The sequence below is a fragment of the Phyllobates terribilis genome, unplaced genomic scaffold (genome assembly GCF_046119375.1).
Source record: "Phyllobates terribilis strain yellow unplaced genomic scaffold, ASM4611937v1 Scaffold_11__3_contigs__length_659146591, whole genome shotgun sequence".
Taxonomy (NCBI): domain Eukaryota; kingdom Metazoa; phylum Chordata; class Amphibia; order Anura; family Dendrobatidae; genus Phyllobates; species Phyllobates terribilis.
The window spans coordinates 533,413,099-533,485,187 of NW_027362771.1; the positions used below are offsets into that span (position 1 = coordinate 533,413,099).

General features: G+C 46.9%; 1 protein-coding gene across 2 annotated transcripts; it reads left to right on the forward strand.

Annotated features, from left to right (window-relative positions):
- The first annotated feature begins 305 nt into the window (after positions 1–305).
- On the forward strand, positions 306–38,203 carry NUDCD3 (NudC domain containing 3). 2 transcript variants are annotated; one of them, XM_073653778.1, is made up of 8 exons: positions 306–432; positions 4,375–4,575; positions 4,657–4,898; positions 14,174–14,306; positions 26,990–27,133; positions 28,443–28,631; positions 32,390–32,692; positions 35,084–38,203. In XM_073653778.1, exons 2-8 carry the CDS (start codon positions 4,384–4,386, stop codon positions 35,192–35,194), a joined length of 1,314 nt encoding a protein of 437 aa, XP_073509879.1. In that variant the 5' UTR covers positions 306–432; positions 4,375–4,383; the 3' UTR covers positions 35,195–38,203. The 2 variants fall into 2 exon arrangements, with proteins under 2 accessions (XP_073509879.1, XP_073509880.1); XM_073653779.1 differs by lacking the exon at positions 32,390–32,692.
- Positions 38,204–72,089: the final 33,886 nt, after the last annotated feature.

Here is a 72,089-nt window from a genome sequence, read left to right on the forward strand (position 1 = left end):
GTGCAGGGCCAACCAGGACTGACCAAATCCTACAATATATCCCAAAAAGGGCCCATGCATTGTTCTTGCACAGGAGCCCTTTCTGTGTGTCTGCCAGTTTTATATATATATATATATATATATATATATATATATATGTGTGTGTGTGTGTATATCCATATATACATACAGTATACACATGTGTTTATAACTATACGTATATCTACTAAATACAGCTACACACCGAGCATATTCACCGCTCCAATAAAAAAATACATTTACTATGAGGCCATAACGTTACTTTCTGCCCCTGTTGCCATAGCAACAGGCGCCATTTTGGAACTGGGCAAATCGCATACCTGTGCTAATAACCGGAAGCGGAAGTGTGTAGCGGCCCGGAAGTTGTTTCTACGGACACCGGAGAGTGAAAACAGTGGGTGACACAAATCCCATGTGAGTTGCTTTGCTGTGTGGTGCCGGGCGCGGCTCCCGGTAGTGTCGGCATGAGGTGTCGTGTATTGTCAGTGACTTCTCTCTGGCGTAGATTGATGTTACATGATGGGAGCCGGCGGCAGAGAGGAATGTTGTCCCCGCTGGGAGGGAGAGTGGATTGGTGTCTCTAGCAGACAATCAGATTATAGTTTGTCTTCCCAGCCGACGATGTAAGCTGTCAGCTGATTGGCTGCTAACCACTACTGGTGTTTGTGTGTGCACATGTGCTGGGACTTTTAGTTCACCAGTATATTTAGAAGCTGATGTTCCTACTTATTCCCCTTTTGTAGCCACATGGACACCTCTGGATCTGTTAGAGGAGTTGACATTAGAGTATATATTATAATAAATAAATAAATAACCGGACCTTGTTACTCATCGTCACTGTCGCTCTTTGTTACGTTGTAATGTGCCAGTGCAGCGCTGCAACCAATGATTGGACTTATGCTGCACATAATCGCGTTATCACTGAGGCCAGTGATTGGCTGCAGCGGTTTTGTGGATCTTCGCTGCTGCAAAGTTGACAGACAGGGGGATATCACTATTTTTTATGTTTTTGGCTAAATTGATTTTTACTTTTTTTCAAAAACATACAGGTAGTAATAGAGAGAGGTCCGTCTGGCTGCCTGACAGCTGATTTCTGCTGCAGGCATCAGACCCCGACTCTGTTATCAGCCGGGTACACCAGACCCTGGGTCACACATGTAACAAGAGGCCAGTCCCTAGTGGCTTCTCTAAGCCCTGCTTCCCGGGACTATAAGCCTAGGGGAGTGGGGTGAGAACGAAGAAGCTTCTGGGGACCGGCCTCCTGGACTAGTCACCCGTGCGGCATGTTCCATGTATGATTTCTCTGAAACGCTGCTTCATTTGAAAGTAAGGCTAGGTTCACATTGTGCTTGTGCCCGCTTTCAAGTGCATACATTTATTTATGTGTCTGACAGTAGCCACAGCCAGGATGGATGCTGACTAGAGATGAGCGAACCTTAACTGTAAAGGAAAGAGATTTTCCAGCTCCAAAGTTTGGGTCACCATTGATTTCTATGGGGTTCAAGTTCGGGTGCTGTTCTGCTACCTTTGGACTTAAGTTTGGTCGAGCCCGAAGTTTCACAGCTCTGCTCATTTCTTATGCTGACATATCTGTCCACTTTAGGAACTCATTGCAAAGAAACATGTATGGCATGCTTTGTACACATTTATTTTGCAATGTTCTGCTGCACTTTCCAATACAGTCACACAAACAGTATGCAGGTGTTTTTTTTCACCACCCATTACTTCCAATGGGTGAAAATCGCTGTATTGACACGCTCTATTGTGCAAAAAAACCTGCAAAGCACAAAATACTGATTTCATAAAAACCAAGGTGTGTGCATGAGATTTCTGGATTCTCATAGACTTTGCTGGTATTGTAAAACGCAGCTGCAAATTTGCATAAAAAAAAACACTGAAAAAACACAAGATGTGTGAACATAGCCTAACGTTCTAGGATTCTATAAAATATTGATGCCTGAATGTCTATATAAAACAATGTATAAGGCAGGGGTGTGGAGTCGGAGTCGGTACTCATTTTGGTGGAGTCGGTATAAAATGGACCGACTCCGACTCCTAAAATATATAATAAATTGGGTACAGCAGTTTAATGCAGAATGTGCTGAATATTTTTTCATAGGAATTTGGGAAAGTTATGAAATGTCCTATAAATGACTGTTCTATTCCTGATCTAAGGCTACATTCACACACAGCGTTTTTTGAGGATACGTTTTTCAGCTGCAAAAGCAGATCAGCTTTTTAAAAAACCGCATCACCTGAAAGGTTTTTGAGCGCATAGATAATGTTTTCAATTGCAAAAGCAGATTAGAAAAACGCCGCACAAACTGACATGCTCATTCTTTGTGAGGATCCGTTTTTGGGCTCACAATTGTAACGGACAATGCTTCAAACATGATAAGTGCAATTAAACTGATGAATGAGAGTAATGAACAACAGCTAGAAGAAAATGTAGGATTCAGTATGTTTGAGATGGAAGGCCACAGTGCTGTTCATGTAACTGAGGAGCAAACAGATATTACAACAGAAGAACAGCAAAATTATACTTTAGGAATAGATGATCTTGTTGAAGCTGCTTCACACCTCTTTCCTATTCATCACATGCGCTGTGTTGTGCACAGGCTGCAGCTGGCAATAAGAGATAGTCTGTAAGAGGGACATGCTGGAAATCTGACTGGAAAAGTGAGAAATTGGTTATTGCCGCCAGAACCCCTAAAATTGATTCCATCTTGAGGAGACGTGCTGGGAAAGGGGCAATTGTCGATCAAGCCACTCGGTGGGGCAGCACTTATTTAATGATTGAGCGATTGCTTGAACTAAAACCGTTTCTTATAGATATGGCGAAACCTCAGGTAACCCTAAATGAAGGTCAATGGACACAGGTGGCTGAATTGAAGGAATTGCTTAATCACCCATTTACCGTGACTAAAAAATTACAAGCTGAGGATTTAACTCCTGCCATTTTCACAAGGGAGTGGAAGAACTTGCTATTTTGCCTGTCCCAAAGAGGAGGGTTAATCGCAGATGGCATTTCTGCTTCAATGAAACGGAGAGAGACAGCTATTGGAAAATAATTTTTTTCTGTCAGCTGTTTATGTGGACCCAAGTCATCGTATACTGCTTGATGATCAACAGCTTACTAAAGGAAAAGAAGCTCTGACTGAGGAAGCAGCAGGACGGCCAGGCGCAAGAGGACTTGGCTCCTGACAGTGCTACTGCTGCCATATCTTCATCCTCATCAGATGAGGAGTTTGACTTTGACAAGTATGTGGATGACATGGAGCAGGCAAAGCGTTGCCGCAAGGAAAAAGATTTCACTCCGTCTCCTATAGCAAGCAGATTGACCATATTTCAGCAAAATGTTTCACTTGCCCTCAAAGAAATAGAAAAATTCAACCGTTCATCAAAACTGACTGCATGAGGCAATTCCTTTATACCCGGAAATTGTTAGAGATGTCGCCCATGTGGTTACGGCTTTGCCTCCAACCCAAGTTAGTGTAGAGAGGTTGTTCTCTAATCTTAGAATTATTAGGTCAGATTTGAGGTCATCTATGAAGGAGGATCTGATGGAGGCGATACTATTTCTTAGAACAAATTCATAGACGGCACAAATGTTATTTAGTATGTTTTTGTTGAAAACTGTTTTTTGCCACTTACATAGTTTATATCTATCTATCTATCTATCTATAGATATATATATTTAGATATATAGATATATATAATCGATATTACATAGTGTATTACATATTTACAATTTATTACAGTTTTTTGTGTTCTAAAGTTGTATTCCAATAAATATATATTATGTTCTATCTAAATATCTTGATTATTGTATCATAAAAATGATTAAATGTCTGATGTTCACATTGTACTACAATAAATTTTTCACTGAAATATAAGCAATATATGTGGGAGTCGGAGTCGGTGTAAGGGAAATTGAGGAGTCGGAGTCGCTGGTTTGGCTTACCGACTCCACAGCTCTGGTATAAGGTATATGATAGTGCTTTACTCCATAGAACCAATCACATCAGTCCTTTCATTTTTCAAGCTGCTCTGGAGAAATGAAAGCTGTAATCTGACTGGTGGTTGTAGGTTAGGCCAACGTTCACGGTCCAAATACGGAGCCTGATGTCCGGGCTGGCTGCTAGTCTCTGGACCCCAACTCTGCCGCCTCATATGTGGCTATGAGGGAATCGGGGCCTGGCTGTCCTCTGCTTTCCTTGCTAATATCAGCAGTTTCCGGTGAGGATGAGAACCCCTTTAGCTTTTCTATGCCCAGAGAAGGACAGGTGACCATGTGTTAATTTCTCCATTTCCGTCTCTCTCCAGGCTGACCACCTGATTGTGTTTTCTTTGCAGGCTGCAGTGATGGAGCCGGACCTGTCAGACCGCTACGACCACGCGCTACTGGGGATCCTGCAGCACGTGGGAAACATCCAGGACTTTTTAAATGTTTACTTTGGATTTTTGTACCGGAAGACAGACTTTTACCGACTGCTTTTAAGCCCCCAGGACCGCATGGGATTCCCCCCAGGTACTGCACAAAGCATGGTGCTGCAGGTGAGTAGCTGGTCCTTACAGTGTGCGGTGCCCCATCCGTAATCCTGGCAGCGCGGGTAAATTACACTTATCCTCCATCAGGCATTTAAAACCTACGAGCGACTGGCCATGCAGGACCACGAGCAGAGGGTGCTAGAGAAGTTAAGAAAAACAGAGGAAAGCTTGTCGGAGAGCTGCGACGCCCCGGGAGCAGCGGAAGAAGTGGTCGTAGAAGCGCCAGCAGAAGCCATTCCGGTAAACCCAGAAGTGCCTATTCTTCCGGATCCACAAGAGATCTCCGAGGCCAGCGGAAATAACACGCAGGACTCCACTTCTGAACCCCAGTAAAGTACCACAATATATCATATTATGACATGTAGGATATATTCTTCTATCTGTATATAGTCACTGCTACCAATTCTTAAAGGAAGACTAAGAAAAGTGAACCCGAGATGCATTTGTTTCCACAGATTTAGTCTTCAGTACTTGCTGTATGGCCCTTAGAGGGATTATCCACCACCTCTCACTTCCAAATCAGGAGGTGAGAGGGCATGCTAACATGACGACTATGGCCCCTGCCAGGTCATCAGCGAGTACTGTGCACGCCTGGTGGGTATTGTGCCCCCATAATATTAATTAGAATAGGATGCATGCATGATACCTGCAGGCCGTGCGCTGCATCGTGTGAGTGTCGGCAACGCCTCTACCCTTCTGATAGGGAGGCGAGAGGCGCTGGGTAGTCCCTTGGGACAGGTAGGGTTAATCTCCTGCCCAGTTGTTTTGACTGATGATCAGCTAAATTTGAAGGACAGGGGAGAGGCTCCCGCTGCGGCCAGAGGGGAGAGGCTCCCGCTGCGGCCAGAGGGGAGAGGCTCCCGCTGCGGCCAGAGGGGAGAGGCTCCCGCTGCGGCCAGAGGGGAGAGGCTCCCGCTGCGGCCAGAGGGGAGAGGCTCCCGCTGCGGCCAGAGGGGAGAGGCTCCCGCTGCGGCCAGAGGGGAGAGGCTCCCGCTGCGGCCAGAGGGGAGAGGCTCCCGCTGCGGCCAGAGGGGAGAGGCTCCCGCTGCGGCCAGAGGGGAGAGGCTCCCGCTGCGGCCAGAGGGGAGAGGCTCCCGCTGCACGCAGTTGTTTTACAGCCTCACTCCAGACAGTGAGGAAGAGGGACATGGCTGAGCTCCTGAGATTCACAAGTAGAGGAACAGGTTAAAGGGAAGAAGAGCTGGCATTGCTTTTATGGTGTTTTAAGTGTGTAAAAATTACCCCTGGCAACATGATTCTCTAGGTCAGTATGTCTATGGCAATATCAAATTTGTATTTCTTTTTTTAATTTAATTATGAAACAGAAGTTTGTTAAAAAAAAATGTTTTGTGTTGTCATTTTCTGTTTTTTTTTTTTGTCAATGGACCTTTGTGAGGTCTTCTGATTTTGTGGGGAGCTGACATTTTTATTGATATTATTTTGACATAAATACAGTGTGTTTATTGCTTTTTATTGCATTTTTGGGGGATAGGTGCAACTGAAAAACGACAATTTTTATTTTTTGGTTGCTTTAAGTTGTTTACCTTTATGGGTTAAGTCTAGTGTTGAGTGAGTATGTTGTGTCCGAGTATGCTCGGGCCGAGCTCCGAGTATTTACAGCTGCTCGGTGATATGGTTGAATCGCTCCCGTGTGTATGATTTGCAACTGTTTGACAGCTTTATTACATGTGAGCAATGTGTAAAAAATAGACATTCCTCACATGTAATAAAGATGTCAAACAGTCGCAAATCATGCACAATGGAGCGATTTAACCATATCACCGAGCAGCTGTAAATACTCGGAGCTTGGCCTGAGCATACTCAGCGAAAGGGTTAACAGAACATACTCTCTCAACACTAGTTAAATCCTTTTTTTTTTTGTTTGAAACATAGGACTTTTACAGATGATACCAAACATACCGTATATACTCGAGTATAAGCCAACCCGAATATAAGCCGAGGCACCTAATTTTACCACAAAAAACTGGGAAAACGTATTGACTCGAGTATAAGCCTAGGAGTGGGAAATACATCAGTTACTTGTAAATTTCCTCATCCTGGTATGCATGGACCCCTGTCCTGCTATGCATGGACCCCCGTCCCCAATCCTGGTATGCGTGGACCCCCGTCGTGGTGTGCATGGCACCCCTCATCCCCAATCCTGGTATGCATGGCACCCCTCATCCCCAATCCTGGTATGCATGGCACCAGTCATCCCCAATCCTGGTATGCATGGCACCAGTCATCCCCAATCCTGGTATGCATGGCACCCCTCATCCCCAATCCTGGTATGCATGGCACCCCTCATCCCCAATCCTGGTATGCATGGCACCCCTCATCCCCAATCCTGGTATGCATGGCACCCCTCATCCCCAATCCTGGTATGCATGGCACCCCTCATCCCCAATCCTGGTATGCATGGCACCCCTCATTCCCAATCCTGGTATGCATGGCACCCCTCATCCCTATTCCTGGTATGCATGGCCCCCTCATTCCCAATCCTGGTATGCATGGCACCCCTCCTCTCCAATCCTAGTAGGTATGGCACCCCTCATCCCCAATCCTGGTATGCATGGCCCCCTCATCTCCAATCCTGGTATGCGTGGACCCCCGTCGTGGTATGCATGGCCCCCTCATCACCAATCCTGGTATGCATGGCCCCCTCATCCCCAATCCAGGTATGCATGGCCCCGTCATCCCCAATCCAGGTATGCATGGCCCCGTCATCCCCAATCCAGGTATGCATGGCCCCGTCATCCCCAATCCTGGTATGCATGGCCCCGTCATCCCCAATCCAGGTATGCATGGCCCCGTCATCCCCAATCCAGGTATGCATGGCCCCGTCATCCCCAATCCAGGTATGCATGGCCCCGTCATCCCCAATCCAGATATGCATGGGCCCGTCATCCCCAATCCTGGTAGGCATGGACCCCCGTCGTGGTATGCATGGGCCCCCGTCATGGTATGCATGGACCCCCGTCGTGGTATGCATGGCCCCCTCATCCCCAATCCTGGTATGCATGGCCCCGTCATCCCCAATCCAGGTATGCATGGCCCCATCATCCCCAATCCAGGTATGCATGGCCCCGTCATCCCTAATCCAGGTATGCATGGCCCCGTCATCCGCAATCCAGGTATGCATGGCCCCGTCATCCCCAATCCAGGTATGCATGGCCCCGTCATCCCCAATCCAGGTATGCATGGTCCCGTCATCCCCAATCCTGATAGGCATGGCCCCCTCATCCCCAATCCTGGTAGACATGGACCCTCGTCCTGGTAGGCATGGCCCCCCATCCCGGTAAGCATGGCTCTCCATCACTGCACACATGAAAAAAACAAATACTTCTACTCACCTTCCTTCCCTCTGCTCCAGCGCTGCGTCCTGTCTGCTACCAGCTGATCTCAGCATCTGTGCAGCACATGGCGTCACTACCATGCACCGTCAGACTCTGAGGTGAGCTGCTGGGATATTCACTCCTCTCCAAGCCGGGACTATGGGCATGGAAAGGAGTGAATAGTTATTTTCTTTAATAGTTCTCAGCATCAGCAGAGGCGCAGTGTCAGCAGCGGTGCAGCTCCTACAGCGGCTCAGCGATCCTCTGTGCCTGCTACTAAATAGAATGAATATTCACTGTTCTCCACGCCCATGGGAGAACTCGAGTATAAGCCGAGGGGGGGGGCTTTTTCAGCCTAAAAATGTGCTTAAAAAGTCGGCTTATACTCGAGTATACAGTACAGACCAAAAGTTTGGACACACCTTCTCATTTAAAGATTTTTCTGTATTTTCATGACTATGAAAATTGTACATTCTCACTGAAGGCATCAAAACTATGAATTAACACATGTGAAATTATACTTAACAAAAAAGTGTGAAACAACAGAAAATATGTCTTATATTCTAGGTTCTTCAAAGTAGCCACCTTTTGCTTTGATGACTGCTTTGCACACTCTTGATGAGCTTCAAGAGGTAGTCACTGGAAATGGTTTTCACTTCACAGGTATGCCCTGTCAGGTTTAATAAGTGGGATTTCTTGCCTTATAAATGGGGTTGGGACCATCAGTTGTGTTGTGCAGAAGTCTGGTGGATACACAGGTGATAGTCCTACTGAATAGACTGTTAGAATTTGTATTATGGCAAGAAAAAAGCAGCTAAGTAAAGAAAAACGAGTGGCCATCATTACTATAAGAAATGAAGGTCAGTCAGTCCAAAAAATTGGGCAAACTTTGAATGTGTCCCCAAGTGCAGTTGCAAAAACCATCAAGCACTACAAAGAAACTGGCTCACATGAGGACCGCCCCAGGAAAGGAAGACCAAGAGTCACCTCTGCTTCTGAGGATAAGTTTATCCGAGTCACCAGCCTCAGAAATCACAGGTTAACAGCAGCTCAGATTAGAGACCAGGTCAATGCCACACAGAGTTCTAGCAGCAGACACATCTCTACAACAACTGTTAAGAAGAGACTTTGTGCAGCAGGCCTTCATGGTAAAATAGCTGCTAGGAAACCACTGCTAAGGACAGGCAACAAGCAGAAGAGACTTGTTTGGGCTAAAGAACACAAGGAATGGACATTAGACCAGTGGAAATCTGTGCTTTAGTCTGATGAGTCCAAATTTGAGATCTTTGGTTCCAACCACCGTGTCTTTGTGCGACGCAGAAAAGGTGAACGGATGGACTCTACATGCCTGGTTCCCACCGTGAAGCATGGAGGAAGAGGTGTGATGGTGTGGGGGTGCTTTGCTGGTGACACTGTTGGGGATTTATTCAAAATTGAAGGCATACTGAACCAGCATGGCTACCACAGCATCTTGCAGCGGCATGCTATTCCATCCGGTTTGCGTTTAGTTGGACCATCATTTATTTTTCAACAGGACAATGACCCCAAACACACCTCCAGGCTGTGTAAGGGCTATTTGACCAAGAGGGAGAGTGATGGGGTGCTACGCCAGATGACCTGGCCTCCACAGTCACCAGACCTGAACCCAATCGAGATGGTTTGGGGTGAGCTGGACCGCAGAGTGAAGACAAAAGGGCCAACAAGTGCTAAGCATCTCTGGGAACTCCTTCAAGATTGTTGGAAGACCATTTCCGGTGACTACCTCTTGAAGCTCATCAAGAGAATGCCAACAGTGTGCAAAGCAGTCATCAAAGCAAAAGGTGGCTACTTTGAAGAACCTAGAATATAAGACATATTTTCAGTTGTTTCACACTTTGTTGTTAAGTATATAATTCCACATGTGTTAATTCATAGTTTTGATGCCTTCAGTGTGAATGTACAATTTTCATAGTCATGAAAATACAGAAAAATCTTTAAATGAGAAGGTGTGTCCAAACTTTTGGTCTGTACTGTATATGGTATGCTTTATTTAAGGGGAAAAGCTGGGCGATACACATTTTTATTTCTAAAAACATATTTTTATTGCTGTTTGTTTTTTTTTTAGTTCTCCTAGGGGACTTGCTATCCTTTGATCGATTGTTATATATGCTGCAATACCACGCTATGGTAATACATAGGTAAATGATGGTGTCCTGTGTAGCTTGGCCTGTAGCTGGGCTTCATAGGAGTACCAGCTTGTCAGCCATTGGGACCTCAGTAGGTCCCTGGCTGCAATGACAACCCATTGGCACTCCACAATTCCTGCACAGGGGTGGGGACGGCGATGGGCACCCAAAACGAGAGGAGGATGCCAGTTATAGAACAGTTTTCATCCGCTATATGTGGACCGGGCACAGTAACTGAGCCTGCGCTATACACTGGTGGCACTAGTTTTCTTGGTTTTGGAGGAGAATTGATATGCACACTGCAAGGAGAAAGCAGCACCTTCCAAGAGCAATCTAAATGGTGATTTGGACCGGCACAAAGTCTCAGTAAGAAAGCTGAAGTTTGCCAAATCAGAAAATGTTCTGATCAGAAAAAAAAACTTTATTACTTTTTAATATTTGCATCCCTGCTGACTTCCTTCTCCTCCAGCACCTGGAAGTTGTCCTTATATTCCCGATTACGGACAGTAAGACTTTATTAGGGATCCGCATTATGAACTGTGTCCTAATATAAGGTCATAATCAGAATTGCTGCTTTTGCAAGAGGGAGCAGTTACCGCTGTAATGAGAATTGATGTATATAGCTGTGACTCTACCATTGGGGAGTTGCATTTGTGATACCACCCTCTATTATTACATATATAATATATATAATCCAGGTTAGTTATGGCTGTGTACACTATGTGGAGAAGCCAGAGACATATACGCCAGTATTAGCTGTTTAATGTGCAGTGATGTAGTGTTTTAATATATGGCAGACCAGAGTCCAGGGAGAAAGGAGAATTCTTTTATGACCATTCATTTGGGAAAAATAACTAGTAAAAAAGCAGGAAAACGTCCATACAGATATCACATAAAAAAGGCGTCCTAAAATCAATATGTTCCAAGTCACCTTATAGTTGACTACATTGTATTCATTGTTAAAGGGAATGGGTCATCTGAAGCCCCGCTATGTGTAACACAGGCGATCGTATGATCGCACCGTCTAGTCTCCCATGGAGACTATTGAAGCAAGTAAGAAGTAAAAAAATATGTTTTTAAAAAAATATAAAAGTTCAAATCACCCACCTTTCGCCCCATTCAAAATAAAACAATAATAAAAAAAAATCAAATACACATATTTGGTATCGCCACGTACAGAATTGCCCGATCTATCAATATAAAAAAACAATTAATCTGATCGGGAAACGGCGTAACGAGAAAAAAAAAAAACGCCAGAATTTACGTTTTTTTTGTCGCCGCAACATTGCAATAACAGGCGAACAAAAGATTGTATCTACCCCAAAATGGTATCAATAAAAACGTCAGCTCTGCGTACAAAAAATAAGCCCTCACCCGGCCCCAGATCCCGAAAAATGGAGACGCTACAGGTCTTGGAAAATTGCTACTTTTTTTTTTTTTTTTTTTGCAAACTTTGGATTTTTTTTTCACCACTTAAATAAAAAAGAACCTAAACATGTTTGGTGTCTACGAACTCGTAATGACCTGGAGAATAATAATGGAAGGTCAGTTTTAGCATTCAGTGAAACGTGGTAAAAAAAAACAAAAAACAATTGTTGAATTGCATTTTTTTTGCAATTTCACCGCACTGGAAATTTTTTTCCCGTTCTCCAGTAGACGATATGGTAAAACCAATGGTGTCGTTCAAAAGTACAATTTGTCCCGCAAAAAAACATATGGCCATATTGACCAAAAAATGAAAAAAGTTATGACTCTGGGAAGAAGAGGAGCAAAAAACGAAAACAGAATAACTCAAGATCGCAAAGGGGTTAAAGAGGACCTGTCACCAGGTCAAAAGAGGGCAGCTTTTGCTCTTTTATTTCTGCTGCTCCCCTAAATACAGTTTTTTTTATTTTCTTTTTAAATCCTCCATGTTTCAGAGATGTAGGCCTTTTTAATTGTCATTGATTTTTATAGTCTTTACTTTTTTTTAAAAAAATTCTATATAGATTTTTTTCATATTAGTGTATTTGAAACTATAAAAAATCCTGTCATTGTCACACTGATCACTAGGCCTAATACTAGATTCCTGCTTCCTGTTTTTCACAGACTCTGACCCTATTTCTTTATATCAATGTATAATCTGATCATTTAATCTGGTCAAAGGACATTTTGGAAGGAGGTTGAGGATGGTGAGCTGTGACATTTCTTATTCTGATTGGTGGATCCTGGGTTATCTGCTTTATATTGAGGTGTTATCTGTCATTGTAAATCCTGCCTGTGATGATGATGATGAGACTGCTGAAAAGTAATTTGTACAGAACAGGAAGTGTGAGTCTAGTATAAGGCCTAGTGGCCAGTGTTAAAATTGCAAGCTGTCTCAGCCCGGCCGCATATTGCAACCCTCCGCACTGAACTTCGATGCTTCTTTATTAGAAAATTGACCTGAGTGGATTTTTTTAAAATCCTCCGAACATCACTATTTCCATTATTTGAGAAGTAAAAATCCAAAATAAATTCTCAGTAATATCTGTAATTGCAAATTTAGTTGAAACACCCAATGCTTTTGTTATCTAGGCAGGCAATCGCTGCCAATCATTCATGAGTCTGGGGGAATCGGGAGAGATGCCAGTCTTCCGATCGCTCGGTGTATGGGTCCCGTTAATGTAGTTAGTCAAGGTTAGGAACTCGGCACTTGGAATGATGAAAAGAAAAGAATTTTAATGATGAACAGCAATCCAGAATTACATACACAAACGCTTCGGCCTGTATCGGACCTTCATCAGCGTGCTGGAAAAAGATACACAACCTCCTATCAGATATACAGAAGAACTTGCATTGTCAGAGTAAATATGTAGAAAAATACTTCTAAAGTAAAGAAATGATCAAAACCATATCTACATAACTGAATCTGTGTAGGGAAAGAAGAAAAAATAAAGGAGAACCAATTAAAATCAAATATAAGAAATTTGACCTCAATAGTGGAAAACACTCTACCCAAAAATGAGGAAATGACCAAAAACATACTCGAGAGAGCCAAAACAAAAATAGTGTCAGTTTTTTTTTCTTGTTTTTCTTTTTCTTTCCTCCCTTTTTTTCCCTCCCCTTTTTTTCCTTTCCCTTTTTCCCTCCCCCTTTTTTCCCTTTCCTTTTTTTCCCCTCCCCTTTTTTCCTCTCCCCTTTTCCCCTCCCCTTTTCCCCTCCCCTTTTCCCCTCCCCTTTTTTCCCCTCCCCTTTTTCCCCTTCCCCTTTTTTCCCTTCCCCGTTTTTCCCCTCCCCTTTTTTCCCTACCCCTCTTCTTCCCTTCCCTTTTTTCCCTCCCCTTTTTTTCCCTCCCCTTTTTTTCCCTCCCCTTTTTTTCCCTCCCCTTTTTTTCCCTCCCCTTTTCTTCCCTTCCCTTTTTTTTCCCCTTCCCTTTTTTTTCTTCCCTTTTTTTTTCCCTTTCCCTTTTTTTTTCCCTTTCCCTTTTTTTTCCCCTTCCCTTTTTTTTCCCCTTCCCTTTTTTTTCGCCTTCCCTTTTTTTTCGCCTTCCCTTTTCTTTCCCCTTCCCTTTTTTCCCCTTCCCTTTTTTTTCCCCTTCCCTTATTTTTCTCTTCCCTTTTTACACCTCTTTTTTTTTCCTCCTTTTTTCCCTCTCTTCCCCACACAGTTTTAGTTCCTTAGATATGGTTTTGTTCATTTCTTTACTTTATGATTGACAGTACAAGTTCTTCCGTATATCTGATAGGAGGTTTTATATATTTTTCCAGCACACTGATGAAGGTCTGATACAGACCGAAATGTTTGCATATGTCATTCTTTATTGCTGTTCATCATTCTTATCATTATTAGTGCCAAGGTCCTTACATTTCACGTTGCGGCATTGGATCCTTCTTGAGCTCCTACCTGTCAGAAGTGCCTTGGTTACTTCCTTCCATGTAGCCAGTCAGTCCTCCCAGCAATGTATAGAGCTGGAGATCTGCACTACAAGATGAGCCTAAAATGAGTGAGTACGGGGAGGGTGGTGGGACTCTCCAGCGTATAGGCAGATGAGGTCCAGTGCTATGGTGTAGAAGCCGGGGAAGTGTTTCTCCTTGTCCTTAACAGCTTTACATGTCTCTGATTTCTCTTTTTTTTATTTATCAGGAGCCAAGAGAGTTTCCAGACAGACTCGGACAGCTATAATGGCGCAGTGAGGGAAAACTACACGTGGTCACAGGATTACTCCGACCTGGAAATCAAAGTGCCTGTGCCGAAAGATGTGGTCAAAGGCAGACGGGTGACTTGTGTGCTGCTGTGTAATGTCTGAGGCTGACGTGCCGCCACGGCTCCCAGTAGAGGGTGATACAGACTAATGCAAAAACCAGACAGAAAATTGCTTTAAGCAGACACAAAGGATTGTGAGCAGCCTTAAGTGGTTTTTATTCATCTGCAGATGTGAACTAGCGTACGTCTCAACCTGCGTAGAAAAACCATCAGTACCTGCCTGTATGGTATTGTTGGGTGTAATGGAGCCGTATCTCATCTTCACGGTATTGGTAGTCGACGTGCCAGTCATTCAGGGAAGTCCTTGCCAGCTAACTCAATGAGCTGTCAGCCGGAGACCTCACACATGGACTGGATGTCAATGACTGATATTTCTGTAACAAATTAACCTCCCTATAAAAAAGCCTGTTTTGGCCTTAAAGGGGATGTCTAATAATGGACGAAATTGGGGAAAAGGGAGGTAATGCTGTAAGTAATCAATATCATAAATATTACGTGTTGAAGCCGCTGGCGCACGATCACTGCTTTCCATATACAGGGCAGCGGGGACGTCCTGTCTGTAACCCATCACTGACCTTAGGAGGAAGGCCGAGGTTATTGGCACAAGACGACCGAGGTTAGTATTTGACTGCAACAGTCAATCATTATACATGGGACATCACTGCTGTGACCATATATGTGTGTGTGTATGTATATATATATATATATATATTAGTGCAGACCAAAAGTTTGGACACACCTTCTCATTTAAAGATTTTTCTGTATTTTCATGACTATGAAAATTGTACATTCACACTGAAGGCATCAAAACTATGAATTAACACATGTGGAATTATATACTTAACAAAAAAGTGTGAAACAACTGAAAATATGTCTTATATTCTAGGTTCTTCAAAGTAGCCACCTTTTGCTTTGATGACTGCTTTGCACACTCTTGGTATTCTCTTGATGAGCTTCAAGTGGTAGTCACCAGAAATGGTTGTCACTTCACAGGTGTGCCCTATCAGATTTAATAAGTGGGATTTCTTGCCTTATAAATGGGGTTGGGACCATCAATTGTGTTGTGCAGAAGTCAGGTGGATACACAGCTGATAGTCCTACTGAATAGACTGTTAGCTGCTTTTTTCTTGCCATAATACAAATTCTAAGTAAAGAAAAACGAGTGGCCATCATTACTTTAAGAAATGAAGGTCAGTCAGTGCGAAAAATTGGGCAAACTTTGAATGTGTCCCCAAGTGCAGTTGCAATCAAGCGCTACAAAGAAACTGGCTCACATGAGGACCGCCCCAGGAAAGGAAGACCAAGAGTCACCTCTGCTTCTGAGGATAAGTTTATCCGAGTCACCAGCCTCAGAAATTGCCGGTTAACAGCAGCTCAGATTAGAGACCAGGTCAATGCCACACAAAGTTCTAGCAGCAGACACATCTCTACAACAACTGTTAAGAGGAGACTTTGTGCAGCAGGCCTTCATGGTAAAATAGCTGCTAGGTAACCACTGCTAAGGACAGGAAACAAGCAGAAGAGACTTGTTTGGGCTAAAGAACTCAAGGAATGGACATTAGACCAGTGGAAATCTGTGCTTTGGTCTGATGAGTCCAAATTTGAGATCTTTGGTTCCAAACACCGTGTCTTTGTGCGACGCAGAAAAGGTGAACGGATGGACTCTACATGCCTGGTTCCCACCGTGAAGCATGGAGGAGGAGGTGTGATGGTGTGGGGGTGCTTTGCTGGTGACACTGTTGGGGATTTATTCAAAATTGAAGGCATACTGAACCAGCATGGCTACCACAGCATCTTGCAGCGGCATGCTATTCCATCCGGTTTGCTTTTAGTTGGACCATCATTTATTTTTCAACAGGACAATGACCCCAAACACATCTCCAGGCTGTGTAAGGGCTATTTGACCAAGAAGGAGAGTGATGGGGTGCTACGCCAGATGACCTGGCCTCCACAGTCACCAGACCTGAACCCAATCGAGATGGTTTGGGGTGAGCTGGACCGCAGAGTGAAGGCAAAAGGGCCAACAAGTGCTAAGCATCTCTGGGAACTCCTTCAAGATTGTTGGAAGACCATTTCCGGTGACTACCTCTTGAAGCTCATCAAGAGAATGCCAAGAGTGTGCAAAGCAGTCATCAAAGCAAAAGGTGGCTACTTTGAAGAACCTAGAATATAAGACATATTTTCAGTTGTTTCACACTTTGTTGTTAAGTATATAATTCCACATTTGTTAATTCATAGTTTTGATGCCTTCAGTGTGAATGTACAATTTTCAAAGTCATGAAAATACAGAAAAATCTTTAAATGAGAAGGTGTGTCCAAACTGTTGGTCTGTACTGTGTGTGTGTATATATATATATATATATATATATATATATATATATATATATGTGATTATTTTGTTATTTTACAGCATTACCTCCCTTTGGCCCAATTTTGTTTGATCTCGTGCCACTCCTTTATTCAGAGCAGGCATAACTTTTTCATTTGTGTAGCTGTTTGAGACCTTATGTTTCATGAACATTGTTGGGTTTTTCTTTGCCCCATGTCTATATTTAGTTGTTGTTTTCTTGTTTTATACCATTCCTGATTTACATTTTTACATGTTTATTTTCCCCATGCAAACAGGCTGCCGATCATCTGACAAACAAGCAAAACGCTCGTTCGTAGGGTGAAATGATCTTTTGGGTTGCCAAAAAAGATCATCGTTCTCGGCAGCACGTCATCCTGTGTAAACAGGACATGCATTCCTGAGAACAGTGGCAGCCTATATGCATTGAATGATACAGATGCATCTCACTGAATTAGAATATCATCAAAAAGTTAATTTATTTCAGTTCTTCAATGCAAAAAGTGAAGCTCATATATTATATAGAGTCATTACACACAGAGTGATCTATTTCAAGTGTTTATTTCTGTTAATGTTGATGATTATGGCTTACAGCCATTGAAAACACAAAAGTCATTATCTCAGTAAATTAGAATAATTAACAAAAAACACCTGCGAAGGCTTCCCAAATGTTTAAAAAGGTCCCTTAGTCTGTTTCAGTAGGCTCCACAATCATGGGGAAGACTGCTGACTTGACAGATGTCCAGAAGGCAGTCATTGACACACTCCACAAGGTCCCAGAGTCTGGAGGAAGAGTGGAGAGGCCACAATCCAAGCTGCTTGAGGTCTAGTGTGAAGTTTCCACAATCAGTGATGGTTTGGGGAGCCATGTCATCTGCTGGTGTAGGTCCACTGTGTTTTATCAAGACCAAAGCGCAGCCGTCTACCAGGACATTTTAGAGCACTTCATGCTTCCCTCTACCGACAAGCTTTTTGGGGAAGGAAATATCATTCTTTCTGCAGGACTTGGCCCCTGTTCACACTGCCAAAAGTACCAATACCTGGTTTACAAATAACAGTATCACTGAGCTTGATTGGCAGCAAACTCACCTGACCTTAACCCCATAGAGAATCTATTATAGAGAATCTATGGGGTATTGTCAAGAGGAAGATGAGAGACACCAGACCCAACAATGCAGACGAGCTGAAGGCTGCTATCAAAGCCACCTGGGCTTCCATAACACCTCAGCAGTGCCACAGGCTGATCGCCTCCATGCCACATTGCCGCATTGATGCAGTAATTGATGCAAAAGGAGCCCGACCAAGTATTGAGGGCATTTACTGAACATACATTTCAGTAGGATAACATTTTGGATTTTAAAAACATTTTTCAAGCTGTTTTTATAAAGTATTCTAATTTACTGAGATAATGACTTTTGTGTGTTCATTGGCTGTAAGCCATAATCCTCAACATTAACAGAAATAAACACTTGAAATAGATCACTCTGTTTGTAATGACTCTATATAATATATGAGTTTCACTTTTTGTATTGAAGAACTGAAATAAATTAATTTTTTGATGATGTTCTAATTTAGTGAGAAGCACCTGTATGTTACTGATGGTTCTTTGTGCTTATTATGGGGTCCACCTCTCTAAACGGCAGGACGATTGACAATTATGTACCAATCGGTGGTCATTTAATGTCGCATAATGTTGCTGTTGCTGACCGCTCACAGGCATCACGTGACCCCCGGCTCCCCCCAGATTGCTGGGCTGTGGGTGGGGTTTCCTTGCACATCACAGCCCAGCATCCACCGCGCGCTTCCCCTCTCCTCTGCATTCATTGGGAAAGCGTGCTGTGGATACTGGGCTGTGACGTGCTGGGAAACCCCACCCACAGCCCAGCAAGCAGTGGGGAGCGCGTCACTGGGTCACCCCCGGCCGCAGCCGGAACTTGACGTGACATCAGCGGATGCCAGAGCCGGGGGTCACGTGTTGCCTGTGAGCGATCAGCGATAGCACCGCTCAAAGGCAATAAAAACCACACAAGGTATTTACAAAAACACTTATCTCCACCGTTTAAATCTTTTGGGGCATTTTTTATAGTAGTGGACAACCTCTTTAAGGTAAGAAGTCATATCAAAAACTTCACTTGCAAACACTTGTTTCGGGGATGTTTGCCCCTCATCAGTGTGAAGTAGGAGATCTGATTTGGCTGGCTGAGAGGCCTCTGATGTGGGTCAGAAGGGGACCTAGATGGCAGTAAGTAAATAGGAGAGACATCTGGTGATATGTTAATTATCTCACCTTTTTCTTTCCTTCTAAATCGTACAGCGCTGGAATATTTAACATATTACCTTTTACATTGAACTGAAGATATGCTATAAACCCAAGGGCGTAGATTGGGAGGTCGGACACAGATAGTTCGGGATGTGGGGGCAACATAGGAAAACGATGCCTGGGGATCCTGCCTTCAGCTGGAGCTGTTGTAACCTGATCCCGGCAACAGCTCCGTCAAGAAAAAGTATGTAATGTGTATAACACATTCATGGATTTGACCATAAGCCGTATGTAGTGCCGGCGTCCCTGCCCTCTGCTAGGCAGGGACGCTGCTCCTCTCACCGCTCTGCTCCGTGCCCGGCATCCTCCCCCCGCTCTGCTGTCAGCGCGCGCTCCGTCCCGGCGTCCTCCTCCTGCTCTGCTCTCAGCGCGCGCTCCTTCCCGGCCCCTGTGCTTAGGGCGCGCGCGCGCGCGCTCCCCTCCTCTTAAAGGGGCCGCGCGCGCCGCCCTAAAGAGTCCCCGGCCAATGGCCGGAGGACTTCATCATATATAAGGCACCTCCTCCAAAATGGAGGTGCCCGAGCAATGTTGTTTGCACCTGTGTCTCACCTGTGCTTCAGCCCTCAGGTCCCGTTGCCAGTTACCTGCCAGTTACCTGCCAGTTACCTGCCAGTTTCCTGCCAGTTTCCTGCTAGTTACCTGCCTGATTCCTGCCTGAATACTTGTTACCTGCCTGCCTGCCTGAGGTCCGACGGTCTGCCTTACAACTCCGGTCAGTCTGTCTAAGGACCAACTTGTCCGCTCACCTGGGAGCGCACATCAGCTACCTGCCTGCTTGCCTGAGGTCCGACGGTCTGCCTTACAACTCCGGTCAGTCTGTCTATGGACCAGCTTGCCCGCTCACCTGGGAGCGCTTCTCCGCTACCTGCCTGCTTGCCAGCCCGGAGGCTCCGTTGTCACGTGCTGTGACCACCAGCTATCTCAGAGACTCTTGCCCGCTCACCTGGGAGCGCATCTCCGTTACCTGCCTGCTTGCCAGCCCGGAGGTCCCGTTGTCACGTGCGGTGACCACCAGCTATTCCAGAGACTCTTGCCCGCTCACCTGGGAGCGCTTCTCCGTTACCTACCTGCCTGCCAGCCCGGAGGTTCCGCCGTCACGTGCTGTGACCACCTGCTATTCCAGAGACTCTCGCTTGCTCACCTGGGAGCACACATCTACCATCTGCCTGCTAGCCTACCCGGAGGCTCTGCCATCACAGGTCGTACCTACCCCTTACCCAGAGACTGCCCTGATCACTTGCCGTAACTCCCTGTCCGTTCACCCAGAGACTGCCACCCGCTCCCTTACAAGGGCCGCCCCCTTGTATAGTAGCTCAGAGGTTCCGCCTCCTGGACCCGTTACAGTTTGCTCGGGCCATGGAACCCGGTGGCACCCAAGCTCCCTCGCTCTCGGACCTCTGTCTTGAACTGTCCCATCAGAGGTCCCAACAGGAGGCCATCCTGGGTCACCTGCGGAATGTTAATACTCGCCTGAACACTCTGTCTGATCCACCAACAACCTCCGCCAGTGCCATATCTTGCAATCCGGCAGCTCCGCTGCCCACTAATACTATGGTATCCTACCCCGGACCCCGGCTCTCTGCACCTCCTCGCTTCGGAGGCGACCCCGTCCAGGCTCGGGGCTTCATAAATCAGTGCACCCTGCACTTTGAACTTTTGTCCCATCAGTTTAATTCCGACCGGGCCAAAATTGCCTTTATCATGTCCCATCTCACCGGGGAGGCCCTGGCCTGGCTAAATCCTCTATGGGAGAGAGGAGACCCCCTGGTGTCCAACTTGCCTGCTTTTCTCTCGGCTTTCCGGAAAGTCTTCGACGAACCCGGACGGAAGACCTCATCCGCATCCTCTCTGCTACGCCTCCGTCAGGAGGGTCTCACCGTGGGCCAATATGCCATACGGTTCCGCACCCTTGCCTCGGAGCTGGCCTGGGATAACGACGCTCTGGTATCCGTCTTCTGGGAGGGTCTGTCCGGTCGTATTAAAGATGAACTTGCTGGTCGGGACATTCCTACCTCTCTCGATGATCTAATAACCCTTGCCACCCGGATTGACCTACAGTTCCAAGAGCGTGCCAAAGAGGTCACCCGTGAGAGAAGGATTCCACGTTTAGCTCCTACTTTCCAGAAACCCGTCATTCCCTCCGTCTCTCCCCAGGTACACTCTCCTGAGCCTATGCAGGTCGACCAGACCAAGATGGTCAAAACCCGTCAGGACTCACGCCGTGCCGAGGGGAGCTGCTTCTACTGTGGCAGTAAGGAGCACCGGATCCGTGCCTGCCCGGAGAGGTCGGGAAACGCCTGTGTCTAGGTTCGCTCAGAGAGGTCCACCTAGACAAGAATAAATCCTCTCCATCCCTGCTGTTGTCTGTTTCGATCATCTACGGGGAGAACCGTTATTTCGAACTAGCCCAACTTGACTCTGGAGCAGCCGGGAACCTTATTTCACAGTCCCTGGTTGAGAAATACCGCATCCCCACCAAACCTCTGGCTGTACCCTTGTCTGTCGCTGCCGTGGATGGGGGCCTCTTACCTCGCCCCATTCAACTCATCACCGAATCCATTACCCTGCAGGTGGGAATGCTGCATTCTGAAAGTATCTCCTTTCATGTTCTGCCTGGACTCTCTCACGCCCTCTTGCTAGGTCTACCCTGGCTCCAGAGACATGCACCCGTGCTAGACTGGCAAACCGGAGAGGTCCTTCGCTGGGGACAAGACTGTCATAAAACCTGCCTGGTTCCCGTCCATCCCGTCCGTCCTTCTCCTACCCCAGCTAATCTACCTGGACTTCCGATTCCTTATTGGTCTTATGCAGATGTCTTTAATAAAAAGGAGGCAGAGACATTACCACCACATAGACCATACGACTGTCCCATCGATCTGCTACCCGGTACTACTCCTCCCCGTGGGCGTATCTATCCTTTATCCGCTGCTGAGACCCGGTCAATGTCCGAATATATTGAGGAGAATCTGGCCAGAGGATTCATCCGGAAATCTACCTCCCCGGCGGGAGCAGGCTTCTTTTTCGTCAAAAAGAAGGACGGCTCTCTCCGTCCCTGTATAGACTATAGAGGCCTAAACCTGATCACGGTGAAGAATAAGTACCCCCTTCCGCTCATTCCAGAATTATTTGATCGTCTGAGGGGGGCTAGGATCTTCACCAAACTGGACCTTCGTGGGGCGTACAACCTGGTTCGTATTCGTCAGGGGGATGAATGGAAGACGGCATTCAACACCCGGGACGGCCACTATGAATACCTGGTAATGCCCTTTGGTCTCTGTAACGCTCCTGCCGTCTTTCAAGAGTTGGTCAATGACATCTTCCGGGACCTTCTCTACTCCTGCGTAGTGGTGTACCTGGACGACATCTTGGTCTTCTCTCCGGATCTCCAGACTCACCGGAGGGACGTTCGTCAGGTCCTGCTCAGGCTAAGGCAGAACCATCTCTACGCTAAATTTGAGAAGTGCCTCTTTGAGCAGACCTCGCTTCCGTTTCTGGGCTACATTATCTCTCAGACCGGCCTACAAATGGATCCTGAGAAACTGTCTGCCATCGAGAAATGGCCCCGACCGGAGGGGTTGAAGGCCATTCAGCGATTCCTGGGCTTCGCCAACTACTACCGCCTCTTCATACCACACTTCTCTTCCCGGACGGCCCCAATTTCTGCGCTCACCCGTAAAGGTACTAATCCCAAAGAGTGGCCACCCGAAGCAGAGGAGGCCTTTCTTTCCCTTAAACAGGCCTTCTCTTCCGCCCCGGTGCTGCATCGCCCAGATGGCAACAAGCAGTTCTTCCTGGAAGTTGACGCCTCCTCCTCTGGAGCCGGAGCAGTACTCACTCAAAAATCATCTTCCGGGAGGATGGTAACTTGTGGCTTCTTCTCAAAACTCTTCTCCTCCTCAGAGCGCAATTATTCCATAGGAGACCGAGAGTTATTGGCCATCAAACTGGCATTGGAGGAGTGGCGTTACCTGCTCGAGGGGGCTCTTCACCCGGTAATAATTTACACTGACCACAAGAACTTGGCTTACCTCCAGCATGCCCAGAGACTTAACCCGCGCCAAGCCCGGTGGTCCTTGTTTTTTGCTCGTTTTGATTTTGTCCTTCATTTTCGCCCGGCTGACAAAAACGTCAAGGCGGACGCCTTGTCTCGATCCTTTCTGGTGTCTGATCTCGAGGAGGATCCGAAACACATCATCGATCCCGCCAGAGTAATGCAGGTGGCTCCCGTGAGTCTAAATCGTCTTCCTCCTGGTAAGACGTTCGTACCAGTACCTGATCGGGAGAAGATCCTACACTGGGGTCATTCGTCTAAACTAGCTGGCCACGCCGGTCAGAAAAAGACCCTCCAGCTTATTACCCGGCACTACTGGTGGCCTAACCTGCACAAGGATGTAATTGACTTTGTTTCTGCCTGTGTGTCCTGCGCCCGCAACAAAGTTCCGAGACACCTGCCGGCCGGCCGCCTCCTACCTCTGCCAGTACCTGCTGCCCCCTGGCAGCATATAGCGATGGACTTCATAACTGATCTGTCCGTCTCTGCCGGTTGTACGGTCATTTGGGTGGTCGCTGACCGCTTTTCCAAGATGGCTCACTTCATTCCACTGCCAGGTCTTCCGTCTGCACCCGAGCTGGCTAAAGACTTTATCCGCCACATCTTCCGTCTTCATGGCCTGCCCCGTCACATCGTGTCGGATCGAGGAGTACAGTTCACTTCCCGTTTCTGGAGAGCCACTTGTAAATTGCTGGACGTCACCCTGGACTTCTCCTCCGCTTACCACCCACAGTCTAATGGTCAAGTGGAGCGGATCAATCAGAACCTGACCAGTTACCTTCGGCACTTCGTTAATGCCCACCATTCTGACTGGGTGGATCTCCTGCCATGGGCCGAATTCTCGTACAACAATCACGAGAGCGAGTCTTCCTCCAAATCCCCGTTTTTTGTAGTCTACGGTCAGCATCCTCGGATCCCGTTTCCCGTCTCCACCTCGGTGGACAATCCGGCTGCGGAATCTCTTGTTAACAAATTTTCCTCCATATGGGAGAGTACCCGGTCCGCACTCCTTCTGTCATCCGAGCGTATGAAAAGACACGCTGACAAAAAACGTCTGGACCCTCCTCAATTCCGCCCTGGGGATAAAGTCTGGCTCTCGTCCAAATATGTCCGGCTCAAGATCCCTTCCTATAAGTTAGGGCCTCGGTTCATCGGCCCACTGGAGGTCATCAGTCAGATCAACCCGGTGGCCTATAAATTGAAACTCCCGGCCAACTTACGGATCCCTAACTCCTTCCATGTGTCTCTCCTCAAACCTGTGGTGCTTAACTCTTTTTCCAAGTCTACAGGTACGCCTCCTGCTCCGGTTTCTGCTGAGGACGAGTTTGAGGTAGAGAACATTCTTGCCACCAAAAGGGTAAGAGGAAAGACCTTTTTTCTGGTAGATTGGAAGGGGTTTGGTCCTGAGGAGAGAACGTGGGAGCCCCGGGAGAACATCCATGCCCCTCTCATCCTAGCTAAATTTCTGTCTGGCCTAAAAAAGGGGGGGCCTAAAGGGGGGGGTACTGTAGTGCCGGCGTCCCTGCCCTCTGCTAGGCAGGGACGCTGCTCCTCTCACCGCTCTGCTCCGTGCCCGGCATCCTCCCCCCGCTCTGCTGTCAGCGCGCGCTCCGTCCCGGCGTCCTCCTCCTGCTCTGCTCTCAGCGCGCGCTCCTTCCCGGCCCCTGTGCTTAGGGCGCGCGCGCGCGCGCTCCCCTCCTCTTAAAGGGGCCGCGCGCGCCGCCCTAAAGAGTCCCCGGCCAATGGCCGGAGGACTTCATCATATATAAGGCACCTCCTCCAAAATGGAGGTGCCCGAGCAATGTTGTTTGCACCTGTGTCTCACCTGTGCTTCAGCCCTCAGGTCCCGTTGCCAGTTACCTGCCAGTTACCTGCCAGTTACCTGCCAGTTTCCTGCCAGTTTCCTGCTAGTTACCTGCCTGATTCCTGCCTGAATACTTGTTACCTGCCTGCCTGCCTGAGGTCCGACGGTCTGCCTTACAACTCCGGTCAGTCTGTCTAAGGACCAACTTGTCCGCTCACCTGGGAGCGCACATCAGCTACCTGCCTGCTTGCCTGAGGTCCGACGGTCTGCCTTACAACTCCGGTCAGTCTGTCTATGGACCAGCTTGCCCGCTCACCTGGGAGCGCTTCTCCGCTACCTGCCTGCTTGCCAGCCCGGAGGCTCCGTTGTCACGTGCTGTGACCACCAGCTATCTCAGAGACTCTTGCCCGCTCACCTGGGAGCGCATCTCCGTTACCTGCCTGCTTGCCAGCCCGGAGGTCCCGTTGTCACGTGCGGTGACCACCAGCTATTCCAGAGACTCTTGCCCGCTCACCTGGGAGCGCTTCTCCGTTACCTACCTGCCTGCCAGCCCGGAGGTTCCGCCGTCACGTGCCGTGACCACCTGCTATTCCAGAGACTCTCGCTTGCTCACCTGGGAGCACACATCTACCATCTGCCTGCTAGCCTACCCGGAGGCTCTGCCATCACAGGTCGTACCTACCCCTTACCCAGAGACTGCCCTGATCACTTGCCGTAACTCCCTGTCCGTTCACCCAGAGACTGCCACCCGCTCCCTTACAAGGGCCGCCCCCTTGTATAGTAGCTCAGAGGTTCCGCCTCCTGGACCCGTTACACCGTACGTGTCAGAGAACCACAGACCATGCGAAGTGGCTTGAGAATCCGTCCCCTGTGACGACCAATTGCTGGTATTGTCTGACAATCGTGTGGCTATTGACCCGTTGTGGGTGGGCACAGCGTTAGCCGCACGGTGTGGCCGCAACCTGCCTTCGGCTGACAGATCACCAGGACAGGCAGAGCAATTCTTTTTTTTCTTTTTTATTATTGGATCGCTCCTGCTCATCAATTCCAATGATAAAACATATGGAATTATTGTGCATGCAGCTTCTTAATATAGAAGCATACATTTTGCCAAATGCCTACGCTTTTAACCCTTGGAGATACCTAGCGGAGGAATATATTATGTAACGGAAAGTAGGAAATGTCACACATCGGATAAGACAGTGATACTCGATGGAGCAGCTTGATTCTCTCCGCCATCTGTAGGTTGCATAATCTTACAAGGCTCGTCAGCCGGCTGAGCTGCCGGAGAAGACGCTGCTGCTAATCTTCTGAACCCTGCCATTTGCATGCACAAATATAGACTTGTAATAATGGGCTCTTTGTTTGGCCAAATCTTCTTTCCTTCTCATTCTTATTGTTTGTTAGTCTGACCATTTTACTGCAGAGGTCCGTGATATCCCCGTCACCATTTTGCATCCAGTGGTGGGCCCTTTAAGCATTAGAGTTATAGTTTATCTTAGAAAGGTCCTTTATTTTATAAAGGTCCTTAGAAACACTCCCCTACGTGACCTTTGCTGTTTTTCTGCACCTCTGATGTCTCATGCCGGTGTCCTCACTTAGGGTTGGTACAGATGTCCGAGCACAGATTGCAATGCACGGACTGGCTGCAGGTCTCCCGACCCGAGCGTGACTCCTTCATATATGTCTGAGGCTGTGACGCTTGGGTTAGGAGCGCCATGGCCAGTCCGTGTATTGCGGACCTTGCACAGACATCTGAAGCAGACCTTACACTTCCAGTAGGGGACACTATGTAACCATTGCAGCTAGTCAGCGGCCACTGATTGGCTGCGGCAGTGATGTGCCGTTCGAGCCAGAAGACACTGATGCACTGATTGGTTGCACCAGTCACGTGATGTACCCCTCTAGCAGAAGAGGAGGCTTGGAGACCTTTGCGGGATGTCATGTGACTGCTGCAACCAATCTGTGGGTTTTGGGTCGAGTAGTCAAGTGACGATTTCCCCGGAAGAGAAAGTGAGGAAATCAGTGGGGGACATGGAAAAAAAACACATGCTGTACATCACTGCCCATTTTTATTTTAGGACCACCAGGGAGCCATTGATAAGTAAATACATGTAGACCCTTTAACAGATTGATGCTATCCTTAACGCTTGCTTCTCCATATACTCTCCCAGGTGTCGGTGGACCTGCGCAGCACATGTATCCGAGTGGCAGCGAGAGACAGTCAAGGCGAGCGTGTCTTGATGGATGGGAACTTCACTCACAAAATAAATGCGGAGACCTCCCTGTGGAGCCTGGAACCTGGGAAATGTATCTCGGTAATAAGATAGATGATGCCTCACGTAACGCTTGTCTGGAGGCAGGTGTGAGTCCTCAGCGTTACACTGTACAGATCTGCTCGGCTTATTGTGCTGCGTAACTCTGCAGCGTATTCAAGACCAGTTCATTATCTGTACTGGTTGACACTTTAAGAACACAGTATAATCATATCCTTTACCCAGAATAAAAAAAAAATCACTAGTTTGAGCAAACTGATCATAACATTGTCATTTACTTATATCATTACCTTTAGTATAGCGCCACCTGGTGTTCATGTCCACGTAATGAGGTGAGCGGTGGTGGTCACACATGCTCTGTCGCTCTCTCCCCCAGTCAGTGACCCTGTGTTCTCAACAGAAATAACTGTCTGTCCTCAATCTCAGGGAAAGAGCAGAGGCAGTACATCTAAACAAGAGTCCTTCTACAGGAGAAGTAGAAAAGTACTATATTTTCAGCTGCCAGAAGGGGAAGGAGACAGATTCTGCCCAGGTTACATACCCAATTTCATAACAGGAGCAAAAAATTATGAAATGTTAACTTTTCATAGCACATTACCATAAAGGGAATCTATCACACGTTTTTTGCTATGTACTCTGAGGGCAACATGATGTAGAGACAGAGACCCTGATTCCAGTGATGTGTCCCTGACTGATCTGCTTGCTGTCATTTTGATATAATTACTGTATTCTCTGTTGCAGACCTACTGTAGCAGTTCTCAGAATGCTGAGCTGTGTATAACCCCACCCACACCACTGATTGACAGCTTTCTGTCAATTGGCTGCTTTCTCAGTACATCAGTGGTGGGAGGCGGGGTTTTTCAGAGAAGTTGACCAGGAGGCCCGAGACACCTAGTTCTGTAGTTATAATCTCCTGCTGATAAAACACTGATTGTATTGAAACTACAGCACACAGCCTAATAAGTGACACATCGCAGGAATCGGGGTCTCTGCTCCTACATTATCCTGCTCTCTGATTACATAACAAAAACCTGGGGACAAATTCCTATTAAATCAGCGCTTCAGGATGTTTGCTATAAAATTGATTCCTGGGATAACCTCTGACTCCGCACTGGAGCAATTGTGGACTTCTGAGCCTGCAATGAAAGCTGATGAGATCTGTAGTACTAGATGGACGCAGGTTGTGAGGCAGTGATGTACCTCTGATATACTTTACGGGCCGTTCTGTTTCACCCCCTTTAGCACATTGCGAGGTCCACCCTGCTCTCCCAGTTCACACATTCCACTGGTGGGTATATAAGGGAAATTACACATTAAAGCAATTTTTTTTGGCCCTTGGTTTCTCCCCCAGATTAGTCTGAGTAAATGCGGGGAATACTGGTGGAACGCCGTGCTAGAGGGCGAGGAGAAAATTGACATAGACAAGATCAACAAGGAGCGTGGCATGGCAACTGTGGACGACGATGAACATGCCGTGCTGGACAGGCTCACTTTTGACTATCACCAAAAGCTGCAAGGGAAGCCACAGAGCCACGAGCTGGTACGTCATAGCAGTAGATCTGATAGTGAAGGGCAATGTCAGATACAGTTTCTATGCTTATACCTACACTGACCACAGGAAAATGGCCCCATATTCTTCCTCTTGGAAACGCCTCTTCTGTCTGCAAAGGTGGCCATACACATTAGAAGAACGTCAGCCAAATCCATGTATTTGGGAGGAAACCATTGACCATAGGAGGGAGGAAGCAAATAATCTTGGCTGAACTACTATCTAAAGTGTAAGGCCAGCTTTACATCCTCCTGCTACCTCGTGCTGAATGGAAATCTAGTTTACTACCATTATACCATTCATATGAGTTATCAATTAGATTTCATAGGATTGTAAACCGAGCGCTTAGTTATGCACTAGGTAAACTGAGCGCTTAGTTATGCACTAGGTAAACTGAGCGCTTAGTTATGCACTAGGTAAACTGAGCGCTTAGTTATGCACTAGGTAAACTGAGCGCTTATTTATGCACTAGGTAAACTGAGCTCTTAGTTATGCACTAGGTAAACCGAGCGCTTAGTTATGCACTAGGTAAACAGCGCTTACACTGTGTTCCAAATTATTATGCAAATAATATTTTCTCAGATTTTACCAAATTACCTATATGAATTGCAGTCATTGTAATTTTCCAGTCAAATAACTATTAGAGTACAACTGAAAGGTTTTTGTACAAACTGCCTATGATAACAGTATATTTTTAAAAAAAGAAAAAACTCAAACTGCACTCAAAATGCATGTTCCAAATTATTATGCACAGAAAAATGGTCATTTTTGAAATTATAAGCATTAGCAGGTTATTACAAACTGAAATCAAACAGTTTTCAACTCAAAACTTTATTCTAGGTGATGTTACATTTGCACATAGGACCCCTTGTTCGAAAGGAGCTTCTGAACTCTCTCGTCCATTGAATTTGTCAGGTTTTGGATGGTTTCTGCTTTAATTGTTTTGCATGAGGACAGAATACCCTCCCAGAGCTGCTGCTTAGATGTGAACTGCCTCCCGCCATCATAGACACTCCTTTTGATGATGCTCCCGAGGTTCTCAATGGGGTTGAGGTCATGGGAGCATGGGTGCCACACCATAAGTTTGTCCCCTTTTATGCCCATAGCAGCCAGAGATGCAGATGTGTTATGTGCAGCATGAGACGGGGCATTATCATGCATGAAAATGATCTTGCTGCGGAATGCACGGTTCTTCTTCTTGAACCATGGCAGGAAGTGCTGTTTGAGAAACTCAACATACATTATGGAGTTCATCTTTACCCCATCAGGGATCCTAAAAGGGCCGACAATCTCTCTCCCCATGATTCCAGCCCAAAACATTACTCCACCTCCTCCTTGTTAGCGCCGTAGCCGTGTTTGCATGGGGTGTCCATCAACCAGCCATCCTCCACTCCATCCATCTGGACCATCGAGATCATTTCATGCATGATAATGCCCCGTCTCATGCTGCACATAACACATCTGCATCTCTGGCTGCTATGGGCATAAAAGGGGACAAACTTATGGTGTGGCACCCATGCTCTCCTGACCTCAACCCCATTGAGAACCTCTGGAGCATCATCAAAAGGAGTGTCTATGATGGCGGGAGGCAGTTCACATCTAAGCAACAGCTCTGGGAGGGTATTCTGTCCTCATGCAAAACAATTAAAGCAGAAACCATCCAAAACCTGACAAATTCAATGGACGAGAGAGTTCAGAAGCTCCTTTCGAACAAGCGGTCCTATGTGCAAATGTAACATCACCTAGAATAAAGTTTTGAGTTGAAAACTGTTTGATTTCAGTTTGTAATAACCTGCTAATGCTTATAATTTCAAAAATGACCATTTTTTTGTTCTTTATTAAAATGAAAAGGTTGAAAACTCTGCTGTGCATAATAATTTGGAACATGCATTTTGAGTGCAGTTTGAGTTTTTTATTTTTTTTAAAAATATACTGTTATCATAGGCAGTTTGTACAAAAACCTTTCAATTGTACTCTAATAGTTATTTGACTGGAAAATTACAATGACTGCAATTCAGGATATCAAGACTCTTCAGACCTACAGATCACTACCCATTCCTGCTAATACATGTGGGGACAAATGACACCGCAAGAAAGGACCTGGAAACCATCTGCAGTGACTTTGAAGACTTAGGCAAGAAAGTGAAAGAATTGGGAGCGCAGGTGGTCTTCTCATCCATCCTCCCAGTGGATGGCCATGGAACAATGAGGTGGAATAAGATTCTACAGGTGAACAACTGGCTACGTCGATGGTGCCGTCAACAAGGATTTGGATTTCTGGATCACGGAATGAATTACCTATACGATGGACTACTTGCTAGAGATGGGGTGCACCTTACGAAGACTGGAAAACATGTATTTGGAAGTCGCCTTGCTACACTCATCAGAAGAGCTTTAAACTAGAACAATGTGGGAAGGGAAGCAAAAGGCCAGAAAAAGCCATACAGCTGACAAATACTATTGAGATCTCTGCTACTGGAAGTGGAAAGGAAGAACAAAGACAAAACAATTTAAATAATAAAAATATGGGACGAAGAGAAACCAATCACAAACTAAAATGTTTTTATACAAATGCACAAAGCATGGGCAACAAACAAGGAGAATTGGAACTACTAATGCAGGAAAAGGAATATGATGTCATTGGAATCACTGAAACTTGGTGGGACGATACACATGATTGGAATAAAAGGCTAAAAGGATACAACTTATTTGCAAGAAACAGACTTGATAAACGAGGAGGAGGTGTTGCATTGTATGTTAGAAAAGCGTATATCTGCACAGAGATGGAAGCTTCAGAGACTGGGAGTTCTGTGGAAACTGTTTGGGTAAGAATACAAGGAGAGAACAACGGAAAGGACACCATTGTAGGCATTTACTACAGGCCACCTGGGCAAGCTGAAGATATGGATGAACTCTTTATGTATCAAATGACCAAGTTCTCCAAAAAATATGACGTAGTGGTCATGGGAGATTTCAACTATCCAGACATTTGTTGGGAATCTCTCTCAAGTAAAACTAACAGGTCAAGCAAATTCTTATCCTCTCTTGCTGACAACTTTATCTTCCAAAAGGTAGGGGAGAAAACAAGGGGATCTGCTACTTTGGATCTAATCCTTACAAACAGGGAGGAAATGGTTGAGGAGGTAAAGGTGGCTGGGACCCTAGGAGGCAGCGATCATGCTATTATAGAATTTTGGATAACTAGAGGAGGAAGACATGTGAAGACTCAAACTTCAAGGTTAGATTTTAGAAAGGCAGGTTTTAAGAGACTCAGAAAGAGAATAGGAGGGATCCAATGGCTGGATGTCCTTAAGGACAAAAATGTCCAGGAAGGATGGGAAATTTTTAAAAATGAGATTCTCAAAGCACAATCGTTAACAATCCCGAAAAGTAGGAAGAATGGGAAGCATTTAAGGAAACCAGGATGGATGAACACAGAACTTAAACACATGCTAAAAAGAAAGAAAGAAATGTTTATTAAATGGAAAGAGGGAGGCATATCTAAAGAAGATTATAATGCAGTCTGCAGATCCTGTAGGGCACGTATCAGGTTAGCTAAAGCTGACAATGAATTAAGGCTTGCAAGAGATGTCAAAAGCAATAAAAAAGGATTTTGGGGGTATGTCAAAAGTAAAAGAAAAGTCAAAGATGCTATAGGATTTTTACAGGATGAAAATGGAGAAATGGTAAGAGAGGATGTTGAGAAGGCCGAACTTTTTAATTCCTATTTTGCATCTGTTTTCTCTCAGAAAGAAAATGTAACATCAACTGATCTTCACTGTCCTTTTAAAGGAATAGAGGAATCCAAGTTATCTGTAAACAGAAAGATTGTGAGGGAATATTTAGCTAACATAAATGAGTTCAAGTCACCAGGTCCAGATGAATTACACCCCAGAGTACTGAAGGAGATCGTAGAAGAAATTTTAGAACCACTCTCCATAATCTTTGAAAATTCTTGGAGAACAGGAGAAGTCCCAGAAGACTGGAGAAGAGCAAATGTTGTTCCTATCTTCAAAAAGGGGAAGAAGGTGGACCCAGGGAACTATAGGCCGGTGAGTCTGACTTCTATACCAGGAAAGATCTTTGAACAAATTATTAAACAACATGTATGTAAGTACATGGATAAGAATGAAGTGATTAACCAGAGCCAGCATGGGTTTGTAACTAACAAGTCATGTCAGACTAACTTAATTTCCTTCTATGACAGAATCACTGACTGGGTGGATCAGGGAAATGCTGTAGATATAGTATATCTTGACTTCAGCAAAGCATTTGACAAAGTATCTCACACCATCCTTATTGAAAAAATGACCAAGTATGCAATGGACCAGGCAACTGTTAGGTGGATTCATAACTGGCTTAGTGATCGGACTCAAAGGGTGGTTGTAAATGGCTTCACATCCAGCTGGGTGAATGTCTCAAGTGGGGTACCACAGGGCTCCGTCCTGGGACCTGTATTGTTCAACATCTTTATCAATGATTTAGATGAAGGAATTGAGGGTAAACTGATTAAATTTGCTGATGACACAAAGCTAGGAGGGATAGCTAATACTAGAGAAGAGAGAGAGAGGATTCAAAAAGACCTAAATAAACTGGAGCAGTGGGCAGCAACCAACAGAATGGTTTTTAACAGGGAAAAATGCAAAGTACTACATCTGGGCAATAAAAATGAAAAAAGCATATACAGAATGGGAGGAATAGAGCTAAGCAACAGTACATGTGAAATAGACTTAGGTATACTAATAGATCATAGACTGAACATGAGTCAACAGTGTGATGCAGCAGCAAAAAAGGCAAATACAATTCTGGGATGTATTAACAGAAGCATACAGTCTAGATCACGTGAAGTCATTATCGGTCTTTACTCCTCTTTGGTCAGACCTCATCTGGAATACTGTGTACAGTTTTGGGCACCACATTTTAAAAAAGACATAGACAAACTGGAGCAAGTTCAGAGAAGAGCGACCAGAATGGTGACTGGTCTGCAAACCATGTCCTATGAGGAACGGTTGCAGGATTTGGGAATGTTTAGCTTGCAAAAAAGAAGACTGAGAGGAGACTTAATAGCTGTCTACAAATATGTCAAGGGCTGTCACATTGTAGAAGGATCATCTTTATTCTCATTTGCACAAGGAAAGACTAGAAGCAATGGGATGAAACTAAATGGGAGGAGACACAGATTAGATATTAGAAAAAACTTTTTGACAGTTAGGGTGATTAATGAGTGGAACAGGCTGCCACGAGAGGTGGTGAGTTCCCCTTCAATGGACGTCTTCAAACAGAGGCTGGACAGACATCTGTCTGAGATGATCTAGTGAATCCTGCTTTGAGCAGGGGGTTGGACCAGATGACCCAGGAGGTCCCTTCCAACTCTACCATTCTATGATTCTATGATATAGGTAATTTGGGAAAATCTGAGAAAATATTATTTGCATAATAATTTGGAACACAGTGTAGTTATGCACTCGGTAAACTGAGCGCTTAGTTATGCACCAGGTAAACTGAGCGCTTAGTTATGCACTAGGTAAACTGAGCGCTTAGTTATGCACTAGGTAAACTGAGCGCTTAATTATGCACTAGGTAAACTGAGCGCTTAGTTATGCACTAGGTAAACTGAGCACTTAGTTATGCACTAGGTAAACTGAGCGATTAGTTATGCACTCGGTAAACTGAGCGCTTAGTTATGCACTCGGTAAACTGAGCGCTTAGTTATGCACTAGGTAAACTGAGCGCTTAGTTATGCACTAGGTAAACTGAGCGCTTAGTTATGCACTCGGTAAACTGAGCGCTTAGTTATGCACTCGGTAAACTGAGCGCTTAGTTATGCACTCGGTAAACTGAGCGCTTAGTTATGCACTCGGTAAACTGAGCGCTTAGTTATGCACTCGGTAAACTGAGCGCTTAGTTATGCACTCGGTAAACTGAGCGCTTAGTTATGCACTCGGTAAACTGAGCGCTTAGTTATGCACTCGGTAAACTGAGCGCTTAGTTATGCACTCGGTAAACTGAGCGCTTAGTTATGCACTCGGTAAACTGAGCGCTTAGTTATGCACTCGGTAAACTGAGCGCTTAGTTATGCACTCGGTAAACTGAGCGCTTAGTTATGCACTCGGTAAACTGAGCGCTTAGTTATGCACTCGGTAAACTGAGCGCTTAGTTATGCACTCGGTAAACTGAGCGCTTAGTTATGCACTCGGTAAACTGAGCGCTTAGTTATGCACTAGGTAAACTGAGCGCTTAGTTATGCACTAGGTAAACTGAGCGCTTAGTTATGCACTAGGTAAACTGAGCGCTTAGTTATGCACTAGATAAATTTCATATTCAGGAAACTTGGAAAGCTAATTGACAATTAGTCTGGGAACTGTAACTTGTATGGCTTTTGTAGGAGCAGACGCCTTATATGATTGACCATACAATGCTGCCTTATTCTTGTTCCCTTACAGAAAGTCCATGACATGCTGAAGAAAGGATGGGAAGCGGATGGCTCGCCGTTCAAGGGGCAGGCGTTTGACCCTTCCATGTTCAACATCACGCCAGGTGCCGTGCAGTTCTGACACTGGAACAAGATCTAGCGTGTCCCTCCTGCGGCCAAAGTTTACACAGTCACAGCCGCGCCTCCCTCTATCATTACAATACACTTCCACGTATAACAGTGTATTTGAGTGCTGATTTATAATCGGTTTGATCTGGAGTTTTTATTGTAATTCTGCCGAACATTTTTCCCTCCCAATTTTTTTTTTATTTTTATTTTTTGTGTTTCAAACTGGTGCAAATTTTCTGTTTCCACTCTGATGACATTTCCAGCAAGGACATTGGTAAGACAGAGGTAGACATATGAGTTAGATCATGTTTTATTGTATTTTTCAGTTCACCCAGGAAAATGAGGAAAATTAAGAAAATCCCAGTAAAACCAAATCTACACATTGGGAGGGAAACTCAGCAAAAAAAAAACAAAAGCGGTATTTGCCAGCAATCACAAAGGTGATCTGCAGGTAAATACTATTTTATATGCAAAGTGGTCTAATTAGAAATGAAGTAAAATTTTTCCTACAGTGCTCGCTTCCAGTCTTCGGGGACAGTGAATAGTCGGTGGTCACTACACTATCACTTCCCTGCTCCTTGACTGACCTCTTGCGCTGCGCACCCTGACAGTCAAGGAGCAGGGAAGCATTATAATGATACGCTTACTGTTCACTGCCCCCCGCACCGCCCCGATGACTTGAAGTGAGCAGCTTCAGAACAAATAAAATTTTCTCCCCATAGTCGCACTTCCAATTAAACTGCTACACATGTTCAGCACGGTATTTTTTTTTATAAGATCATTTCTTATTAAACAAATTTTTTTCACTTTTTTTTGATTGTACATACATTACAACAATTTTAGCTATATAATATTCAATCAAAAAGAAAACAAACTCCCTCCCCCTTTTGGTAACAAAAAAAATATATAATGAAAATTTAAAAACAAAATGTTCTATAATGGATGAAGTCATTGACAATACTAGTATATTAAAACTGTTTTTCCCTGCAGATTAGCTCTCTGGCTGCAGGCAAAGATGTTTTTGCTGACAGGTTCCCTTTACCCTCTTGCTTTAATAAGAGGAGCATAGAAGCACCCTATGTGAACCTGTCTTCCTCTCTGAACAGAAATATGTTTTCCATATCATACTTTGCAAAACTGCTATATCAACATCTGCACCAAGCTGAAAAACTAAACCATAAGGCTATGTGCCCACGATGCAGAAATGCTCCGGATTTTTTCCTGAGCGTTTCTGCATCTCCCTGGCAGAAAAAACGCATGCGGATTGTACATGCGGATTGTACATGCGTTTTCCTGCCAGGGACATGCGGATGTGAAGCGTTCTTCACTTGCATTTCCGCATTCGGGTTGTCAAGCGCTTTCCAAGTGATTTTAGCATCACTTGGAAAGTGCTTGACAACTTGGTCACACTATATAAATCCATGCAACCGGCATGGATTTATATAGTGTGACCGTAAAGAATGGTAAAAAATAAATATATACTTACCTTCTGATGGCCCCCGGAGTCTTTATTCGATGCGTCTCGGCTTGCCGGCAGCTCGCGGTACACTGAAAGGACCTGCCGACGTCAGCGGTCGCGTGACCCGTCACATGACTAAATGACGTCATGGCAGGTCCTTGAGTCCACCGCGATCTGCCGGCAAGCCAGGACAAAGACACCGGGGGCCATCAGAAGGTAAGTATAATGTTTATTTTTTTTTTTTATTCTTTTTTTTACAGGTTCTATGGTACCCGGGTCCGGGGGAGAGTCTCCTATCCTCCAGACCCGGGTACCATCCGCACATTGAAACGCATGGATGCCGCATGTACAGATCCAGTGATGCGGATTCCATGCGTTTCAATGCAAGTCAATGGCGGCGAAAACGCAGCGCTGCCGCAAAATAATTGGTAGTGCTGCATTTTTTTCCGCAATGATAATCCGCAGCGGAAATTTCCGCAGCATGTGCACAGCACATGCGGATTATCATTGGGGACCATGGCAGACCTTCTACCAAGCATTTTTTAAGTGTTTCTGCAGCGGAATTGCCGCTGCGGAAACGCTTAAAAAAAGCATTGTGGGCACACAGCCTAAGGTAGGCTTCCTCTACCCAACTCACAGCATTAAACGACCGCCGATCGGTAAATATTTACCAGTCGGTGGTCATTTAATAGCCTGTTTACACAGACAGATCACGCCTAATGAATGATCTGTATTATCCTCAGCATGGAGTAAACAGGACTTGCGCTGCCGAGAACAATGATCTTTTGTGCACCACAGAAGATCATTTCACTCGACGAACAAGCGGTTTACTCGTTCGTCAGGTGAAACAAGCCTCCTAGAAGCCCTTCTTCATGATAATCTTGCAGTATAAACAGACCCTAAATTGGGGAGGTAGGGGTTAGTTGCTTGGGAACAGTATAAGTGAAGATGCACATGTTTTCCTGATGCGGATTTGGCCACGGAGCAAATTTTTGCATGTGTTGCAGATTTGCTTCAGGTTTTACCCTTTGGAATTCAAAGTGTAAAATTTGCAGTAAGTCCACGGTAAATCTGCAACAAAAAACGTGAGTATTTTGCAGTGGAAAAATATGACGTGTGAATCTTCTCTAGTTGTCTGTAAGCAGTAGGGTTGGAGTAAGATTGATCCAGTGCGGAAAATTTTGGCAACGCAGTTGTGCGACCAGATGTCTCCATGTGGCTTAGACCTGACTTCAGTTTTATTTTTTCTTATTTAATAAGTCTGTTATGTGGCCACTGAACTCTCAATCCCGGCACGATCTGAAGATGAGGGCTACCTCTGTCTACCACTTTGTTCCCTCACTCCTCCTTCCTTCAGTCTATTCTGCGCACATGGGTAAATCACTGGAGTTATTATTATTATTTTTAATTTAAAGCCATTTATAGCCTATTTGGCCCATATTTGCTCATACAATGATAACATTTCACATGTGATGAAAACCGTTGACAAGGATTATTAAAATTGTGCTAGAGGCAACCATGGTAATAAAAATGACGTTGCATATAGCAACCCTTGGATTCTAAGATCCGCGCTTCGTGATGTTTTGTTGGGTCGGAAAATTTTATTCTTATAAATGGGACCCACAGATTCATGTGGTTACAGTAGACTGCGCTGCAAATTAGGTGTTCTCTACTGTTCTGGCCTGTGAGATCCCATACGACTGATGGTGGAAACAGTACCTCCATCCAAGAGTAGTTTCTGCTGTGTCCTAGACTTCTGATTTTGGATAGGGGGCATCTCAAGATCTTTTCTCATACATAGGAACTGCCTGAGAAAAAAATGGTAGCCATTTTCAAGACCTACCATGTTACAGATTACAGGGCTGTGTGCTGCCATTTTTTTGTTGCACATATATTTAAAAAAAAAAAAAAATCACTAATATAAAGAAAATCTTGAAATCTTGCAGTTTTCACGCTCTGACAGGCTGACACTTCTGTTTCTGTAGAGATCAGTACTCATCTCATTATCATCACTGGTAGGTTTATAATAACAGATAAAACCTATATTGATAACACAGGATACACCATTGAAAAAAAGTAGATGTAACAGCTCACACCCTCCCTGCATAATGACCTCTGCACAGGTCAAAGAGTATGCCTAGAAAAGATGCATAGACCATCCCCAGACTACTGTAGTCTATGTGACTGCTGTAGATCTTGTCTCTATGAATGCTAAAATTATAGTACAAATGAATCCCTTTGGCGCTTTGCATATATGAGTAAGAACTGAAAACATCTGGGTCAGGCCAAAAAGGTCGGCAGAAGCACTAAATTTCTGTGCTCATAGGTGAATCCGACTGCTGGGATTTGCTCAGCTCCATGTAGTATAATACTATAGTGCAGTCTATACGTAGATCCTGCAGGCTGATGGAAGCTAATGTAAATAACTAATGTCCACCAAAGACCACCGGAGCGGCCAGGGCTGAGACTAGGGGGGATGAGAGCCGGCTAATATACTTCATTTTATAACCATCCCTATAATTAAGAATTTTTTGCTTTTCAGAAGTCAAATGTTAGAGCTATGATGAATTCTATTGCAATGGAAGGATCTGATATGCAAAATTGTGCGGCTTTTTGCTGGAGGCAGAGCCGTTTCACACACTGTAAGGGACTCTGTCGGTAGGATCAACCCTCCCAAGCCGTCTATATGGGCATGTAGGTCATAGGAAGCTGAATAAAATGATACCATGATATTTGTGATGCAATGTTTTATTACAAAGAAATCCACATTTTTTTCAATATGTAAATGAGCTGTTAAGATCTATGGGCCGGACATAGATCTCCCGGAGAATCGGCCTCCAGAGATGATTGGAAATGAAAAGGGGGAGTTACTAGATCAGGAGAGCAGGCTGTCAGTCATTACATATCACACTGGTAACATTTCATTTAAAATATATTTCTATATAAAGGGGACCACTATTGTGGACATTAAAAGTAAAGGGCAGAAATGGGGGACATTTTAAGTTTATGGGGGACATTACAATTTTATAGGGGTCAGAATGAAGGACATAACAAATATATAGGGGCCAGAATTGAGGACATTATAAGTGAATGGGGACATCATAAGTCTATGGGGGCCAAAATTAGGGACATTATAATTTTATGGGGGCCAGTATTACGGACATTATAACTATATGGGGATCAGAAAAAATTGTTGGCATCCTCAGCTTAATATTTGGTTGCACACCCTTTGGAATAAATAACTGCAATCAATCACTTCTTATAGCCATCAACAAGCTGTGTGCACCTTTCAACTAGAATTTTGGACCACTCTTCTTTTGCAAACTTCTCCAGGTCTCTCATATTTGAAGGCGTCTTCTCCCAACAGCAATTTTAAGATCTCTCCACAGGTGATCAATGAGATTTAGATCCCGACTCATTACTGGCCACTTGAGATCTCTCCCACTCTTTGTGTCCATCCATTTCCATACATTTCTGGGTGATTCTTGAAGTATGTTTGGAGTTATTGTCCCATGACCTAGGACGCAAACCCATCTTTCTGACACTGGGCACTACATTGCGACCTAAAATCCTTTGGTAATCTTCAGATTTGATGATGCCTTGCGCACAGTCAAGGCACCCAGGCAGCAAAACAACCCCAAAACATCTTTGAACCTCCACCATATTTGACTGTAGGTACTATGTTCTTTTCTTTGTAGGCCTTATTCAGTTTTTGGTAAACAGTAGAAAGAGCTTTTTGGTAAAGAACATCAATCTTGGTCTCCTCTGTCCACAAGACGCTTTCCCAGAAGAATTTTGGCTTACTAGCCTACATTTTGGCAAACTGCAGTCTAGCTTTATGTCTCTGTGTCAGCAGTGGGGTTCTCCTGGGTCTATTGCCATAACATTTCATTCAAATGTTGACAAACTTCGCACTGACACTGATGCACCCTGAGCTTGCAGGGCAGCTTGAATTTCTTTGGAACTTGATTAGGGTTGCTTATCCACCATCCAGACTATCCTGCCTTACAACCTTTGATCAATTTTTCTCTGCCATCCAGGGAGATTAGCTACAGTGCCATGGGTTGTAAACCTCTTGATTATGTTGCGCACCGTGGACAAAGGAACATCAAGATCTCTGGAGATGGACTTGTAACCTTGAGATTTTTGATATTGTTCAACAATTTTGGTTCTCAAGTCCCCAGACACTTCTCTGTTCTTCTCTTTCTGTTCTCCATGCTTAGTGTGGCACACACAGACACAATGCAAAGATTGAGTCAACTTCTCCACTTTTTATGTGGTTTCAGGTGTGATTTTCATATTGCCCACACCTGTTACTCGCCACAGGTGAGTTTGAACGAGCATCACATGCTTGAAACAAAGTTGTTTACCCACAATTTTGGAAAGGTGCCAACAATTTTGTCTAGCCCATTTTGGGGGTTTTGTTGGCACAAAAGTTGGATGCTATTATTTGGAGGCAGAAAAAGTTACTTCTATATGGGTGACACTGGGGAGGGGGAGCATAACTACTCTATATGGACACAAAGAACAACTACTATATGGGGCCACAAAGGGGAATTTTATGGGGGCTGTAAAAGGGGACAGTCAGTACTGTATGGAGGCCCAGAGGGGGACATTTTGATGGTTGGAGGGTCACTATGGGTTACATCACTACTGTATTGTTTTATTTTTGACTATACTGTTACTGTGGGGTGAACAAAAGAGAGGTACTGTTACTGTGCAGGGCATCATAACAACATGGCACTCTTCTTCATCTGGCACAGTGTCTAAGTAGGGGAAAAAGTGGGCTCTATGAAACAATCAGTCATAGATGTCTGTGTGTTACATGAAGAAGAAAATTATTGATTTCAGTCGGAGATGTCACTGGATTCATCTGTGCTGTATATACTTAGACTGTCTACCGAGGTCCTGTGTACAATGTCACCAGTGGTGATGTTCGTGTTTGTACGATGGTATACGAATATGCTGGTAATTTTGTATGGGGACGAACACATATGTCTACACCACTGAGGCACATGCATATGAGCAACATGCTGGTGTGGAGGAGGGGCGGAAGCAGGTCCAAATTTTGCTCCGGGCCAATAGGACTCTAGTTACACCACTGACTAGTTCTGTCCCCAAACTGTCTTGTCAGCTTGCACAAACGGGGCCATAAACTAATGCCAATCAATATTTATAAAATAGTTTGTTCCATGTAAATCCAAGAGGTACTTTGACAGGAAACGTCAAGAGGTTTTGTTTACGGTTGGTGACATGGTTTGGTTGTCCTCTAAGAATCTGCGGTTGAGGATTCCTTCTAACAAATTGGGCCCGAAGTTTGTAGGGCCGTTTAAGGTGCTTCAGGTAGTTAACCAGTCTGCTGTTAGGTTGGAGGTTCCTACCTCCTGGAAGATTAATCCGGTGTTTCATGTTTCCTTATTGAAAAAAGCTGATGTTTCGGATAGGGACGCCACTGTCTCTATTCCTCCGGTGGAGGAAGACTGTGAATATGAAATTTCTTGCATTCTTAATTCTAGATGGCATAGAGGGAGATTGCAGTATCTCGTCGCTTGGAAAGGTTTCGGTCCCGAGGATAACTCCTGGGTAAGGACGGATGATGGCTCTGCCCCTAGACTTGTCGGAGCGTTTCACAGGAGATTTCCTGATAGACCTGGACCTGGAGGATCCGGAGGATTCTCATAGAAGAGGGGGTACTGTTAGAACCCTCCTGTTAGTTTTTTTTCTATTTTGTTGGTCACATGACTTTCTGCCTATATAATCCAGTTCCGCCCTTCTGGCCTTGCTGGACTTCAGTGTTACATTTACTCTTAAGCTAGCCAGGTGCCTTGTACCTAACTCTGTAGTTTGCTTGGTCTTTGGACCACTAGTACTTTTTGTTTGTTTGTCTTTGCTCTGCTACAATTTCTGCTAGGAGGTGTCCAACTATATCCCAGTCCTTAGTTCTTGTAGGGACAGTTTTCCTATCTTTCCTTAGTGCTTGTAGCAGTTCATAACAAAATGTGCATTAAGGAAATTAACTAAATAATAGTCTCTTCTCAAAGGAAGAGAGAGAACATCTGTAAACAGCTTTTTTCAGGGTGCTTGCCCCTCATCAGTGCAGTGCAGGGCACTCATTGGCTTGGCTGGGCCTTTTTTTTGTTGTACGCTTTATGAACAAAACTATCAGGAACCCTACACATTACACCTACAGGAACTTTTGCAATCTTTTTCTTAATCCATAGGCATTAATATGAAGTTGGTCCCCACTTTGTCTGAAAGCACGCTCCGACACTGAGAGCGGCCTCTGTAAGCACGCCCCGGCACTGAGAGCGGCCTCTGTAAGCACGCCCCGGCACTGAGAGCGGCCTCTGTAAGCACGCCCCGGCACTGAGAGCGGCCTCTGTAAGCACGCTCCGGCACTGAGAGCGGCCTCTGTAAGCACGCTCCGGCACTGAGAGCGGCCTCTGTAAGCACGCCCCGGCACTGAGAGCGGCCTCTGTAAGCACGCCCCGGCACTGAGAGCGGCCTCTGTAAGCACGCCCCGGCACTGAGAGCGGCCTCTGTAAGCACGCCCCGGCACTGAGAGCGGCCTCTGTAAGCACGCCCCGGCACTGAGAGCGGCCTCTGTAAGCACGCCCCGGCACTGAGAGCGGCCTCTGTAAGCACGCCCCGGCACTGAGAGCGGCCTCTGTAAGCACGCCCCGGCACTGAGAGCGGCCTCTGTAAGCACGCTCCGACACTTGAGAGCGGCGCATGTAAGCATGCTAACACTGATGAGTGGCATCTGAAAGCATGCTCTGGCACTGAGAGCGGCAGCTGTAAACATGCCCTGCCAAGTCTGCACTGATAGACTGCAGAGCCGGCTGTCATTCAGTGCCAGAAAATGCTTACAGAGGCCGCTCTCAGTGTTAGTATGCTTACAGAGGCCGCTGTCAGTGTTGGCATGCTTACAGAGTCTGCTCTCAGTACCAGAGCATGCTTTCAGACTCCGCTCTCAGTGTTAGCATGCTTTCAGACGCCGCTCTCAGTGTTAGCATGCTTACAGAAGCCGCTCTCAGTGTTAGCATGCTTACAGACGCCGCTCTCAGTGTTAGCATGCTTACAGACGCCGCTCTCAGTGTTAGCATGCTTACAGACGCCGCTCTCAGTGTTAGCATGCTTACAGACGAAGCTCTCAGTGTTAGCATGCTTACAGACGCCGCTCTCAGTGTTAGCATGCTTACAGACGCCGCTCTCAGTGTTAGCATGCTTACAGACGCCGCTCTCAGTGTTAGCATGCTTACAGACGCCGCTCTCAGTGATAGCATGCTTACAGACGCCGCTCTCAGTGATGGCATGCTTACAGACGCCGCTCTTAGTGTTGGCATGCTTACAGACGCCGCTCTCAGTGTTGGCATGCTTACAGACGCCGCTCTCAGTGTTGGCATGCTTACAGACGCCGCTCTCAGTGTTGGCATGCTTACAGACGCCGCTCTCAGTGTTGGCATGCTTACAGACGCCGCTCTCAGTGTTGGCATGCTTACAGACGCCGCTCTCAGTGTCGGCATGCTTACAGACGCAGCTTTCAGTGTCGGCATGCTTACAGACGCCGCTGTCAGTGCTATCATGCTTACAGACGCCGCTGTCAGTGCTATCATGCTTACAGACGCCGCTCTCAGTGTTAGCATGCTTACAGACGCCGCTCTCAGTGCCAGAGCATGCTTTCAGATGCCTCTCAGCAGTGTTAGCATGCTTACAGACGCCGCACTCAGTGTTAGCATGCTTACAGACGCTGCTCAGCAGTGTTAGCATGCTTACAGACGCCGCTCAGCAGTGTTAGCATGCTTACAGACGCCGCTCTGTGTTAGCATGCTTACAGACGCCGCTCTCAGTGCCAGAGCATGCTTTCAGATGCCGCTCAGCAGTGTTAGTATGCTTACAGACGCCGCTCTCAGTACTAGCATGCTTACAGATGCCGCTCTGTGTTAGCATGCTTACAGAGGCTTCTCTCAGTGCCAGAGCATGCTTTCAGATGCCACTCAGCAGTGTTAGTATGCTTACAGACGCCGCTCAGCAGTGTTGGTATGCTTACAGACGCCGCTCAGCAGTGTCGGCATGCTTACAGACTCCGCTCTCAGTGTTAGCATGCTTACAGACGCCGCTGTCAGTGCTATCATACTTACAGACGCCGCTCTCAGTGCCAGAGCATGCTTTCAGATGCCACTCAGCAGTGTTAGCGTGCTTACAGATGCCACTCTGTGTTAGCGTGCTTACAGATGCCGCTCTCAGTGTTAGCATGCTTACAGACGCCGCTCTCAGTGTTAGCATGCTTACAGACGCCGCTCTCAGTGCCAGAGCATGCTTTCAGATGCCACTCAGCAGTGTTAGCATGCTTACAGGCGCCGCTCAGCAGAGTTAGCATGCTTACAGACGCCGCTCAGCAGTGTTAGCATGCTTACAGACGCCGCTCAGCAGTGTTAGCGTGCTTACAGACACTGCTCTCAGTGTTAGCTTCCTTACAGAGGCCGCTCTCAGTGCCAGAGAATGCTTACAGACGCCGCTCTGTGTTAGCGTGCCTACAGACGCCACTCTGTTAGCATGGTTACAGACACCGCTCTCAGTGTTAGCGTGCTTACAGACGCCGCTCTCAGTGTTAGCGTGCTTACAGACGCCTCTCTGTGTTAGCATGCTTACAGAGGCCGCTTTCAGTGCCAGAGTATGCTTTCAGATGCCACTCAGCAGTGTTATTATACTTACAGACGCCGCTCAGCAGTGTTGGCATGCTTAGACGCCGCTCAGCAGTGTTGGCATGCTTACAGACGCCTCTCTTAGTGTTAGCATGCTTACAGACGCCGCTCTCAGTGTTAGCATGCTTACAGACGCCGCTCTTAGTCTTAGCGTGCCTACAGACGCCTCTCTCAGTGTTAGCATGCTTACTGACGCCGCTCTCTGTGTTAGCATGCTTACAGACGCCGCTCTCTGTGTTAGCATGCTTACAGATGCCGCTCTCAGTGTTAGCATGCTTACAGAGGCCGCTTTCAGTGCCAGAACATGCTTTCAGATGCCACTCAGCAGTGTTATTATGCTTACAGACGCCGCTCTCAGTGTCGGCATGCTTACAGACGCCGCTCAGCAGTGTTGGCATGCTTACAGACGCCGCTCAGCAGTGTTGGCATGCTTACAGATGCCGCTCAGCAGTATCAGCATGCTTACAGACGCCGCTCTGTGTTAGCATGCTTACAGATGCCGCTCTGTGTTAGCGTGCTTACAAACGCTGCTCTCAGTGTTAGCATGCTTACAGACGCCACTTGCAGTGTTGGCATGCTTACAGACGCCACCCTCAGTGTTAGCATTCTTACAGACGCCGCTCTCAGTGTTAGCATGCTTACAGACGCCGCTCTCAGTGTTAGCATGCTTACAGATGCCACTCAGTACTAGCATGCTTACAGACGTCGCTCTCAGTGTTAGCATGCTTACAGACGCCGCTCTTAGTCTTAGCATGCCTACAGACGCCTCTCTCAGTGCTATCATGCTTACAGACGCCGCTCTCAGTGCCAGAGCATGCTTTCAGATGCCACTCAGCAGTGTTGGCATGCTTACAGATGCTGCTCTCCGTGTTAGCATGCTTACAGACGCCGCTCTCAGTGTTAGCATGCTTACAGACTTCGCTCTCAGTGCCAGAGCATGCTTTTAGATGCCACTCAGCAGTGTTAGCATGCTTACAGGCGCCGCTCAGCAGTGTTAGCATGCTTACAGACGCCGCTCAGCAGTGTTAGTGTGCTTACAGACACTGCTCTCAGTGTTAGCATCCTTACAGAGGCCGCTTTCAGTGCCAGATCATGCTTTCAGATGCCACTCAGCAGTGTTAGTATGCTTACAGACGCCGCTCTCAGTGTCGGCATGCTTACAGACGCCGCTCTCAGTGTTAGCATGCTTACAGACGCCGCTCTGTGTTAGCATGCTTACAGACGCCACTCTCAGTGCCAGAGCATGCTTTCAGATGCCACTCAGCAGTATCAGCATGCTTACAGACGCCGCTCAGCAGTATCAGCATGCTTACAGACGCCGCTCTCAGTGCCAGAGCATGCTTTCAGATGCCACTCAGCAGTGTTAGTATGCTTACAGGCGCCGCTCTCAGTGTCGGCATGCTTACAGACCCCGCTCTGCAGTGTTAGCATGCTTACAGACGCCGCTCAGCAGTGTTAGCATGCTTACAGACGCCGCTCTCAGTGTTAGCATGCTTACAGATGCCGCTCTCAGTACTAGCATGCTTACAGACGCCGCTCTCAGTGTTAGCATGCTTACAGACGCCGCTCTCAGTGTTAGCATGCTTACAGACGCCGCTCTGTGTTAGCATGCTTACAGACGCCGCTCTGTGTTAGCATGCTTACAGACGCCGCTCTGTGTTAGCATGTAGAGATGAGCGGTGTTCGACTAGAACTGTTCGCCAATCTCAAATTCGAGCTGTTTTGGGCGGTGTTCGAGTTGTTCGACGAACCCGAACGATTTGCAAAAAATTCGGCTGTTCGAGGTTATGTTCGATAACTGTTTGTGCACCAAAAGCGTGTCCTGCATGTCTGGCGCTATTTAGAGCACCAATCATGCAGGGATTGTCTGCCACTCACTGTAATGCCACAGCCATGGTGGTTGTGGCATTACAGTGATTGCCCAAATCGATGGGAACAGTGCTCACAGTGAAACATGAAAAGCGGGCAATTCAGCAGCGGCATACACCTGTACCCGACAATTTAGAACCGAAAGAATAGAGCTTCACACATAGATTAGATAGATATAAACATGTCAGCCACATATTTACTAAGTACAGTGAAAGTGCTGCTTACTGTACTTGTCATTTAGCGTAAAGGATTTATCAAAAAAAATAATAGTGTTTTCATGCACCGTCTCTTTAAAAAAGCCGGCCGGCAATTCAGCAGCGGTACCCGACAATTTATAACAGACAGAATAGAGCTTCACACATAGATTAGATAGATAGAAACATGTCAGTCACATATATATGAAGTACAGTGATAGTGTTGGTTACTGTACTTGTCATTTAGTATTAAAATAAAGGATTTATTATTAAAAAAATTGGCGTGGGGTTCCCCTTAATTTTAGGCTCTAGCGGAGGTTAAGCAGACGGCTGGGGCAGATGTTTGAGACCTGGGAAGGGGGTAATACCCACGGAGCTTCCCAGGCTACTAATATCAGCCCCCAGCTGAATACATAGCCTTTACTAGCTATTAAAATGGGGGACCCCCCAAAAAAAATGACGTGGGGTCCCCCCTAATTTAATAGCTAGCAAAGGCTAGGCAGACAGCTAGGGGCTGATATTAATAGCCCAGGAAGGGAGCCATGAATATTGGCCCCCTCCCAGGCTAGAAACACCAGCCGTCAGCCGCCCCAGAAATGGCGCATTCATAGGATGCGCCAATTCTGGCACTTAGCCTCGCTCTTCCACGCTGCCCTGGTGCGGTGGCAGTGGGGTAATAGGGTTGGGGTTGATGTCAGCTTATAATGCCAGCTGACATCAAGCCCAGGTTAGTAATGGAGAGGCGTCTATAAGACACCCCCATTACTAACCCCATAGTCAAAGTTAAAAAAAACACAAACACCCAGAATAAAGTCCTTTAATTGAAATAAAGACACAATCCTTTATTGTTCTAAATTAAACCATACTTACCGTCACGCCCATTCCAGCTGAAGCCAACGATCTCCTGCAATAAAAGAAAAATAATAAAGCAACCTCATCCTTACCTTTCCATGGTTCCCACGACAGCTTCAGCTCTGCTACATCGAGATGACAGGCTGGACCGCAGCAGAACGCTGCCATCCAGCCTCTCATCCCGCAGACACTGAGAAGCGCAGGCTTGCTTGCGCTGCTCAGCGTCTCTCTGTGACGACATCCAGATGAGCCGAGTTCATGTCCAATGAACTCGGCTCACCTCATGCACGTCACTGACAGCGTGGGAAAATTCTCACGCTGAAGCGGTGAGTGCAGGAGAATTCTCCCACGCTGTCAGTGACGTGCATAAGGTGAGCTCATGTCCAATGAACTCAGCTCACCTCCTGCACGTCACTGACAGCGTGGGAGAATTCTCCTGCACTCAGCGCTTCAGCGTGAGAATTCTCCCACGCTGAAGCGCTGAGTGCAGGAGAATTTTCCCACGCTGTCAGTGACGTGCATAAGGTGAGCTCATGTCCAATGAACTCAGCTCACCTCCTGCACGTCACTGACAGCGTGGGAGAATTCTCCTGCACTCAGCGCTTCAGTGTGAGAATTCTCCCACGCTGAAGCGCTGAGTGCAGGAGAATTTTCCCACGCTGTCAGTGACGTGCATGAGGTGAGCCGAGTTCATTGGACATTAACTCGGCTCATCTGGATGCCCTCACAGAGAGACACTGTGGAGCGCAAGCAAGCCTGCGCTTCTCAGTGTCTGCGGGATGACAGGCTGGATGGCAGCGTTCTGCTGCGGTCCAGCCTGTCATCTCGATGTAGCAGAGCTGAAGCTGTCATGGGAACCATGGAAAGGTAAGGATGATGTTGCTTTATTATTTTTCTTTTATTGCAGGAGATCGTTGGCTTCAGCTGGAATGGGCGTGACGGTAAGTATGGTTTAATTTAGAACAATAAAGAATTGTGTGTTTATTTCAATTAAAGGACTTTTTTCTGGGTGTTGTGTTTTTTTTAAATACTTTACTAGAAATTCATGGTGGTCATGTCTAATATTGGCGTGACCCCATGAATTTCGGGCTTAGGGCCAGCTGATAATGCCAAGCTGGCCCTAACCCCTTTATTACCCAGTGAGCCACCGCATCAGGGCCCTGGATGAGTTGGGTACAGCGCCAGAAGATGGCGCTTCTATGAACGCGCCATTTTCCGGGGTGGCTGCGGACTGCAATTTGCAGCGGGGGGGGGCCCAGAAAGCTTGGGCCTCCCTGCGCTGCGGATTCCAGCCCCCAGCTGCCTAGTTGTACCTGGCTGGACACAAAAACAGGGCGAAGCCCCACGTCAATTTTCTTTAAATTATTTCATGAAATAATTAAGAAAAAAAGGGCTTCCCTATATTGTTGTGTCCGGCCAGGTACAAATAGGCAGCTGGTGGATGGGGGCAGCCCGTTCCTGCCTGCTGTACCTGGCTGGACACAAATATAGGGCGAAGCCCCACGTCAATTTTTTTTAAATTATTTCATGAATTTCCTGAAATAATTTAAAAAAATTGAAGTGGGGCTTCGCACTATATTTGTGTCCAGCCAGGTACAGCAGGCAGGAACAGGCTGCCCCCAACCACCAGCTGCCTATTTGTACCTGGCCGGACACAACAATATAGGGAAGGACTTTTTTTCTTAATTATTTCATGAATTTCATGAAATAATTAAAAAAAAAGTACGTGGGGCTTCGCCCTATTTTTGTGTCCAGCCAGGTACAACTAGGCAGCTGGGGGCTGGAATCTGCAGCGCAGGGAGAACCAAGCTTTCTGGGCCCCCCCCCGCTACAAATTGCAGTCCGCAGCCACCCCGGAAAATGGCGCGTTCATAGAAGCGCCATCTTCTGGCGCTGTACCCAACTCATCCAGGGCCCTGGTGCGGTGGCTCACTGGGTAATAAAGGGGTTAGGGCCAGCTTGGTATTATCAGCTGGCCCTAAGCCCGAAATTCATGGGGTCACGCCAGTATTAGACATGACCGCCATGAATTTCTAGTAAAGTATTTAAAAAAAACACAACACCCAGAATAAAGTCCTTTAATTGAAATAAAGACACAATTCTTTATTGTTCTAAATTAAACCATACTTACCATCACGCCCATTCCAGCTGAAGCCAACGATCTCCTGCAATAAAAGAAAAATAATAAACCAACCTCATCCTTACCTTTCCATGGTTCCCACGACAGCTTCAGCTCTGCTACATCGAGATGACTGGCTGGACCGCAGCAGAACGCTGCCATCCAGTCTGTCATCCCGCAGACACTGAGAAGCGCAGGCATGCTTGCGCTCCTCACTGTCTCGCTGTGACGGCATCCAGATGAGCCGAGGTCATGTCCAATGAACTCAGCTCACCTCCTGCACGTCACTGACAGCGTGGGAAAATTCTCCTGCAATCAGCGCTTCAGCGTGAGAATTTTCCCACGCTGTCAGTGACGTGCATGAGGTGAGCCGAGTTCATTGGACATGAACTCGGCTCATCTGGATGTCGTCACAGAGAGACGCTGAGCAGCGCAAGCAAGCCTGCGCTTCTCAGTGTCTGCGGGATGACAGGCTGGATGGCAGCGTTCTGCTGCGGTCCAGCCTGTCATCTCGATGTAGCAGAGCTGAAGCTGTCATGGGAACCATGGAAAGGTAAGGATGAGGTTGCTTTATTATTTTTCTTTTATTGCAGGAGATCGTTGGCTTCAGCTGGAATGGGCGTGATGGTAAGTATGGTTTAATTTAGAACAATAAAGGATTGTGTCTTTATTTCAATTAAAGGACTTTATTCTGGGTGTTTGTGTTTTTTTTAACTTTGACTATGGGGTTAGTAATGGGGGTGTCTTATAGACGCCTCTCCATTACTAACCTGGGCTTGATGTCAGCTGGCATTATAAGCTGACATCAACCCCAACCCTATTACCCCCTGCCACCGCACCAGGGCAGCGTGGAAGAGCGAGGCTAAGTGCCAGAATTGGCGCATCCTATGAATGCGCCATTTCTGGGGCGGCTGACGGCTGGTGTTTCTAGCCTGGGAGGGGGCCAATATTCATGGCTCCCTTCCTGGGCTATTAATATCAGCCCCCAGCTGTCTGCCTAGCCTTTGCTAGCTATTAAATTAGGGGGGCCCCACGTCATTTTTTTTGGGGGGTCCCCCATTTTAATAGCTAGTAAAGGCTATGTATTCAGCTGGGGGCTGATATTAGTAGCCTGGGAAGCTCCGTGGGTATTACCCCCTTCCCAGGCTTCAAACATCTGCCCCAGCCGTCTGCTTAACCTCCGCTAGAGCCTAAAATTAAGGGGAACCCCACGCCAATTTTTTTAATAATAAATCCTTTATTTTAATACTAAATGACAAGTACAGTAACCAACACTATCACTGTACTTCATATATATGTGACTGACATGTTTCTATCTATCTAATCTATGTGTGATGCTCTATCTTTCTGTTCTAAATTGTCGGGTACCGCTGCTGAATTGCCGGCCGGCTTTTTTAAAGAGACAGTGCATGAAAACACTATTATTTTTTTAAATAAATCCTTTACACTAAATGACAAGTATAGTAAGCAACACTATCACTGTACTTATTATATATGTGACTGACATGTTTCTATCTATCTAATCTATGTGTGAAGCTCTATTCTTTCTGTTCTAAATTGTCGGGTACAGATGCTGAATTGCCGGCCGGCTTTTTTAAAGAGACGGTGCATGAAAACACTAATATTTTTTTTAATAAATCCTTTACACTAAATGACAAGTGCAGTAACCAACACTGTCACTGTGCTTCTTATATGTGTGACTGACATGTTTCTATCTATCTAATCTATGTGTGATGCTCTATTCCTTCTTGTCTAAATTGTCGGGTACCGGTGTATGCCGCTGCTGAATTTGCCGGCCGGCTTTTTTAAAGAGAGTGTCTTCTGAGCAGTTTGTCAGCTTTTGGACACCTTTGCAGGTGTTTTCTATGTGTTTCTATGTGTTTTTGTTTGCCTGCCATTGGTTTTAACGGTGTTCGACGGTGTTCTAAGGTGTTCGACGAACAGTTCGACGAACAGTTCCTCGAACATCCCGGTGTTCGACGAACCGAACCGAACCCGAACACTACGGGGGTGGCTCAACACTATTAGCATGCTTACAGACTCCTCTCTGAGTGTTAGCATGCTTACAGACGCCGCTCTCAGCGTTAGCATGTTTACAGACGCCGCTGTTAGCATGCTTACAAACGCCGCTCTCAGTGCTAGCATGCTTACAGATGCCGCTCTATTTTAGCGTGTTTACAGACGCCGCTCTGTGTTAGCATGCTTACAGAGGCCGCTCTCAGTGCCAGAGCATGCTTTCAGATGCCACTCAGCAGTGTTAGTATGGTTACAGACGCCTCTCTGTGTTGGCATGCTTACAGACGCCGCTCTGTGTTAGCGTGCTTACAGACGTTGCTCTCAGTGTTAGCATGCTTACAGACGCCGCTCTGTGTTAGCGTGCTTACAGACGTTGCTCTCAGTGTTAGCATGCTTACAGACGCCGCTCTGTGTTGGCATGCTTATAGACGCCGCTCTCAGTGTTAGCATGCTTACAGACTCCGCTCTCAGTGTTAGCATGCTTACAGACGCCGCTCTGTGTTAGCATGCTTACAGACACCGCTCTGTTTTAGCATGCTTACAGACGCCGTTCTCAGTGTTAGCATGCTTACAGACGCCGCTCTGTGTTAGCGTGCTTACAGACGCCGCTCTGTGTTAGCGTGCTTACAGACGCCACTCTGTGTTAGTGTGCTTACAGACGCCGCTCTGCTAGCGTGCTTACAGACGCCGCTCTGTGTTAGCGTGCTTACAGACGTCGCTCTGTGTTAGCGTGCTTACAGACGCCGCTCTGTGTTAGCGTGCTTACAGACGCCGCTCTGTTAGCGTGCTTACAGACGCCGCTCTGTGTTAGCGTGCTTACAGACGCCGCTCTGTGTTAGCGTGCTTACAGACGCCGCTCTGTGTTAGTGTGCTTACAGACGTCGCTCTCAGTGTTAGCGTGCTTACAGACGCCGCTCTGTGTTAGCGTGCTTACTGACGCCGCTCTCAGTGTTAGCGTGCTTACAGACGCCGCTCTATTTTAGCATGCTTACAGACGCCGCTCTGTGTTAGCATGCTTACAGACGCCTCACAGTCCTGTCAGCGATGACTATAACTGATCCAGTATGCTTGTATGACTGAAAGCCAGGGCAGCTCTGGGAGGTATAAAACTCATTTTCTCCTGGCAGCTGTGCTTTCAGAACGGCGGCCGGGCACTTTCCTAATGCTATTAACCGGCAGATTAATAGTATCCAATGTGACAGGTTCCCTTTAAGACTTCCTTTCACCAGTACTAAGGGCCTAGGCCGACCTCTGAAAACCAACCTTATATCATTAATCCTCCTGCACTAAACTTTACAGTAGGTGCAGTCATGCAGGTAGCGTTTTCCTGGCATTTGCCAAACCCAGGCTCGTCCATCAGATGCCAGATAGATGAAGTGTGATCCATCACTACACAGAACACTTTTCCACTGCTCCAGATTCCAGTGATTGTGGCTTTACACCACTGCACCCAACACTAGTATTGTGCTTGGTGATGTAAAGCTGTATGCAGCTGCTCAGCCGTGATGCTCCTGGCGGGGGCGCAGTGTTTGTGCTGATGTTAATACCAGAGGAGGTCTGGACTCTGCAGTTATGGAGTCAGCAGAGCGATGGTGGCTTTTCTGCCCTCTCCTCCTCAGCACTCGGCCCCCCGCTCTGTAACATTATGGGGTCTCCACTTCGTGGCTGAGTTGCTGTGGTTCCTTCCACTTCTCAATAATATCCCTCATAGGTGATGGGGGAAGATTTAAGAGGGAAGAAATGTAATTTACTGACTTATTACTCCGGTGGCTCCTATTACAGCACTGCGCTGGTATCAGTGAGCTCTGCACCATCGGCCGTTCTGTTATTAAAGGCAGACTGCATGGCGGGGGCCCGGAGGTTATACATCAGGGGGCGGGGGCCCGGAGGTTATACATCAGGGGGCGGGGGGGTCGGAGGTTATACACTAGGGGAGGGGACTGAAAGGAAAATGTGAATTCAGTGACTACGATGTGTGTCCCAATACTATTGTCCATATAGTGTAGGTGTCAGGGGTGCTGATTCTCCTTGTAGAGACAATTGGGGCATCGACATGCATGTCTGTCTTCTGATTGTTAGGGGCTGCATGTGACCCCAAGCCCAGAGGTATATCTAGGTTTTCCGGCACCCGGGGCAAAAATTCATTCCGCAGCGGAAACGCATGGTAATCCGCACCCCATGGTCCCCAATTTCATTCCGCAATGTCAATGCACATGCTGCGGATTTTTCCGCAGCGTTTCTGCAGCGCTCATAAATCTGCAGCATGTTAATTAATTTTGCGGAAGCGCCGCCATTGACTTGCATTGAGACGCATAGAATCCATGTCTGTACATTTGTACAAGCGGATTATATGCGTCTCTATGTGCGGATGGTACCCAGTTCTGGAGGAGAGAAGACTCTCATCCAGACCTGGGTACCATTGTACCTGTAAAAAAAAGAATAAAATAAAAAATAAAGTTTATATTCACCTGTCCGACGGCCCCTGCAGCGCTTCTCCTTCCAGGACCTGAGATGACGTCGCGGTCATGTGACCGCAGGCTGTCTCGCGAGATGCCGGCAAGCCAGGAAGGAACTAGGAAGGAGCGCGACAGCACACGGCGGGGGATCGGGGGTAAGTATAGCTTTATTTTTTTATTTTTACGGTCACACTGTATAAATCCATGCTGTTTGCATGGATTTATACAGTGTGACCTAGTTGTCAAGCACTTTCCAAGTGATGCTATCGCCTGGAAAGTGCTTGTCAGTCCGCATGCGTTAACGCATGTGAATTCACATGTATTCTGCAGGAAAAACGCATGCACAATCTGCATGCGTTTTTTCTGCCAGGGAGATGCAGAAATGCTGCAGAAATTTTCTGCTTCATTTCTGCATCGTGGGCACATAGCCTAATTCTCTAAATGTTCAGTGAAAAACTGAGAGGAGCAGATTGTCAGGTGACCGTAAGTATGAAAATCGCATATGAGTGAAGTGGCCATGTGATGACTGCTGGACCCTGCAAGCAGAGCTGAATCCTGACTGTAAGGATATTACACGCTGTCAGGATTGGCTACAGGACCTCATTTTATAATTAAAGGGCTTGTCCTGGTTTGAGATGAAAGTCTGCAGTCATTCTAGGTGACCGCAGCCTTCTGAATTCTCACAATACATGCACTGCACACTTTTAGGATTCTCCCTCGCGAGAGGCATGAGAGGACGGTCATGTGAGCACAAGTATGTGATTTGTATACTTTTGGCCACATTCCAACCACATGTGTCTGGCCTCGCTCAACTCATTGTCATTGAGTGAGGCCACGCATGTATGCAAGTCGCTGGCACCAGAGAATTCTGATAGCGTGCACTGTAAGAATTCAGAAGTCTGCAGACTCATCACAAACTTGGACAACCCCTTTACTGCTTCTAACATAAATAGAAACCTGAGAATTAGTTAGTATCACAAAAAAAACATTTATATCCAGGTACCTGATATATGACGTAGTCTCTGACTGGAGTCGTTCTTTTTCTTTTCTTTTCCATCTAGTACAGGCGCTATGATGACTCTTCTCATCCACACCTCGTCTCTGCAGATTTCCATCTTCTCTGGTCTTCTGCTGCACATCCCCACATGATGCCCTTAAAGATAGCAGTGTCATTATAATGCTTCTGAATAAAAATATCTGCCCTACGCTGATCCCCTGAATAAATAATTGCCCCTCACTATATTCCCTGCACAAAATATGACCCCTATACTGTCCCTCTTATGGAACATGCTCTCCACACTGCCCTCTCCTTACCATACTGGGCCCCCTCTTCACACTGTCCTCACACTGTGTCCACCCCCCCCCCTATAGGGCCTAGTCTCTATACTGTGCACCCTCATCACACACACACACCCCTTTTGCATACTGTCCCCTCCTGGCTGTGCCCTTACACTATCTTACCAAAGCTAGCCAACCACAATACTCAGTTTCTATTCTGTGCCCATTCACACTTTTCTCCCCCCATAATGTCTCCTCATTCTATTCCCCCTGCCTCCTCATACTGTCTCCTCTCACATCCCCCTGCCGTAGAGTCTCCTCACATATTTACCCCCTCGCAATCCATACTGTCTCCTCACATATCCCCCCAACTTCCTATACTGTGTCAGCACTATCCCATCACCCTCGCTCCTCATGCTATGTCCGCATACATTCTGCCCCTCGCTACTCATACTGTGTCCGCAGCCATCCCCCCACTCACCATACTGTGTCCGCACCCATCCCACACTCACCATACTTTGTCTGCACCCATCCTCTCCCGCGCTCCCCATACTGTGTCTGCATACATTCCCCCCTTCACTCCCCATACTGCTTCCGCACCCATCCTCTCCATTCTGTGTCTGCACTAATCCCTCCACTCGCCATACTGTGTCTGCACCCATTCACCCCCTCATACTGTTTCCTCATACATTCCCCCTCTCGCTCCTCATACAGTGTCCGTGTCCATCCCCCCACCATGAGTCTGCGCTTATGCTCCCATACTGTTTCCTCATACATGCCCCCCATATCTCCCCTTGATCCTCATACTATGTCTTCAAATTTCTCCCGCTTCCCATATTGTGTCTGCACCTGTCCCTTCTTTGCTCCCCAAACTGTGTTTTCAAATCTTCCCCACCCTCGTTGCACTAAATTTTCCCCATTCCCCTCCTAGTTGCACTTAATTTTCCCCACCCTCATTACACCAAATCTTCCTCACCCCTATTATGCTAAATTTTCAGTGTCTTCAGCTCCACTGGAGCATTTACCACCAATGTTGTTCGTACCACTGCAGCGCCAGTGAGTGATGTCACCAGTGTGATCAGAGCTTCAATTGTACTGTCATCTGAAAGACGCAAGTACAATTGATCACTGGGAGCCGAAGTGCTGCAGCTTCCCTGCGCCGACTGTCAGCTTGATAGCCGGCTCAGATAACGGTCGACTTCCAGTCCAGGGAGACACCTCGGACCACCGCAACAGGCAGGCCGACAGCCCCCCCTGCTGGGTGTGCCCGGGGCCCCGCCTGACCCTTCCCTAGATATGCCTTTGCCACAGACTGAGCCCCCTATAGTTATGGCATATTCTCTGGAGAAAACAGAACAACCCCCCCCAGACACCCTATAGACGGTTTAACCTTAGCAGTTTATAGATTATTGTGTTGTTTGATCAACCACAAGGAATTGTGTAGGTATTAGGATTCAGCTAATTAAAGCGCATTAGCGAATTGCTCATAGTGCAATCCCCTCCGGTCCCGCTAAAACAGAGCTACACTTTAATGAAGTAGATTAAAAAAAGCCTCCGCACATGTGAGCACATAACCCAACGCAGCTGGGAAGTGTCTGTAATGCATCCTACATAGTGACGGTTTGTTTCCTTAATCGATGAGTGTGACCGAGCTTCATGCATCATTTATGTGGCGCTGTATACTCCCGGCAGCTGCTCATGTCTCCTCTTTACACAGTGCGGCATTTTCACTATCACAGATCCATAATTAGGCTGCATTATGTCATTTGCTTTCCCCACATTATTATATAACATTCGCTGAATGCGCCTTGTAACTACATATAGCAATAGTTGCTTCAGCCCTCTGTGGCTGTATATAGACGCCGTGGCTGTACACTGTGTTCCAAATTATTATGCAAATAATATTTTCTCAGATTTTCCCAAATTACCTATATGAATTGCAGTCATTGTAATTTTTCAGTCAAATAACTATTAGAGTACAATTGAAAGGTTTTTGTACAAACTGCCTATGATAACAGTATATTTTTAAAAAAATAAAAAACTCAAACTGCACTCAAAATGCATGTTCCAAATTATTATGCACAGAAGAGTTTTCAACCTTTTCATTTTAATAAAGAACAAAAAAATTGTCATTTTTGAAATTATAAGCAGTAGCAGGTTATTACAAACTGAAATCAAACAGTTTTCAACTCAAAACTTTATCCTAGGTGATGTTACATTTGCACATAGGACCCCTTGTTCGAAAGGAGCTTCTGAACTCTCTCGTCCATTGAATTTGTCAGGTTTTGGATGGTTTCTGCTTTAATTGTTTTGCATGAGGACAGAATACCCTCCCAGAGCTGTTGCTTAGATGTGAACTGCCTCCCGCCATCATAGACACTCCTTTTGATGATGCTCCCGAGGTTCTCAATGGGGTTGAGGTCAGGGGAGAATGGGTGCCACACCATAAGTTTGTCCCCTTTTATGCCCATAGCAGCCAGAAATGCAGATGTGTTATGTGCAGCATGAGACGGGGCATTGTCATGCATGAAATGATCTCGATGGTCCAGATGGATGGAGTGGAGGATGGCTGGTTGATGGACACCCCATGCAAACACGGCTACGGCGCTAACAAGGAGGAGGTGGAGTAATGTTTTGGGCTGGATTCATGGGGAGAGAGATTGTCGGCCCTTTTAGGATCCCTGAAGGGGTAAAGATGAACTCCATAATGTATGTTGAGTTTCTCAAACAGCACTTCCTTCCATGGTTCAAGAAGAAGAACCGTGCATTCCGCAGCAAAATAATTTTCATGCATGATAATGCCCCGTCTCATGCTGCACATAACACATCTGCATCTCTGGCTGCTATGGGCATAAAAGGGGACAAACTTATGGTGTGGCACCCATTCTCACCTGACCTCAACCCCATTGAGAACCTCGGGAGCATCTTGACTGAAAAAAACAGAAATGTAGAAATTTTTGCAAACTTATTAAAAAAGAAAAACTGAAATATCATAAGTATTCAGACCCTTTGCTCAGACACTCATATTTAAGTCACATGCTGTCCATTTCCTTGTGATCCTCCTTGAGATGGTTCTACTCCTTCATTGGAGTCCAGCTGTGTTTAAGTAAACTGATAGGACTTGATTTGGAAAGGCACACACCTGTCTATATAAGACCTCACAGCTCACAGTGCATGTCAGACCAAATGAGAATCATGAGCTCAAAGGAACTGCCCAAGGAGCTCAGAGACAGAATTGTGGCAAGGCACAGATTTGGCCAAGGTTATAAAAGAATTTCTGCATGACTCAAGTTTCCTAAGAGCACAGTGGCCTCCATAATCCTTAAATGGAAGAAGTTTGGGACTACCAGAAGTCTTCCTAGACCTGGCCGTATAGCCAAACTGAGCAATCGTGGGAAAAGAGCCATGGTGAGAGAGGTAAAGAAGAACCCCAAGATCACTGTGGCTGAGCTCCAGAAATTCAGTAGGGAGATGGGAGAAAGTTCCACAAAGTCAACTATAACTGCAGCCTTCCACCAGTCGGGCCTTTATGGCAGAGTGGCCCGGCGGAAGCCTTTCCTCAGTGCAAGACATATGAAAGCCCGCATAGAGTTTGCTCAAAAACACATGAAGCACTCCCAGACTATTAGAAATAAGATTCTCTGCTCTGATAAGACGAAGATAGAACTTTTTGGTGATAATTCTAAGCGGTATGTGTGGAGAAAACTAGGCACTGCTCATCACCTGCCCAATACAATCCCAACAGTGAAACATGGTGGTGGCAGCATCATACTATGGGGGTGTTTTTCAGCTGCAGGGACAGGGTGACTGGTTGCAATTGAAGGAAACATGAATGCGGTCAAGTACAGAGATATCCTGGATGAAAACCTCTTCCAGAGTTCTCTAGACCTCAGACTTGACCGAAGGTTCACCTTCCAACAAGATAATGACCCTAAGCACACAGCTAAAATAACAAAGGAGTGGCTTCAGAACAACTCTGTGACCATTCTTGACTGACCCAGCCAGAGCCCTGACCTAAACCCAATTGAGCATCTCTGGAGAGACCTGAAAATTGCTGTCCACCAACGTTCACCATCCAACCTGATGGAACTGGAGAGGATCTGCAAGGAAGAATGGCAGAGGATCCCCAAATCCAGGTGTGAAAAACTTGTTGCATCATTCCCAAGAAGACTCATGGCTGTACCAGCTCAAAAGGGGGCTTCTACTCAATACTGAGCAAAGGGTCTGAATACTTCTGACCATGTGATATTTCAGTTTTTCTTTTTTTAATAAATTTGCAAAAAATTTCTACATTTCTGTTTTGTTTGCAGTCAAGATGGGGCGCAGAGTGTACTTTAATGAGGAAAAAATGAACTTTTTAGAATTTACCAAATGCCTGCAATGAAGCAAAGAGTGAAAAATGTAAAGGGGTCTGAATATTTTCCGTACCCACTGTAGATGCTGCGGCTGTATATAGAGGATGCAGCTGTATATAGATGATGCGGCTGTATATAGATGGCGTGATTGTATATGGATTCTGAGGTTGTATATAGACGCTGCAGTTATATATAGATGCCATGGTTGTATACAGACGCTGAGGTTGTATATAGATGTGGCGGCTGTATATAGATGCCGCTGCTGTATATAGATGCTGCGGTTGTATATTGATGTCGTGGCTGTGTATAGATGCCGTGGTTGTATATAGACAATGTGGTTGTATATACTGTAGACGATGTATATAGATGCCGTGGTTGTATATAGACGATGTGGCTGTATATAGATGCCGTGGTTGTATATAGATGATGTGGCTGTATATAGATGATGCGGCTTTATATAGATGCCACAGTTGTATATAGATGCCGTGATTGTATATGGATTCTGAGGTTGTATATAGACGCTGCAGTTATATATAGATGCCATGGTTGTATACAGACGCTGAGGTTGTATATAGATGTGGCGGCTGTATATAGATGCCGCGGTTGTATATAGATGTGGCGGCTGTATATAGATGCCACGGTTGTATATAGATCTGGCGGCTGTATATAGATGCCGCTGCTGTATATAGATGCCGCGGTTGTATATTGATGCTGTGGTTGTATATAGATGTGGCGGCTGTATATAGATGCCGCTGCTGTATATAGATGCCGCGGCTGTATATTGATGCTGCGGTTGTATATAGATGCTGCGGTTGTATACAGACGCTGCATGATGTATTTATTGCTTATTAGGAGCGGATGACACTTGGAGTCTCCTTCCTAGCTAATATATACAGAGCTCGTGGGGGTGTTCAGCCTGCAAGTATTGTTGAGTGTGGGGGGGGGGAGTCCGCAGTATTATAAACCTGCCTTGTTGTTGTTATGGCAGCCAGCCACTGCTCACCACTTCTGATTGTGTGTTTGGGTGTTGTGCACACTAAAAAGAAGGAGAAAACTGCTCACGGCTGTGAAATGCTTCCATTATATTTCCATGCATTAGTTCAACACAGAATTGCTTGTGCATTTATCTATCTAGTATATAGATGACACCTCTGTGTGTAGATTTTGGAGTTACATATACAACAACTCCTTAATATATTTGCAGTTGCTTTCACAATTATCCCAAATTTGGTTTATTGCAATAAACCCATCAAACAATAACAATATAAATAGGTCAACGCAAGTAATATAACAAGTGGTTTCTCCAAATTCACCCCTAAATGCCACTTTTACTGACTACTGCAGTCTCTGAATTATTTAATAGAGCATCTCTGGCTGTTATAACCTGCTGCACACGTGATACATAGCCAAACATCGGCTTATGGCAGTGTTCCTGAGGAGTCTTAGCCTAATCCTCAAGGGCGATGGCCTCCAGGTCAGTAAAATTCTTGTGTTTTCGTGCTGCAAATACATTCTTCATAATCAGGCAAAAATTTTCTATGGGGTTCAAGTTAGGTGGCAGTGACGGTCACTCCAGAGTTACCAAGACTTGGTGGACTGTGAGGTATGCTTGGGATCATTGTCATGTTGGAAGATTGTGGCGCCCCTGAGGGTTCGACCGCCACAGGGATGCTGCACTTCTTTAATGGAGTGTAGTATTCCTCCTCGGAGGTAAGAACGGTGCAATGGTCAGGACCCCACCTCCACATCCAACACCACACTTTTCCCACCAGAGGGGGCTAGTAGCCACTAGTGTGCTGCCCCTACTGGAAATTGGGAGACTGGGGAACCAAGAGATAGGGGGAACCATGTAGTCGGTGAGGGTGGAGGACACACATTTAGTTACACTTAATACTTCATATTTAATACACAGCCATCTTGGGCTCTTGGTTCTTTGATTGTGATCTCCATCCCTGAACGTGGCTTCTGGGAGAACCTGCAGCGGATGGGGACACGGCCCTCGTACCCTGGCCTTGGGTCGAGGGGCAGGTTGCAGATAACGTATGTCTCAACCTGGTCAAAGACCATGACCAAGAAGGCCCGGAGCTTAAGAGTGTAGCTCCACCGCAAAAGGATCCCAGGGAGATGCAGACGGAGCGGTATATGCCTCGCTATTCTGGCCTAGTCAGGGGGATTCCGGCTGCATGAGGGGTACCGGCCCCCGACACCTGACTTTGCTACTCCACGTCCTAGTCAGGGAAGTCTGGTAGGCCCAGAGGATCCCACCGGGTAACGGAAGGAGCAGAGCTGCCACCCGTACCCTTTTTCTGAGCATAGTCCAGAGGGAGACCCGGCCTATCTACACACACATAGACAGGAAAGGACTCGGTCTGAAGTCTAGGAACACTCTGGTGCGGGGTCCTGATTGAACACTTGAATTACTCGGAGGTTGTCGGACCCCCGTCCCTGGTGACCGCAGAACTCCGTGAGGAGCAGGGAGAAGCCTTGCAGCTGTACTCTCCACCGTGAGTAAAAACCCTGGAAGTCGACCCCTATGGCCTCCGGACTCTTTATTCTGCACTGCACCGCACCACTTAGCACCGGACCTCCTACACTACAACCCCCTCCATCCTTGTCTCTGCCCTGAGCCCCTGCTCCGCCTGTGGGGAGTAGTAACAACTTCGGCTGCCACAACATCCCGCCTCGGAGGACTGCAGTAGCGCTGGTGGCCTTCACCAGGTACCACAGGTGGCGTAGTCGATAGCAACCACTCAACCCTGATAGCCCATTATGTCCTTTTTAATGTGACGGCCCTGGGCACGGAACGGGTCCAGGCCACGGCTGCACCCCATCAAAAGCATAGGACCCGGCTCCGAGTAATCCCCCATATTCCCAGGGTTAGGGCTGTGAGCGTCACATAACTTGGCGTAGTCGGCAGGATCGCGTGCCTGCAGCAAAGGAAGGAAATTGCCCATTGCTACCGGGTACTGTGCGCCTTACAGCTTAAACTGTCGTTTCCACTTAAAATGGCGCCCGCCCAAGAAGAACGGACGCCATAGTGTATCAAAAAGACAGCCTCCTAGCACCTCCTATCATGGGCCAGGCTCCCCCATGACGCCAAAAGAGCAGACCGCCCCTTCCATCAGAGACTATCCGCGGGGTAATGCCTGTCAAATCGGATGGGTTGAACGAAGGCGTGCCTGTCAGCCGACCGCCCTGGAGCCGCCCCAAAAAGAGGAGGGAAAGGAAAAACAACAAGGTGCAGCCATAGCAGTTGGAGACTCGCAATCTTCAGGAGCGGACATGGACGCTGCTGGGGCGAGTCAGGCGGAGCCTTCCGTACCCAGCCCAGGTTCTTCTCCCGTCAGGGAGCGAAGCGGCACAATCCTGACAGCGGGAGATATCGAGTTTCTCCACCAGGAAGTCCCGGGTCTCGCTCGGAGGATGGCTGAGGCCCAGCAAGCGGCATCCGCTGCGTGGCGGGAAGAAATGCTGCTGCGCATCCGGACCCGCCGCCAAGGAGCAGCAGCTCAGGAGGAGGCAGCAACTGAGGAAGCGTGTAGCCCAGGAGAGGGTGAGTGTGATACCTCTGTCCCGGCTGCTGAGCCAACAGTGCCTCTCCTGGACCTCATGACCGAGTACCTGTTGCCCGGCGCGGTCACTTGGGAGCAGGTCTTTGCCCCGGAGCTTGAAGCCTCTGCTATCGGCGGGGACCTGTACTGCCTCCCAACTCCCGACTCGGAGGAACCTGAGCCTGCTGGGGTATCCACCGACCCCAACCCGGACTGGTCCGCACTTCTGGAGGACTTGCAGCAGCCCCTACTGTTACCGCTGCCCGCACCAACAGTCACCTGGCCGGCGGCTGAGGAGTGGGCCTGGGACAACCAGGGGGGGACCTGATGGGCTTCCCCCGGGAGACCCGGGCTGAAGCACGTAGGAGGAGTGAGTTGTGCCGTCAACAGATCCTCCAGCTCAGTAGGGAGCAACACCAGAGGGAAGTTCGCTGCGAGCACCTCGAGGTGCGCGCTAAGGCTGCAAAATCCCGGGCCCGCCAGGAAGAAGCAACCCGTCCGAGTCCCCGCGTGGCGGGGCAAGTAGTCCTCTTCCACCATGAAGCGGGATGAGGATTCATACGGAGTTCCCAACACAAGCACGACGTCTTCGTCAGCCGGCGGGACGTCGAGCCGCGGTTGAAAAAGGGACACCCTGGCCGGAACCTCTTCCCGGGTGACATAGTCATGTACACCCGCCATCACGGGGTGCGGGGGTGGTACGACCCTGGATGTCCACAAAGTGTCCGGGAGCGATGCCCCCTCGCGCTCGGCAAGGGAGGACCGGTCAGCCTCCGTCGGGGGGAATGAGCCCTTTCCCCGGTGGGGACCCGAGAATTGAGCAGCCCCGGCGGCTGTAACCTGTTTAAAGTTATTATGTTGACGTTTATGTTTTGATTTGCTCCCCCGGTTTCTAGAGACATTTGTCCCTGCGGACTTGCAGCAGACAGACTCCTTATCTGTAAATAGTTTGCATCTCTTTAGGTGCTCCTCATTGGTTTTATGTAAAACCGCGTCTATTCCTACCTCAGACCTCGGAAGAAAAACCTGTCTGGAGTGGCTCTCCTGGAGGTCCAACTCAGGATCTTCATGCCCTGCAGCCACCCCAGGGCCTACGTTGGGGGTTTGGGACAGGTCCCTCGTGCTTCTGAACTGACTCTTTGTCCTTCGCACTTTAACCTGTCTGTCTATGCATAAATGTCTCTGGATGGTTTTATATTTTTATACTTTCATACTTTTGTACTTTTATATTATGTACGGTTTGTAACGTTAAAGGAGAAGTGCCTCCCATAATGGGAAGATTGTTTACTGTTATAAAATATAAAAAGACTGTACCAGGTTTTGCTCTCTTTGCAGCCCGCGGACGTGCTGTGTTTCACCAGGGGGGAATGTGGCGCCCCTGAGGGTTCGACCGCCACAGGGATGCTGCACTTCTTTAATGGAGTGTGGTGTTCCTCCTCTGAGGTAAGAACGGTGCAATGGCCAGGACCCCACCTCCACATCCAACACCACACTTCTCCCACCAGAGGGGGCTAGTAGGCACTAGTGTGCTGCCCCTACTGGAAATTGGGAGACTGGGGAACCAAGAGATAGGGGGAACCATGTATTGGGTGAGGGTGGAGGACGCACATTTAGTTACACTTAATATTTCATATTTAATAAACAGCCATCTTGGGCTCTTGGTTCTTTGATTGTGATCTCCATCCCTGAACGTGGCTTCTGGGAGAACCTGCAGCGGATGGGGACACGGCCCTCATACCCTGGCCTTGGGTCGAGGGGCAGCTTGCAGATAACGTATGTCTCAACCCGGTCAAGGACCATGACCAAGAAGGCCCGGAGCTTAAGAGTGTAACTCCACCGCAAAAGGATCCCAGGGGGATGCAGACGGAGCGGTATACGCCACCTGTCCTCGCTATTCTGGCCTTGTCAGAGGGATTCCGGCTGCAAGAGGGGTACCGGCCCCCGACACTTGACTTTGCTACTCCACGTCCTAGTCAGGGAAGCCCGGCAGACCCAGAGGATCCCACCGGGTAATGGAAGGAGCGGAGTTGCCACCCTTACCCTTTTTCTGAGCGTAGTCCAGAGGGAGACCCGGCCTATCTACACACACATAGACAGGAAAGGACTCGGTCTGAAGTCTAGGAACACTCTGGTGCGGGGTCCTGATTGAACACTTGAATTACTCGGAGGTTGTCGGACCCCCGTCCCTGGTGACCGCAGAACTCCGTGAGGAGCAGGGAGAAGTCTTGCAGCTGTACTCTCCACCGTGAGTAAAAACCCTGGAAGTCGACCCCTATGGCCTCCGGACTCTTTATTCTGCACTGCACCGCACCACTTAGCACCGGACCTCCTACACTACAACCCCCTCCATCCTTGTCTCTGCCCTGAGGCCCTGCTCCGCCTGTGGGGAGTAGTAACAACTTCGGCTGCCACAACATCCCGCCTCGGAGGACTGCAGTAGCGCTGGTGGCCTTCACCAGGTACCACAGGTGGCGTAGTCGATAGCAACCACTCAACCCTGATAGCCCATGACGTCCTTTTTAATGTGACGGCCCTGGGCACGGAACGGGTCCAGGCCACGGCTGCACCCCATCAAAGCATAGGACCCGGCTCCTAGTAATCCCCCATCTTCCCAGGGTTAGGGCTGTGAGCGTCACAAGATCCAATGACACCCTCAGCTTACTCACAGACAGCATCAAGTTTTCTGCTAGGATTTCCTGATACTTGATTGAATGAATCTTGTCCTCCACACCATGCAGGTTTCCACAGGAGGCAAAGCAGCCCCATAGCATCACTGAGCCCCCGCCATGCTTCACTGAGGCATCACCAAACCACCACCATGCTTCACTGTGGCATCACTGAGTCACCGCCATCCTTCACTGTAGACATCACCGAAGCACTGCCATGCTTCAATATAGGTGTCACCGAGCCACTGCCATGCTTCACTGTAGACATCATCGAGCCACCTCTTTGCTTTACTATAGGCATCACCAAGCCATTGCCAAGCTTCAATGTAAGCATCACCAAGCAACTGCTATTCTTTGCAGTAAGCATCACCGAGTCACCACTATACTTCACTATAGAATCACTGAGCCACCACCATCCTTCACTGTAGACACCACTGAGCCACCACGATGCTTCACTGTACGCATCACCGAACCACCACCATGCTTCATTGTAGTCATCATAGAGTCACCACCATGCTTCACTGTTGCATCACTGAGCCACTGCCATCCTTTACTGTAAACATCACAGAGCCACTGCCATGCTATGCCATGCTTCACTGTAGGCAACACTGAGCCACTGCCATGCTTCACTGTAGACATCACCAAATCCCCACTATACTTTACTGCAGATATCACCAAGCCACCACAATCCTTCACTGTAAGCATCACCAAATCCCCACTATGCTTTACTGTATGCACCACCGAGCCATCAGTATGCTTTACTTTATGCATCACCAAGTGATCTCTATGCTTCACTGCAACATCACTGAGCCATAGTCATGCTTCACTATAGGCGGGGTGTTCTTTTCAGTATATGCTTAATTCTTTCTCTCTGAGAAATCAATGAGCCATAGGCCTTAAAAGTTTACATTTTGTTTTATCATTTTACAAAACAAAATCCCAAACCTTCTGTAGGTTATTTCTATGACTTTGAGCATTTTGGAGCCGACTTTTCTTGTGGTTTTGAGTCTGTAGAGTAGAGGTTACATCTCGGAGTCTGGCCATGGAGACCTTCAGCGTTTAGTATGTGCCTCAGGTCTCATTCAGACGTCCATGTTTCAAGCATAATATCATGGATAGAACCCATTACAATCTATGGCGCTATTCACGTCTGTGCTTTTTCACGGACCGTGTGTCTTGATTCCATGTGCTGTCCGTATTTAACATTGCAAAGGATAGGAGAAGCTTTGTCATTTATTTATGCGAAAAACACTTTTGACACACTGATGGTAAAAATGGACACACGGACCATACAGTCGTGGCCAAAAGTATTGAGAATGAGACAAATAGTAATTTTTCCAAAGTTTACTGCTTCATTTTTGTAATGGCAATTTGCATATACTCCTCAATGTCAAAGAGTGATCAGCTTAACAGCAATTATTGTACTTGCAAAGTCAATATTTGCCCAGAAAATGAACTTTAACCCCCAAAACACATTTCAACATCATTGCAGTCCTGCCTTAAAAGGAGCAGCTAACATCGTTTTAGTGATTGATCCATTAACACAGGTGTGGGTGTTGATGAGGACAGGGCTGGCGATCAATCAGTCATGATTAAGTAAGAATGACATCACTGGACACTTTAAAAGGAGGCTGGTTCTTGGTATCATTTTTCTCTTCAGTTAACCATGGTTATCTCTAAAGAAACACGTGCAGCCATCATTGCACTGCACAAAAATGGCCTAACAGGGAAGAGTATCGCAGCTACAAAGATTGCACCTCAGTCAACAATCTATCGCATCATCAAGAACTTCAAGGAGAGAGCTTCCATTGTTGTCAAAAAGGCTCCAGGGCACCCAAGAAAGACCAGCAAGCGCCAGGACCGTATCTTAAAACTGTTTCAGCTGCGGGATCGGACTACCAGCAGTGCCGAGCTTGCCCAGGAATGGCAGCAGGCTGGTGTGAGTGCTTCTGCACGCACTGTGAGGCGGAGACTCTTTGAGCAAGGGCTGGTTTCAAGGAGAGCAGCAAAGAAGCCACTTCTCTCCAGAAAAAACATCAGGGACTGACTGATATTCTGCAAAAGGTACAGGGAGTGGACTGCTGAGGACTGGGGCAAAGTCATTTTCTCTGATGAATCCCCTTTTCGATTGTTTGGGACAACTGGAAAACAGCTTATTCGGAGAAGAAGAGGTGAGCGCTACCACCAGTCTTGTCTCATGCCAACTGTAAAGCATCCTGAAACCATTCATGTGTCGGGTTGCTACTCAGCCAAGGGAATCGGCTCACTCACAGTCTTGCCTAAAAACACAGCCATGAATAAAGAATGGTACCAGAATGTCCTCCAAGAGCAACTTCTCCCAACCGTCCAAGAGCAGTTTGGCGCCCAACAATGCCTTTTCCAGCATGATGGAGCACCTTGCCATAAAGCAAAGGTGATAACAAAATGGCTCATGGAACAAAACATAGAGATTTTGGCCTGGAAACTCCCCAGATCTTAATCCCATTGAGAACTTGTGGTCAATCATCAAGAGACGGGTGGACAAACAAAAACCAACAAATTCTGGCAAAATGCAAGCATTGATTATGCAAGAATGGACTGCTATCAGTCAGAATTTGGTCCAAAAGTTGATTGAGAGCATGCCAGGGAGAATTACAGAGGTCTTGAAGAAGAAGGGGCAACACTGCAAATATTGACTTGCTGCATTAACTCATTCTAACTGTCAATATAACCTATTGGTACTCATGATATGATTGCAATTATATTTCTGTATGTGATATAAACATCAGACAAACACTAATAAAAACCAGAGGCCAGCAGATCATGTGAAAATATAATTTTGGTGTCATTCTCAGAACTTTTGGCCATGACTGTACACTGATGACACTGATCCACATCAGTGATGACACAAGTAACATTTTTTCATGTATGTGATGTGTGAATGAGGCCCTACTGTGCAAACTGACACCTCAGTGCCTGCTGCCACAAAATCTTGCTGGAAGTCTTTGCAGTCACTTGAGGGTTTTTGACCACCTGCCTTCTCAGGAAACTGATAACAGTGGGTGACCGCTTCCTCTTTTTGCCAGTGTTCCTTTATTTTTGAACTTGAAAACTCTGCTCCCAGCTCTAGGACTATTCAGTACCTTTGTATCTTCTTCTATCCTTTTTCATTTTTGTAAAACACCATTGCCCATGAAGAATGGGCCAAGATTCCTCAGGATCTCTGTGTGGAGCTGATGTCTGGCTATGTATCATGTTTTGTAGCAGGTCATAACAGCCAGAGATGCTCTACTAAGTATTAAAGATGCTTGTCATGAAGGGATGAATAATTCTGAGACTGAAGTAGTTGGTAAAAGGGGCATTTTGTGCTGAATTTGGAGAAACCACTTGTTATATTAGTTGGGATGAGCCATTTACATTGTTTGTGTTATGCACACGCCCGGACTGACTGGCGTGTGCGGGTGTTGTGGTTCCACTGGACCATAGACCGGAGAGTGCCTGGAGGGGCGTGACTAAGTATCTGGCCGATCCGACCAAGGTGGCACGACGGCATACGACGCCAGTGCACCAGGGAGAAACCGGGCAGAGGGACCAGGTGCTACTCCAGGTCAAGCTCCGGACACGGGGGTTGACCCACACTGGGATTACTGGAACAGGCAGGTTAGGCTGGCACAGACTGGTGGATGTAAGCAAACACGGCAGGTATGCAGATGGGTGGATACAGGCGAGTATGCAGGCAGGGAGGTACTGGCCGAAAGGACGGGCTGGAGCACAGAGAGGTTAAGACCCAGTACAGACTGGGTCACAGAACCGCAGATGCGGTAGACAACCACAGCAGAGAGGGAACGCCCGAAGCGGTGGGCAAGAACAGAGCAGGACGGGGCTGCAGGAGCAGCGAGCACAAGCAGGGCAGGACAGGACTGCCGGAGCAGCGGGCAGAAGCAGGGCGGGGCGGAAACCGCAGAAGCAGTAAGCAAGATAAGAGCAGAGCAGAAACCGCAGGAGCGGCAAGCAAGGCAAGAGCAGAGTGAAAACCGCAAGAGCGGCAAGCTAAGCAGGAGCAGAGCGGACACCGCAGAGCGGTAAACAAGGCAGGAGCAGAGCAGAAACCGCAAGAGCGGCAAGCTAAGCAGGAGCAGAGCGGACACCGCAGAGCGGTAAACAAGGCAGGAGCAGAGTAGAAACCGCAAGAGCGGCAAGCTAAGCAGGAGCAGAGCGGACACCGCAGAGCGGTAAACAAGGCAGGAGCAGAGCAGAAACCGCAAGAGCGGCAAGCTAAGCAGGAGCAGAGCGGACACCGCAGAGCGGTAAACAAGGCAGGAGCAGAGCAGAAACCACAAGAGCGGCAAGCTAAGCAGGAGCAGAGCGGACACCGCAGAGTGGTAAACAAGGCAGGAGCAGAGCAGAAACCGCAAGAGCGGCAAGCTAAGCAGGAGCAGAGCGGACACCGCAGAGCGGTAAACAAGGCAAGGGGATAGGACTCTGTTCACAAAGAACAGACGGAGAAGGAAAGGCAGAACCAGAAGCACGCACAGTACTTACATAGAAGTAGCGAGCGTACACTAAATTCACAACAGAGGTACAGAGACGACGAGAAGGAATTTAGGAGCGGGTTCAGACTCTGCAGAAAGACGCAGAAAACAGACATAGAGGGAAAAGGGAGACAAGGTTAAAGTAGAAACGAGGCACAGACAACAGGGAACAGAGGAACAGGAACAGAGACAGCAAGGCAGGAACACAAACAGGACTCTGTTCAGACGGGAACAGATACCGCAAGGCAGGAACACAAACAGGACTCTGTTCAGACGGGAACAGATACCGCAAGGCAGGGACACAAACAGGACTCTGTTCAGACGGGAACAGATACCGCAAGGCAGAGACACAAACAGGACTCTGTTCAGACGGGAACAGATACCGCAAGGCACAGACAGGCAGATCTAGGAATACGGCCCCTAGAAGGCGAAAGAACAGGCAAGAAGCGTGTTCACAAGAACAGACCACAGTTCAGACACAGAACTGGAAAACAGGCAGGAAAACAGGATAGGACCTGGCATGTCAGAGACAAAAAGCCAACTGACAAGAAACAATGCACAGGCGCCATCTTGAGGAAGAAGGTGGTATAAATACCCAAAGATGGACAGCAATAGGCTGAAGGTGCAACAGGGGCGTGTCCGCAGCAGGTACAAGAAACAGGAAGTTCAGCGGGCGTCGCCCTATGCAGCCAAAGTGGAGCAGAGCAGAGCACAAGGAAAGGAGCCAGACCAGGAAGCTGGGCGGGAGATGAAGTTTGCGATCTTGCATGATGAGAGATGGAACACCATGCAAGAACGCCGCCAGGTATGCTACAGTACCCCCCCCCTTACGCCCCCTCTTCTTCAGGCCTGCAAGGATCTTCCGCAGGGAATTTGG

Excerpts from the sequence above, each read along its gene's own strand:
- NUDCD3 (XM_073653778.1), top strand. The coding sequence starts at position 4,384 with ATGGAGCCGGACCTGTCAGACCGCTACGACCACGCGCTACTGGGGATC. Across the intron at positions 4,899-14,173 it reads GACTCCACTTCTGAACCCCA|GAGCCAAGAGAGTTTCCAGA; the intron begins GTAAAGTACCAC and ends TTTATTTATCAG. Across the intron at positions 32,693-35,083 it reads ACCCAGGGAACTATAGGCCG|AAAGTCCATGACATGCTGAA; the intron begins GTGAGTCTGACT and ends GTTCCCTTACAG.